This window comes from Panicum virgatum, chromosome 6K (genome assembly GCF_016808335.1).
Source record: "Panicum virgatum strain AP13 chromosome 6K, P.virgatum_v5, whole genome shotgun sequence".
Classification (NCBI taxonomy): Eukaryota; Viridiplantae; Streptophyta; class Magnoliopsida; order Poales; family Poaceae; genus Panicum; species Panicum virgatum.
This window is the reverse complement of record NC_053141.1, coordinates 25,728,650-25,786,078: the sequence shown is the minus strand read 5'-3', so window position 1 is coordinate 25,786,078 and position 57,429 is coordinate 25,728,650. Positions and strand designations below refer to the sequence as shown.

General features: G+C 45.6%; 3 protein-coding genes across 8 annotated transcripts in view; 1 reads left to right on the top strand and 2 right to left on the bottom strand.

Moving 5' to 3' along the window:
- The first annotated feature begins 18,960 nt into the window (after window positions 1-18,960).
- Window positions 18,961-23,527, top strand: LOC120712107 (brassinosteroid LRR receptor kinase BRL3-like). The gene is made up of 2 exons (XM_039997831.1): window positions 18,961-19,261; window positions 19,468-23,527. The coding sequence occupies exon 2, from the start codon at window positions 19,578-19,580 to the stop codon at window positions 23,232-23,234; it is 3,657 nt and encodes a 1,218-aa protein (XP_039853765.1). The 5' UTR covers window positions 18,961-19,261; window positions 19,468-19,577; the 3' UTR covers window positions 23,235-23,527.
- A 6,722-nt stretch (window positions 23,528-30,249) lies between these two features.
- On the bottom strand, window positions 30,250-39,178 carry LOC120712106 (phosphatidylinositol/phosphatidylcholine transfer protein SFH13-like). Of its 6 annotated transcripts, none has more exons than XM_039997825.1 (15): window positions 38,676-39,178; window positions 36,849-36,923; window positions 36,435-36,756; window positions 36,230-36,329; window positions 35,698-35,964; window positions 35,483-35,560; window positions 35,285-35,386; window positions 35,149-35,198; window positions 34,942-35,041; window positions 34,336-34,434; window positions 33,962-34,090; window positions 33,688-33,868; window positions 31,254-31,636; window positions 30,816-30,890; window positions 30,250-30,721 (listed from the first exon to the last, which is right to left on the bottom strand). In XM_039997825.1, the coding sequence occupies exons 2-15, from the start codon at window positions 36,853-36,855 to the stop codon at window positions 30,701-30,703; spliced, it is 1,914 nt and encodes a 637-aa protein (XP_039853759.1). In that variant the 5' UTR covers window positions 36,856-36,923; window positions 38,676-39,178; the 3' UTR covers window positions 30,250-30,700. The 6 variants fall into 6 exon arrangements, with proteins under 6 accessions (XP_039853759.1, XP_039853760.1, XP_039853761.1 ...); XM_039997826.1 differs by having other exon boundaries at window positions 38,671-39,130; XM_039997827.1 differs by having other exon boundaries at window positions 36,849-36,898; window positions 38,676-39,130.
- A 17,824-nt stretch (window positions 39,179-57,002) lies between these two features.
- The window catches only part of LOC120712105 (elongation factor Ts, mitochondrial-like), a 2,700-nt gene continuing 2,273 nt past the window's right edge, over window positions 57,003-57,429 (bottom strand). Inside the window, exon 4 of the mRNA XM_039997824.1 lies at window positions 57,003-57,357. Within this exon, the coding sequence (XP_039853758.1) occupies window positions 57,238-57,357 (120 nt within the window). The 3' untranslated portion in view covers window positions 57,003-57,237. The remainder of the gene's footprint in view (window positions 57,358-57,429) is intronic.

Below are 57,429 nucleotides of genomic sequence, written 5' to 3'. Positions count from 1 at the left end.
ATTTTTACTGCTCTTGGCCTTAGGGAGAGAGGGGATACAGTACAGTAACTGAGCTAAGCAACTGGGGTTTATAAAGAGAAAGTGACTGAAAAAAAATTATTCCAAGCCCTTGAAAAGTTAGACGACCCTCCAGACAAAAGGCTAGTTTGGAAGCCCGGAATCCCGTCGGGAACCCGGCCTTTTCCCGGGGCTAGAAGCCCACGTGGAAACTGGCCACAGACCAAATCACCCCGCCATTTGAAAGCCCACGAGAAGGGGATGTCTGACCCTATCCGTGAGTTTTCCACAGGGTCAACCGTCCCGGCCTCGGGCGTCACTGGTCCTGTTCATGCTAGGCAGTTCATGCTAGGTAATTTGATTATTAATTAAGGGTATTAAATAAAGTCAGTTTGTAAAATTAACTCTAGAACCTCTGTGTGCTAAGAACTTTGAAGAATCTAATGAGGTTTTTGACCAGGTGATTAGAGGATGGTTACTGTAGCATCACTGTAGTCAATTATCAATTAATTACCGTCATTAAATTCATCGTGAAAAGTTACACCCATCACTAAAAAAGTTTGCAAATAGACTTCATTTAGTACTCCATGCATGCGAGATTTTTTTTAGAAAATGTGGGCGCTAGATCCTTGCGCGATCCAAACAGGGCCACTGTCCCATCGCGACCAGGGATCAATTTTCCGTCGGAAAACCATTTTTCGGACTGCTCCGGAAACGGAAAATTTCCGGTTTTCCGGTTTTTTCGGATTTTCCGATCGGAAAATGATTTGAAATTCAAATTTCGGTTTTCGACATTTTCCGACCGGATTTCGGTGTTTTCCGACCAGAAAATGTTGTTGGTGATCGGAAGTTGTAAAATCATTGAGGAAAAATTAAAAATTTTACAGCACTTCGTCTAATTTTGCATATATAACAGTTCACAAAGCATAATAAATATTTCAAACACCAAATATTAATAGGATTCACCTAAAACATGTATGTCCAATTGTGGAACAAGCCACACAATATAAATCCAATATAATACAATACCAAGTCCATTGTCCTAGTCATACAAGCATACAAGCCATATGTTCATTGCAATAATACAATACCAAGTCCATTGTCCAAGTTATACAAATTGATCATATATAGGACATGTTTTGCTAAATAAACCCAATATGTGTAATAGTCATGTGAGGGATATATTATTTTTACGGAATCTATGTGTGTTTAGTCATGTGAGGGATACTTATTAAGAGTTTACATTTCTATTTCATATACGGATATATATGTGTTTAGTCATGTGAGGGATATATTGTTTTTACGGAATTTGAATGGATATTTCGTGTTTAAATTATATATACATGTGTAATAGTTCTTTTGCAATACCATATATACCAAAATATTTTTTACATTGCTAAAACAATCTTTTCCGCCCGAAAAGCACCGAAATCCGATCGGAAAGCAACGAAATCCGGTCGGAAAAATCCGGTTTTCGTTTTTATGATTTTTTTTGAATTTTGAAACCAAAAAATTCGAAATTGGGCCGGAAAATACTTTCCGGGTAGCACCGGAAACGGAAAATTTTCCGAAAAACCGGATTTTCCGTCCGGAAAATTTTTCCCTGATCGCGACTCGACGCGTCGCGAGGAAAAAGTAGCGTCGCCCCTTGCCTCCGCCCTCCGCCTCCAAGAGCTGCCGCTGCTCCTCCCCCGCGTCCGGGCGCCGCATCCCTCCACCCCTTCATCCCCGTTTGCTAGCTCTGCCTCCGCCACCCCTTCGCCGTTCGGCCTCCCGGTCGGCGCTGCAACAACAACACCCCCTCAGAGATCTCGATTTGCAGTCGTGCCTCCAGCTCGGCCTCCTCTACCTCGTCTTCCTCCTCGGAACATATGTGAGTTCTCCCCCTCCTTCACTCTCTCCAATATTGCCTAGGGTTTGGACTCCACTCTCCTGATTGCTTGCTATTGCAGATCTTGTTGGCTTTAAGATCTTCATCTCCAAGATTCGGTTCTTGTTCGTTCGGTTCATATCTCCTCCAGACATTTTTGTTTTAGGTAAGCCTCCCATTCTGTTTTAGGTAAGCATTGCAGTAAACTATCACATGTGAGCTCTAAATTTTCTTGCACTAATTTAGGGCCGCTATTATCAAATTCTCCATCCTTGAGCTCTTGGGTTGGCGTGCCTCTCATGAATCTCGACGTTTCCATGGGTGACAGATTGTGTTAGGCGTATGGCCTTCCTGCCAATTTTTTTCTTATTCACTTTTACCCAACTTTTACCTTTTGTTTGTAGTGATTGTGATTCTTGTGTGAGCTTGAAGTTAATAAGGTCAGATAATAATTTGACGGCTCCTGTTCATGGAAAATTCCCTTTCACTGAATTTTCTGGGACTTGTCAGTCAGTCCAAATAAAATGGAAGGAGTAGTAGATTAGTTCCGTTTACATTGTTACATTGTTCTGCCATCAAACATCTATTGGTAACCTGAAGAAATAATTATTATAGAATAATAACACCAGTAACACTTTGGGTGGATCGGTTTTCTTCTTGTGCTGCTCTTGCTTGCTAACATCAAGTAAACCTGCTGATTGCAAATAAAGACTGGGCATGCAGAATTATGTTTGATGCTGATTCAAACATCTATTGGTAACCTGCTGATTATGTTGCTATGGCATAGAAAATTTATGTTATTAGATCTCATGTTTCACTAACTACAACACCAATTCAGTTCAGCCTTCAGTTTGTATTGTTGTTCAATTTTTAGTTAGCTTGATCTCATGTTCCCGTGTTTAATAGAGGAGCACATGAGCAGCTCATGACTAAATGTATCTTGTTCTGAAGATGACATCTGGCTTTCAGGATGTAATGCTAATCTCAGATGTAAGAATTAATGTGTATCTAATTGGCAATTGCAGATGTCTTAGGACCACACCAGCGACGGTCTTCTTGAGGGACTCAACTGGCAGATTTGAGTTAAATGTTTGGGAAAAATTGTGCCCTGTTTTTGGGTGCTTTGGTCAAATTTTAGTGGAAAAATCCACTAAAATTTGGGTCGAATTTTAGTGTTGGGTTAAATATTCAGAACACATGATGAAATTTGGTAGCTACCAAAGTACTAGAATTGACAGCTGTGAATTTACTTGTGCACATGTAAACATTAGCAACCGCCAATTTACTAGAAGTAGCAGCATATCGGATAGCGGCTGTCAATTTTTATTTGCCACTGGCCTGCTATCCTCCGTCCTCCAAACGACAGGGTTGAGGGGAGGGGTGGGGGAGGGCTGCCCATAGAATCGCCTCGCCAATGGAATTCCCACCGGGGCTTCTACTCCACATGATAATCTGGGACTGGCTCCCAAACTAGCCCAAAGAGTGAGAAAAGAAAGAACCTGGCCTGTACATTCGAAAAATATATATCGATCCTACTCGTGCACCGGGACGTACGCAGGTCGTGCTTGCCGCCGGCTGCACCCTCGCCTTGCTCGACAGTGACTGTAACTTAATTTTTTTTAAAGTATAGTACGCACACTCACCCTTATGAACACACGTACGCAAACTTTATCCCTATGTGCACTTCCGAAGAATTAGACCGGCAGATCTGGAAGTTTCCGAAGTCACCATTAGCACCTCGTTGTTGATGGGAACGTCACTTATCACTTAATGCATAACACCGAAAAATCCTGGAATAAATCTAGAAAATTGCGAGCACCCGTGCCAAATTGAGGACTTGAATCCGGATGGGTGGGTTCCACCACAAGAGACCAAATCTATGATCAGTTCGCGACTGTAACTTGGACAGGTTCGATACTGGTCGTGAAATTCGGGTTGAAAGTTACATGGGCTGGTTAGATTTCCGGGCCCGGAAAGGATCCAGACGTCGCTCTGAAGCTGTTGCAATCCTTGAGCGCACGCTTTATGGTGCCGGGTTGAACAAGACTTGGACATGGGAAAGCAATGGCTGATTTCTGGAGTCCTGTTAATTGTTTGCCACCGAATCCACAATGTTTCCTGCATCGTCCATCTTGTCAAGCGAAAGGAAATCTTCCATGGACACAATTTTTCGCAATCGTGGCTGAGCACGTTTTTCATTAAAAAGAAAACAGTTATAGACACAATCTTGATGCAGTCAATCAGAACTTGACCAACATAAGAGCACAAAGAACTAAAAAAAGAGAAACACTGAAAAAAAAATGTACACACAAACGAGACAACACAACGACAGCACGAACAACAGCAAAGCAACACGAAGAAGACAAAGAACACGACCCACTCCTCTAACCAGATCCCAACAACTGAACCTGCTAGCAGAAACCACAATGATCAAGGTGCAAAGGTCAACGAACAAAAAAGGTGGCAAAGCATCCACCCGAACAAACAACCACGGCAGCAAAGCATCTGCCCGAAGCAACTTGAACCAACGCGACGATTGCGGCAAAGCATCCGCTAGTCTGGAACGGCGGCAAAGCATCCGCCAGCGAAGAGAAACCGACGACCAAGTGCGACCCAGACGATGCAGATGGAATGAAGCGAAGGCAGGCGCAGAAGTACAAACTCTCCGAGGAGAGCAGATGACCACCACCAGCAAAGCTTTCAAGACAACGCCTCCAGGAAGAAAACAACGCCACAAGCGCCGTCATCGTCCGACCAACATGGTCTAGGTTTTCACCCGGAAGACAAGCCGGAGAGGGAGGAAAGGGGCGGGAGGATGACGCCTTCAAGAAGGTAAATGGCGTCCGAGGACATCGTCGTCATCGATCCGCAAGCGGATACAGGGCTTTCGCAACCACCCCTTTCCAACCTAGAGCCGCGACCAACACATGGCCAGGGAGGGAGCGACGCAAAAGGCACCGCCGACGTCCGGCCGAGGAGGAGGGCATAGGGGGAGAGAGTGACGCCTTCAACAAGATAAGCGACGCCCGCCGTCACCGGCCCACAAGCGAGCCAAGGCTTTCGCCTTCACCCCAATCCCAACCCGGAACCGAACGGACGAGGGATAGGAGACCGCCGCCCCAGATGGAGGCTGGCCGCAGGCATCCCATCCCCAAAAAACGGCGCGAGACGAGGCCACCAAGGCGTGAGAGGAGGGCCGCCCAGAGCGAGCGGCGGCAGCCCGGCGGCGGCGGCAGCGGCGGCGGTGCGGCCAGGAGCCCTCGAACCCCTGAGGCGGCGGCGGCGCGGCCAGGGGCCCCCAACCACCTGAGCGGCGGCGACGCGGCTAGGGGGCCCTGAACCACCGCGGCGGGCCCGAACCGCCGGAGGCGGCGGTGCGGCCAAGGGCCCAACCCCCCAGAGGCAGCGGCGGCCAGCAGCAAGGGCCCCTGCACGCCCGTGGGCAAGCGGCCCAACCACCAGAGCCGAGATCCGGCCACGAGGGGCCCGGATCTGGCGAGGAGGAGGCCGGATCCGGCCCCGGCAGCCGTCGCCGGCGAAGAGAGGCGAGGATGCAGGCCGAGGAAGGAGGAAGGTAGGGAGGAGAGGGAGAGGGCGAGGGCGAGGGCGCGGGGGCCGACTTCGGCGTAGCCCACGGGCTGCCGCCGGCCCGGGCGACGATGGCGGCCGCCGGTGGCGTTCAGGGGGCGGAGGGCTGGATGGTGGCGTGGGGGCACCCCCGTGCTGCCTAGGAGAGCGACGCGGCGGGGGAGGGGGGGGGGGGCACGGAGAGACGTAAAGATGAAGCCAGTTGTAAGGAAGAAATTATCCATGGACACAGTGATTCAGCAGACACGCACACGCGCGGCATGGAGCCAAATTTTCCATGGCCAGAGAGATCTTTTTTACGTAGAGAGAAGCTTGCATTGCCGGAAATGACAAATGGAGTTTGGCCTTTTGCAATGCAATTTGTACAGAAGCGGCGGCACGCCGGCACAGGGCTACATCGAAGAGGTTGGGTGGGTCCAAGTTTCACAGAATCGGTGGCACGCCGGCACAGAGAACGAACCATCACCTGAAATTCCAAAGAATTTCATCAATCAGTCAATTAGTACAGTCAACAAACTCCGCTGATATTAGACAGACTAAGCTACCTGCGAGCAAAAGATCAACATACAAAAGCCAGAGGGGAAAGACAACACCAAATTTGGCTAAACAATTCCATTTTCTAAAAAGAATCAGGATCAATCTAATTTAAATTAGGCACGTAGTAGCAAATTAATTAAACGGGCGACCGACAACCCTGTAGCCCAGTAACCCAGAGATTAAACACTTAATAAAATCCCAAACGCAGAGATTAAACACCTAATAAAATCCAGTAATCCACTATGAAGCCATTGTTTTTTTTTTCCAAAGGCCCAGTGGTTAAGCATAAAGTGACGACACGAATGCACCTCCTCCTGTGTATCCAGAGGGAAGAGACAAAAATGAAAATCAGAAAGCCTAGAAATGCTAGTGTACACTGACTGAATCTTAGAAAAAACTCAAACTCCCATACATGTCGCCCAAAGGCCGAATTTCAGAAAGCATAGAAATGCTAGTACTAGCGAGTAACGGTGGTCCGGCGTCCATAGGCTGAATTTCATGAGATTACACGCGGTCCATACAATAATTAGGCATTTTAGAGCTGACTATTATCTACGTAATACCATCAATTTTGTGCTCATTCACTTCATGTAGAAGTTGTGGTCTAAGTGCGTGAGACATTTATTGTCCGTGTTCCGATTGGAATTCTGATTGATTTATCCGGATTCCGATTAAAAAATCCCAATTTATTTGTCTGAATTCTGATTGACGGACAAAAGAAACAATGTTTAATTTTGAAACAGCAGAGATTTAATCCAAAGATATAAATCATGAATATAAACTGATTCGACAAATACATTTTACTCTTTTAGAAAGATGCTCATAACTAGACGATGTTTGTAACATCCCAGTTTTCATCACGATTAAGGGGGAGTGTTGAAATTTATAATGCAAACTTCTAGAAGGTTCTATAAAAATAAGAATAAACCATGGCATAATTTTGTTCACCATGACAAGGTTCTAGAATGTTCCACAAGAATCATAAGAAGACAAGAAGCTTGGATATTTTCTTGTCATGGTAAAATTTAGAATTTTCTAGAATTAGATATTTATAGGGAACTTAGATATTTGTAGGGAACTTCCTAGAGTGTGACAAGTGTCACTCATCCAAGAGGGTATGTGTGCCTATATAAGGAGGGTGCCACCCCTTGCCATGCCATACTACTCCACTCCATCCCACACACATCCAAGGCATGATAGAAGTGAGCATAGGTAGAGTGTGCTAGGTGTGTGTTCCTTTGTTGCTTCAATAAGGTAAGCGTCTTTATAAGTGTTAGTCTCCTGGTTAAATTTAAGTACTTAGTTTATAAGTTGTGATCCATCGAAGGTTGGCTCTGCCACCCGGGATCACAAAAGGGTCTGGGCTTCATCGAAGGTTGGCTCTGCCACCCGGAAGCCAGCTTCATCTGTTGGTAGGCTCTGCCTCCCGGAAGCAAAAGGCGGCTCTGCCGTCAAAAGGACCCGGTACACTAAGTAACTAGAAGCTGACCGACTCTGAAGTGAGTTGGTGTAGATCCTCAACTTAGTAGGGCTGCCTCAATTTCCAACAATCACTAAAATAAAACTTATGTTGCAATTAAACTAGTAACGTAAAATAATACTAACGTTATACGAGGTATTACATAACTACTAGGTAAACTATTTTTACTCTTGCCTTGCGTTAGTACATTCGTTCCCTCCAGTAACCAGCATACGCATGCTTGCACCTACGACAAAAATCATCTCGTCTCTTTCCATAAAAGCATCTCAAGTCACCGTACCATGCCATAATTCCCAGACAATCATGGCAGCGCCTACCTCCTTTGCCATAACTTCATTATTCCCTGGAAGAAACAGAGTACCCACACCATTGACCTTGAAAAGACCCGTCATGGCAGCACCCACCTCGCTAAAAATCGGGGTCGCCACGCACAGTGCTGGCCGAGATTTTTTCCGCCGAACCGCCTCACCCGCTCGCGCACGCGCGACACGCCGGCCCCACGACGGGACCGCGCACTGCCGCCGGCATCACGCCGTGCCGCCCACTCCCGCGTCCCCACCTCGCCCACGCCGCTGCAACGCCCTCGACGCCCGCGCCTTCAGCGCTGCCACTATTCGCGTTGACGACGAGCTGCCACAGCCCACGCCGTCGCCGTCCTTGCGCAACACCGCTGCTGGTCTCCTCGCCTATAAAAGGAGCAAGGCCGTGACGAGCCCCGTCACCAGCCCAAGCACACCGAGCTGCTTCGCTCCACCAGCTGAACCACTCCTCCCGAGCCCAGCTCACTCACGAAATGAAGCTCCAACAATTGATCCTCTTCCTCGAGCTGTTCCGCGCCAAGGTGAGATGGCAGGCAGCTCCCCCGACCATTAACTCCACTAATAAATGCCCAAAACACCCCCAGGCCGTGAGCACTTAATCCAAATCATTCTACCAATCAATACTGTAAACTCAATATCTCTTTCATATCAACTCCTTTTCACGTAACTCTTTTTCCTAAACTCTCCTCAAATCATATACTATCTATTCCTCCTACTTTCATCTCCATTTGAGCTTATTTTATTGCTTGCTTGTGTTTGTTTGCCGGTTGTGCCGTTCTCGCTCGTAGATCACGGAGTGGCCGAGGAGGAGCCTGCCAAGGAGCCAGAAGACCCGTACCACGAGCAGGAAGCCGCCGACGACGACGCGTACGCAAGTGAATGCCAGTTTCATCTACCCCTACGTGAGCGGTTGCATCCATGTGAGGACGGTTAGCTGTAGCCTGGGTCTAGGATCGATTACATATACCAGTACTTGAGTGATTGAGTGTGCTCATGCATGCATCTGAGTAGTCATGCATATCCAGAACTGAGAATAGGATACGAAGGGATCTGGCTAAGACCAGGGCAGCTGGGTGTGCCGGAGCCGGCGCTACCGTGGTGGTAAACTGGCAGGTGAGTGCTACCGTGGTGGTAGGCTCGAGTTGACATGTTGAGGGATGGTTGCTGCCCTGGTGAACCATAAGGACCGAGTTGTTTTGACATCTCACCTAGCTTACTTTAGTACGACCACAGGTTCCGGTATGGGCCGGACTTAGCCCAATCCCACTGGTTAGCCTGACGGTCGCAGGGATGGTTTACGGGTATAAACCATTGGGGTCAGGGCCTGAGGGTTTGTGCGGCCGGGCTGGGGCGTGACCACGGCTGGGTGTCGGCTATGTCAGTTGTCCGTTCGGACAGCCGAGCGTGTGGGTACAGTGTACGACCTCTGTAGAGTATATAATCCATTCGAATGGTCCGTGTCCACGGTATGGACAGGCTACGGTGTGGTCCTGACAACTAGTGAGCTACCTGTTGTGGGTTGTGTTGGGAAGGGGTTGCATACTATTAGTTGCATTGCTAATGCATTGTGCTCAATGTGCGTCGTGCATGTCATTTCCCCTCCCGTAGGGTGAGGTGGAGCTTGTTGAGTACTTTTGTACTCACCCCTGTTGATTTTTCTCCAGAGGATCCTGACTTTGTGCCAGAAGACTACGAGTAGATCGTGTCCGCACCCAAGCTGATCGAGTGGAGCCGTGATGGATGAAGAGCTAGTCCTGCATGTCGCTATGCTAGTTGTTATCCTATGGTTGTTCTGTGTAGCTTTGTGTTGTCACTTTACTCCTCATGTACGTGTTAAATAAAGCTCTGTATGACTCTGGACTCCACTTGATGTAACATGTATTATGCCGGAGACCTTATTCGGTAATTAATACATGGTTTAGCCTTGATCTTCGGGTCGGGGCGCTTCAGGTGGTATCAGAGCCATGCTTGGCTGTAGGACGCGAACCGGTAGTAAACGATGACCGTAGGAGCCCTAGGATGGTCAATCCTTGAAAATATATTACTCCTTAAACTTTATCCTTGTTATGCTAACCCTACCCTTGAAAATCAGATGGCGGATGACTGGACCACCACCTACTGCATCAACGAAGATGGATTCCCCAGGGTGCTTTATGCTGCCACGGTGCGACTTGGTATTCCGGAATGACCGGAGTACGTGGGTCGCGAGTTCGTGGAGCATGGCACCGAAAGTTGTGAGGTCACTATCCATATTGGTGCCAGTGATAAGTACTTGGAGATGCAACCCTGGAGCGTCACCGCCACTGGAGCCCGTATGCCTGACACCATTCAACTTGCAACTCGCAAGGCGCTACGGTACCTGTGCCAGATGTTTGAATGGCACTTGGGTTCCACTCCCATGAAGTACTTTCCCCCGTTGGATCGTAACCGTCCTGCTTGGGCGGCGAGGATCCGCAACCTGGAGAGCCCTGCAGGGACAGAGAAGAATCCCACAGTTGTCGCTATGTCTGGCTATTTGCTTAGCCTCGACGATTTGTGCGACCAACTGCATCAGCGTGTGAGAGATTTAATCCAGCGTGCTGAGGAAGTGGAGTCCCGTTGGCGTAGGACTAAACTGGCCGTAGCCCAGGCAGAAGCCCGAGCAGCCGAAGCTGAAAGCCGCCTTGCCATGGCCGAAGAGAACCTTAGGGAGCAGGCAGATCGCCACAGTCAGCTCCTTAGGGGTGTCTACCTAGTGGACCGTGCCAAACGCAAGGAACGCCATCCCAGGACTGCCGCGGAGACGCCAATCTTAGAGGGAATTCCGCTGTATCCCTTGTCCCAACCACGCAGGAGGATTGGTGAACCAGTGCCACCCACACCTCCCGCATCTCCCCGAGATCCCAGAAACAGTGACCCCGAAGACCGTGTTGTAGGGTTCAGTAGTCGAGTCGTCCCGGCCGACCCTTAAAATCGAGCCGCATTATTGTAATCCGTCATGTCATGTATCCCTGCTTGTTTGAATGAATGCTTGTTTGGTGCTCGAATGATTTGTTTGTGTGCATTGTGCGGTACAAAATATTTTATATATACAAATATACCCCAGCATTATACTAGGGGAGTCACCTAATCTTGCCCTCCTTGATCGTAGATGTCTCGTCGCTCGAGCCGAGTCCAGGGACTCCATGCTCAGGAAGACGGTGACGAGGTCAACCCGAGAAACCAAGCCCCTCTGAATGTAGCCCCAGAAGCACTAGAAAATGGACAACTACCGCCGCTACCTCCCCATGCCCCAGCACCCATTGACTTGGCAGCCATACTGCAGCAGCAGAACCAACTCCTTCAAGTTCTTGTGACCACTCTCACAGCTCAAGCTCAAGGCAATCTTGGCAACAATAGACCTGCAATGCAACATAATGGCAATGGCAGCAGAATTGCAGATTTCAACCGCTTGCAGCCACCTAAGTTTGGAGGATCTGATAACCCGATCGAGGCAGATGATTGGCTGCGAGAAATTGAAATGAAGCTTGAAGTGGTCCATGCAGATGATAGAGACAAGGTTTTGCTCGCAGTACAGCAGTTAAAGGGACCATCCCTTGCTTGGTGGCAGAGTTACCGGGAAATAAATGAAAACGCTAATGAGATGGTATGGGCTGACTTTGTCAAGATCTTCAGAGAACATCACATTCCCAGCAGTGTTATGAAGCTCAAGAGGGATGAGTTCAGAAAGCTTCGTCAAGGTGGTATGACTGTGACAGAGTATCTTCATAAGTTCACAGAGTTGTCTCGTTATGCACCAGAGGATATCAATGATGACGAGAAGACGCAAGAAGCCTTTCTTGGTGGGCTTAACCCTGAAATCAGGACCTTGGTTGAAGTCACCACCCACAGTGACTTTAATGATATGGTCAACAGGGCCATCACCATTGAGAGAAACAGGAACGCAGAGCTCAGTGAGTGCAAACGCCGGTTTGAAAGCAAGAAGCCCCAGTAGTTGGAGAAGTTCCAGAGGACCCAGTATCCAGCTCACTCAGGCCCAAGGAGCCAGGGTGCCTTTTCATTCAAAGCACAGCCCGTTTCTTTCCAGAAGCCCACTCAGTCAGCTCCTGCTATGAAGACCCAGAGTACCTTCCGCACCCAACAGACTGGCGGAAGTCAAGTAACCAATGTGAAGACCTGTTTCCACTGCCGCGAAGCCGGACACTACAAGGCAAACTGTCCGTATCTCAATCAGCCCGCCCCTTCTATTTTCTCCAACTCTGTTCAAGGACCAAAGCAGCTGACTGGAGCCAACCATGCAACACCAGCTAAGAGCCAGCAACAGTCCTTCGGCAAGGCAAAAGTGAATCATGTGAATGCTGAAGAAGCAGAGGATGCACCAGGAGTGATTCTCGGTGAGTTTCTGGTCCAATCAGCTCTAGCCTCAGTCCTTTTTGATTCTGGAGCATCGCATTCCTTTATATCCTCCCACTTTGTGGAAAAGCATGATATACCTACTATAGCCCTTAAGAGGCCACTAATGACCCGTTCCCCTGGAGGTCATATACCCTGCCACTTAGGCGTCTTAGATATCCCTATAAACCTAAGTGGGGTAGTATTCCTTGCCGACCTAGTAGTCCTTACTTCCAAAGGGATAGATGTCATACTCGGTATGGACTGGCTCACCAAGCACCGCGGAAACATAGCCTGTGTTGAGAGAGCAGTGACAGTCACCAACCGCCAAGGGTTAACAGTCACATGCCAAATCCAGCCTAGCCTGTCAGACTCCATGGTGAACCACATCCAAGCAGAATCCCCAGAAGAGGTGCCAGTAGTTCGGGAGTTCGCAGATGTGTTCCTAGATGAATTACCCGGTATGCCTCCAGAAAGAGATGTAGAGTTCACTATTGACTTAGTCCCTGGAACCAAGCCTATAGCAAAGAATGCCTATCGGTTAGCAGCCCCAGAGCTTGCCGAGTTGAAGAAGCAGCTTGAAGAGCTTCAACAAAAGGGATTTATTAGACCCGCTGCTTCTCCTTGGGGAGCCCCAGTGCTCTTTGTGAAGAAGAAAGATGGAAGCATGAGACTTTGTGTGGACTACCGTGATCTGAATGCAGTCACCATCAAGAACAAGTACCCTCTGCCTCGGATTGATGACCTGTTTGATCAGCTGAAGGGAGTTAAGTTCTTCTCCAAGATAGATCTAAGGTCAGGTTATCATCAGCTCAGAGTGCGACAAGAGGACATCTCCAAGACAGCCTTCAGGACCCGTTATGGCTAGTATGAGTTCACAGTGATGCCTTTTGGTCTGACTAATGCCCCTGCCTTTTTCATGACCCTCATGAATAAGGTGTTTATGGAGGAGTTAGATCGATTTGTCGTGGTATTCATAGAAGACATACTGGTCTACTCTAAGAGTGCTGAGGAGCATGGACAACATCTCCGAATTGTGCTGGGAAAGCTCAGAAAACACCAGTTGTATGCCAAGTTTAGTAAGTGTGAATTCTGGTTGCAGAGAGTCAGTTTTCTGGGTCATGTCTTAACAGCTGAAGGTGTTGAAGTGGACCCAGAAAAGGTCAAGGCAGTATCAGAATGGAAGCAACCAACCTCAGCCTCGGAGATCAGGAGTTTCTTGGGATTAGCCGACTATTACCGGAGATTCATCGAAGGTTTCTCTAAGATAGCCCGGCCTATGACTGAGTTACTCCGGAAGGACACGAAGTTTGTTTGGTCTGAAACTTGCGAGAGAAGTTTCAAGAGTTGAAGAGGCGACTAACTTCTGCCCCAGTGCTAGTCTTGCCAGATAATCAGAAGAGATTTGTCGTTTATTGCGACGCATCCCGACAAGGATTGGGTTGTGTGCTTATGCAAGAAGGAAGAGTTGTAACTTATGCCTCAAGACAGTTGAGAGCACATGAGCAGAACTATCCCACCCATGACTTGGAGTTAGCTGCAGTGGTGCATGCCCTCAAGATTTGGAGACATTATCTGATCGGGAACAAGTGTGAAATCTACACGGATCACAAGAGCTTGAAGTACATTTTCACCCAGTCAGACCTCAACCTTAGACAGAGAAGATGGTTGGAGTTGATCAAAGACTATGATTTGGAAATTCATTACCACCCTGGAAAGGCTAATGTGGTGGCTGATGCGCTCAGTCGTAAAACATATTGCCATCACTTAGTCACACAAGCCCCAGAGCTGAGTGAAGAAATGAGGAAGTTGAACCTAAGGGTTGTACGCCGCTCTTGCAACTATAACCTTAGTGTCCATCCCGTCCTGGATGACCAAATAAAGGAAGCTCAGATGGAAGATAAAAGATTGGTATGGATTAAAGGTCGCAACAGTGAAGGCAAAGCCCCAGATTTCAGAGTAGATAAAGATGGAGTCTTGTGGTTCAAGAAGAGATTATGTGTGCCTAAGCAAGGTCATTTCCGCAGGACCATCTTGGATGAAGCCCATAACTCAGCCTATTCCATTCACCCTGGCACTATGAAAATGTACCTGGACCTTAAGGAGAAGTATTGGTGGAATGGTATGAAGGGGGATATCGCTCGATTCGTCGCTCATTGTGATGTGTGCAAAAGAGTCAAGGCAGAGCATCAGAAGCCCAGTGGATTACTCCAGCCGTTGCCGATCCCAGTATGGAAGTGGGATGAAGTTAGTATGGATTTTATCACCGGTCTACCAAGAACCCAGAGCGGTCATGACTCAGTTTGGGTGATTGTTGACCGACTCACTAAAGTGGCACACTTCATCCCAGTGCGTACCACTTATGGGGGTGATAAATTAGCCAAATTATATATTGAGTGTATTGTGAAGTTGCATGGAGTACCTAAGAGGATTGTGTCAGATAGAGGCACCCAGTTCACTTCGAGATTCTGGAGTAGGTTACATGAAGTACTTGGTACAAAGTTGGACTTCAGTTCAGCCTATCATCCTCAGACTGATGGTCAGACCGAAAGAGTCAATCAGATCCTTGAAGACATGCTAAGAGCATGTGTTCTTACTTATGGCAAAAATTAGGAAGACAGTTTGCCATATGCAGAGTTCTCTTACAACAACAGCTTCCAGTCAAGCTTAAAGATGTCGCCGTTTGAAGCCCTCTACGGGAGGAAGTGTCGCACACCTCTCATGTGGACCGAAGTTGGTGACCGCATTATTGAGGGCCCAGATTTTATTAAAGAAGCAGAAGACAAGATAGCAGAAATCAGAGAGAATCTAAAGCAGCTCAATCCCGCCAGAAAAGCTATGCCGATAAAAGAAGACGTACTCTCAGCTTCGAAGTTGGAGACTATGTGTACCTTAAAGTTTCCCCAATTCGCGGCACACGCAGATTCCAGGTACGAGGAAAGTTGGCTCCACGTTACATTGGACCTTTCCCAATTATCAAGAAAGTGGGAGCGGTAGCCTATAAACTTCAGTTGCCAGCAGAGATGTCAGATGTACACGATGTATTTCATGTGTCCCAACTCAGAAAGTGCCTACGAGTACCAGAAGAACAAGTGGCCCCAGAGACAATCGACTTGCAGGATGATCTCAGATATCAAGAGGTACCAGTAAAAATTCTGGACACTGTGATGCGAAGAACCCGCAACTCAGAAGTCAGGATTTGCCGAGTTCAGTGGAGCAGGCATTCGGAAGCAGAAGCAACTTGGGAGAGAGAAGACGCGCTCCGAGCCGAGTTTCCCAGTCTCTTTAGTGGTGAAGCTGAATCTCAGGGACGAGATTCAACCTAAGTGGGGTAGGTTTGTAACATCCCAGTTTTCATCACGATTAAGGGGGAGTGTTGAAATTTATAATGCAAACTTCTAGAAAGTTCTATAAAAATAAGGATAAACCATGGCATAATTTTGTTCACCATGACAAGGTTCTAGAATGTTCCACAAGAATCATAAGAAGACAAGAAGTTTGGATATTTTCTTGTCATGGTAAAATTTAGAATTTTCTAGAATTAGATATTTATAGAGAACTTAGATATTTGTAGGGAACTTCCTAGAGTGTGACAAGTGTCACTCATCCAAGAGGGGTATGGGTGCCTATATAAGGAGGGTGCCACCCCTTGCCATGCCATACTACTCCACTCCATCCCACACACATCCAAGGCATGATAGAAGTGAGCATAGGTAGAGTGTGCTAGGTGTGTGTTCCTTTGTTGCTTCAATAAGGTAAGCGTCTTTATAAGTGTTAGTCTCCCGGTTAAATTTAAGTACTTAGTGTATAAGTTGTGATCCATCGAAGGTTGGCTCTGCCACCCGGGATCACAAAAGGGTCTGGGCTTCATCGAAGGTTGGCACTGCCACCCGGAAGCCAGCTTCATCTGTTGGTAGGCTCTGCCTCCCGGAAGCAAAAGGCGGCTCTACCGTCAAAAGGACCCGGTACACTAAGTAACTAGAAGCTGACCGACTCTGAAGTGAGTTGGTGTAGATTCTCAACTTAGTAGGGCTGCCTCAATTTCCAACAATGACTAAAATAAAACTTATGTTGCAATTAAACTAGTAACGTAAAATAATACTAACGTTATACGAGGTATTACATAACTACTAGGTAAACTATTTTTACTCTTGCCTTGCGTTAGTACATTCGTTCCCTCCAATAACCAGCATACGCATGCTTGCACCTATGACAAAAATCATCTCGTCTCTTTCCATAAAAGCCTCTCAAGTTACCGTACCATGCCATAATTCCCAGACAATCATGGCAGCGCCTACCTCCTTTGCCATAACTTCATTATTCCCTGGAAGCCACAGAGTACCCACACCATTGACCTTGAAAAGACCCGTCATGGCAGCACCCACCTCGCTAAAAATCGGGGTCGCCACGCACAGTGCCGGCCTAGATTTTTTCCGCCGAATCGCCTCACCCGCTCGCTCTCGCTCACGCACGCGCGACACGGCGGCCCCACGACGGGACCGCGCACTGCCGCCGGCATCATGCCGTGCCGCCCACTCCCGCGTCCCCACCTCGCCCACGCCGCTGCAGCGCCCTCACCGGCTTTGCCGCCTCGACGCCCGCACCTTCAGCGCTGCCACTATTCGCGTTGACGACGAGCTGCCACAGCCCACGCCGTCGCCGTCCTTGCGCAACACCGCTGCTGCTCTCCTCGCCTATAAAAGGAGCAAGGCCGTGACGAGCCCCGTCACCAGCCCAAGCACACCGAGCCGCTTCGCTCCACCAGCTGAACCACTCCTCCCGAGCCCAGCTCACTCACGAAACGAAGCTCCAACAATTGATCCTCTTCCTCGAGCTGTTCCGCGCCAAGGTGAGATGGCAGGCAGCTCCCCCGACCATTAACTCCACTAATAAATGCCCAAAACACCCCCAGGCCGTGAGCACTTAATCCAAATCATTCTACCAATCAATACTGTAAACTCAATATCTCTTTTATATCAACTCCTTTTCACGTAACTCTTTTTTCTAAACTCTCCTCAAATCATATACTATCTATTCCTCCTACTTTCATCTCCATTTGAGCTTATTTTATTGCTTGCTTGTGTTTGTTTGCCGGTTGTGCCGTTCTCGCTCGTAGATCACGGAGTGGCCGAGGAGGAGCCTGCCAAGGAGCCAGAAGACCCGTACCACGAGCAGGAAGCCGCCGCCGACGACGCGTACGCAAGTGAATGCAAGTTTCATCGACCCCTACGTGAGCGGTTGCATCCATGTGAGGACGGTTAGCTGTAGCCTGGGTCTAGGATCGATTACATATACCAGTACTTGAGTGATTGAGTGTGCTCATGCATGCATCTGAGTAGTCATGCATATCCAGAACTGAGAATAGGATACGAAGGGATCTGGCTAAGACCAGGGCAGCTGGGTGTGCCGGAGCCGGCGCTACCGTGGTGGTAGACTGGCAGGTGAGTGCTACCGTGGTGGTAGGCTCGAGTTGACATGTTGAGGGATGGTTGCTGCCCTGGTGAACCATAAGGACCGAGTTGTTTTGACATCTCACCTAGCTTACTTTAGTACGACCACAGGTTCCGGTATGGGCCGGACTTAGCCCAATCCCACTGGTTAGCCTGACGGTAGCAGGGATGGTTTACGGGTATAGACCATTGGGGTCAGTGCCTGAGGGTTTGTGCGGCCGGGCTGGGGCGTGATCACGGCTGGGTGTCGGCTATGTCAGTTGTCCGTTCGGACAGCCGAGCGTGTGGGTACAGTGTACGACCTCTGCAGAGTATATAATCCATTCGAATGGTCCGTGTCCACGGTATGGACAGGCTACGGTGTGGTCCTGACAACTAGTGAGCTACCTGTTGTGGGTTGTGTTGGGAAGGGGTTGCATACTATTAGTTGCATTGCTAATGCATTGTGCTCAATGTGCGTCGTGCATGTCATTTCCCCTCCCGTAGGGTGAGGTGGAGCTTGTTGAGTACTTTTGTACTCACCCCTGTTGATTTTTCTCTAGATGATCCTGACTTTGTGCCAGAAGACTACGAGTAGATCGTGTCCGCACCCAAGCTGATGGAGTGGAACCGTGATGGATGAAGAGCTAGTCCTGCATGTCGCTATGCTAGTTGTTATCCTATGATTGTTCTGTGTAGCTTTGTGTTGTCACTTTACTCCTCATGTACGTGTTAAATAAAACTCTGTATGACTCTGGACTCCACTTGATGTAACATGTATTATGCCGGAGACCTTATTCGGTAATTAATACATGGTTTAGTCTTGATCTTCGGATCGGGGCCGCTTCAGCATCGAAATTGACAATTAAAGAAAAATCTAAGTTGTAAGTGACAAAACCACAGAGTCCACGATTTAAGTTCTAGACTCGGCACGGGTTTTATTGATTCAACAACAATACACACTATGTCCATCGATAACATGATGCTATGGAGATCTTGTTAATCTAAGAGTTCGCACTCCCGTCGTGTGAGTATATGTGTGCACGTGGTGCTAAGTATACATTATGTATGTTTGAGAAAAGTTAATGAATGATGTAAATGTTCTAAAAAAAAATGACTCAACAGGCCTCGGCAGACGCGGCACGAGAGCCAGCATTTCCACGGTAGATACACCTTTGCCGTATGGAAGCTCGTCGGAAATGAGGTTCGGCTTTCGCCGTGCGATTGCCCAAAAGCGGTCCAAAGGAGGGTTGGGTCCAAGTTTGACCGCACCAGGAGTTCGGCACGAGCAAGCAAACAAAATCAAAGAATCATCCCATCACCGGAAATTCCAAATCTGCCCCCGTCCCAAGATTTTCGTCGTAATCTTGCAAGCAACCCCGGGCATCTCGTGCGCTTCCGCCCAATTTTCCGGCTAATCGCCGTCAGACAGCGGCAAGCAGGTCCAAGTTCCTTTCTGTCCGGCCGGATAGCAGCTTGCTTGGGCTTGCACTCGCTTACTTGAGCACACGAGGACCAGTGTTCTTCTTCTACTAGCTCCCTCCCTCTATCCCTTCCGTTTTCAGCTCTCCGACTGCGACCGAGAGGAAATTCCTCTTCTTTCCCACCTATGAAATGCTCCCTTCTTGATGAGGTTTGCTGCCGGGAGGAAGCTGTTGAGCCCAGCGAGGTTGGTTTCGAATGCTCATGGCTGTTCTGTTCTCTCCCTCACAAAGATTCTTGGCTTTCCGCCCCTTCTTCATTTTTTTTATCTAAGAAATGAAACGGAGTGATCCATTTGGAGGGATTGTTCCCTGCAAATTTACATCGGATTGTTCGAGGTTCACGAAGTGAGTTTTTGATTTTCGAAACGAATTTGGTTCCTTTTTCTTGCAGGCGCACTCGAGTTCGCTCGAGATTAATCCCCTTCCGATGTGAGGTCGCCCTGGGCGCCAATCTGTCCTCTTCATCCCCAGCCATTTCCACACCAAGAAGAAAAAGCGTCCATGGGCGCCGCTCGCACGGCGGCGCCGCTCGCTGTGCTCCTGCTGCAGCTTCTGCTTCACCTGATGGGAGCAGCTGCTGCTGAGGCCGACGACGAGGCCGCGGCGCTGCTCGTGTTCAAGCGCGCGTCCGTGGCCAACGACCCGCACGGCGCGCTCGCGGGCTGGCGCGAGGCCAACTCCACCTCCGCCTCCGGCTCGCCGTGCGCGTGGGCCGGCGTCTCGTGCGCGGACGGCCGCGTCCGCGCGCTCAACCTCAGCGGCTTGTCCCTCGACGGCCGGCTCAGGCTAGACGCTCTCCTCGCGCTCCCGGCGCTCCAGAGCCTCGACCTCCGCCGCAACGCATTCCACGGCAATCTCGCCGCCCACCACACCGCGCAGCCGCCGCGGTCACCGTCGCCGTGCGCGCTGTTGCACGTGGACCTGTCGTCGAACGCCCTGAACGGGACGCTGCCCCGGGCGTTCTTGAAGCCCTGCGCCGGCCTGCAGTCCCTGAATTTGTCCAGGAACAACCTTACCGGCGGGGGCTTACCGTTCCCACCGTCGCTGAGCACCCTGGACATGTCCAGGAACATGCTTTCAGACGCCGGCTTGCTCAACTACTCCCTGACCGGCTGCCATGGTATTCAGTACCTCAATCTCTCGGCCAACCAGTTCACCGGAGGCCTGCTAGAGTTTGCACAGTGCAGCCGAGTTTCTATTCTTGATTTGTCAGGGAACCTTATGTCCGGCACCCTCCCTGGCGGGCTTTTGGCCACGGCGCCAACAAATTTGACACACTTGAGCATTGCTGGGAATAACATCTCTGGGGACATCTCCAGGTATGATTTTGGTGGTTGCACAAGCCTCACAATGCTCGATTGGTCATACAATAGATTGAGTGCCATGGAGTTGCCACTGAATCTTGGTAACTGCCGCCGCTTGGAGACACTTGACATGTCTGGGAACAAGCTACTTTCTGGTAACATACCAGTGTTCTTGGGACGCTTCCAACAATTGAAGCAACTTGCATTGGCTGGGAACAACTTCACTGGGGAAATTCCAGATGAGCTGAGCCTCCTGTGCGGAACGCTGGTGGAACTAGACTTATCAAGCAACCAACTGACAGGCAGTTTGCCTGCAAGCTTCTCAAAATGCAGATCACTTAAGCTGCTTGACCTTGGCAACAACCAGCTTTCTGGGGACTTTGTGGTTACTGTCATCAGCAAAATCTCCTCCCTACGTGTGCTGCGGCTGCCATTCAACAATATCACAGGGACAAATCCACTGCCCACACTAGCAGCTGAGTGTCCTTTACTTGAAGTTATTGATCTTGGGTCTAATGTGCTCGACGGGGAGATAATGCCAAACTTGTGCTCATCATTGCCATCACTACGAAAGCTCATCCTCCCGAACAATTACCTCAATGGAACTGTGCCACCATCACTCAGCAATTGCAGCAATCTAGAGTCAATCGACCTCAGTTTCAACCTGTTACACGGTCAGATTCCAACAGAAGTATTATTCCTTCCTAAGCTTATTGATCTGGTCATGTGGGCAAACAATCTTTCTGGTGAAATACCAGACATACTATGCTCCAATAGCACTATTCTGGAGACATTGGTGATAAGTTACAACAGCTTCACTGGAGGCATCCCTCCATCCATCACCAGATGTGTGAATCTCATATGGGTATCACTTGCTGGCAACAATCTGACTGGGAGTGTGCCCTCAGGCTTTGGCAACCTCCAGAAGCTTTCCATTCTACAGCTGAACAAGAATTCACTCTCTGGCCAGGTGCCAGAAGAATTTGGCAGCTGCAGCAACCTCATCTGGCTTGATCTCAATAGCAATAACTTCTCTGGTGCAATACCACCGCAGTTAGCAGCACAGGCAGGACTTATCACTGGAGGTATTGTTTCTGGCAAGCAGTTTGCATTCCTCAGGAATGAGGCTGGCAACATCTGCCCTGGTGCTGGAGTACTGTTTGAGTTCCTTGACATCCGTCCAGAGCGACTGGCCCAGTTCCCAGCTGTTCACTCATGTGCCGCCACAAGGATATACACCGGAATGACTGTGTACACATTCAATAAGAATGGAAGCATGATCTTCCTTGATCTCTCGTACAACAGCCTTACAGGTACAATTCCGGCAAGCTTGGGGACCATGACATATCTTAAAGTCCTTAACTTGGGACATAATGATCTTACCGGTGCAATTCCAGATGCATTCACGGGGCTGAAGATGATTGGTGCACTTGACCTCTCACACAATCACCTAACCGGTGTCATCCCCCCAGGATTTGGGTTTTTAAATTTCCTTGATGACTTCGATGTCTCTAACAACAACCTTACTGGAGAAATCCCGACATCTGGACAGATCATTACATTTCCTGCATCCCGCTTTGAAAACAACTCTGGCCTCTGTGGCATTCCCTTGACTCCTTGCATGCATAATGCCAGCACAGGAGATACTTCCCAACATTCCCCAAATCGGCGGAGGAAATTTCTCGAAGAATTTGTGCTCCTTGCTGTGGCACTCTTAATGCTCATAATGGCCACCCTAGTGGTCACTCTATACAAGCTCAGGAGGCCCCGTGAAAGCAAAACTGAAGAACTTCAAACTGGGTATAGCGACAGCCTCCCATCATCCACCAGTATAAGCTGGAAGATTTCTGGTTCGCGCGAGCCACTAAGCATCAATTTGGCGGTATTTGAGAATCCATTGAGGAAGCTGACATATTCCCACCTACATGAGGCCACCAATGGCTTCAGTTCAGAGGCTCGTATTGGCACAGGAGGATTTGGTGAGGTTTACAAGGCTAAGCTCAAGGATGGCAGTGTTGTGGCTGTCAAGAAGCTGATGTATTTTACAGGCCAGGGTGATCGGGAGTTCACTGCAGAGATGGAAACAATTGGCAAGATCAAACATCGCAACCTTGTGCCATTGCTAGGCTACTGCAAAATTGGTGACGAGCGTCTCCTTGTGTATGAGTATATGAAGAATGGCAGCTTGGATGTCATGCTCCATGAGAAGGCTAAAATTGATGTGAATCTTGATTGGACAGCAAGGAAAAAGATTGCAGTCGGTTCGGCAAGAGGACTAGCGTTCCTCCACCACAGTTGCGTCCCACACATCATACACCGGGACATGAAGTCGAGCAATGTGCTACTTGATGATAACCTTGATGCCTACGTATCGGATTTTGGGATGGCACGGCTTGTGAATGCACTTGACTCGCATCTGACTGTGAGCAAGCTCTTAGGAACACCTGGATATGTGGCACCTGAATACTTCCAGTCTATTATCTGCACAACCAAGGGTGATGTATACAGCTATGGTGTTGTGCTCTTGGAGCTTCTCTCAGGGAAGAAACCAATTGATCCGACAGAATTTGGTGACAGTAACCTTGTTGACTGGGCAAAGCAGATGGTTAAGGAGGACCGATGCAACGAGATATTTGATCCTATATTGACTGATACAAAATCCCGTGAATTGGAATTGTATCAGTATCTGAAGATTGCTTGCCAGTGCTTGGATGATCAGCCAAACCGCAGACCTACCATGATACAGGTTATGGCAATGTTCAAAGAGTTACAGATTGACTTAGACCACAACTTTTTGGATGGTTTCTCAACCAATTCAGAAAATATAGAGGAATCATCTGAGAAATCAGTGTAAATATTATTGATTCCAAGAGATTTTGATTCACTAGATTGATATATTAGCTTAGTTACTTTAACTCACATTAACAAAAAAGAATGTAGCTACTGTGGAAGGAAAAATTTGTAATTTTGTTTTCGGTCAGTGTGCATAATACACAACAGCTTGAACAGAGATGCGATTATAGGGTTCTTTCACAAGGACACCAGTTTGGTAGAAGAGAGAGTATACAAATCTTAAAGCTCAGTTCCTTTCCTTGTACATCTGTCTTGCTTGCTGAGAAAGTAAAACAGTACAATTTTTTCCAGTTATATGTGTTCTTCATTATTACCTTTCAGTAAATTTTCTGAAAATATTTAGTTTGTATCATTCTGAATAATCGTTACCTTGACGGAAACTGAGCAGCTGAAAGATTATATATCATTTGCCTGATGTTTACTAACTTGCTGTAGAACCTTCCTCATAAAACGTCTTGTAGCACTAGTTCCTGGGATCAGATTGTGGATTATGAACGGAAGCTGCTGGCAAAATAAGCAACAGAAGAAACAAGATGCAGTTATGTATTTTGGTAACAATTATTCATTCTCCTTATCTATTGCTCTGTTGTTCAGGAGTTGAATTTGTTCCGTTTGATCATTGGAACAAACATACAGTTACATTTCAGAATTTGTCGCTTAGAGCATCCTCAAAGGCTATAGATGTAAGTTATGTGACGTGCACATTCTTTCTTTGTGACTTCTGCTTATTGTTAATTGTACTTTTTCATGCTTTTCAGATGTGTGACAAATAAATCTATTTGCTGAAGATCTTTTGATGCTCGTTCATACCTGGCTCTCTATTTTCCTCAAAGGTGAAGCATCTTTCTTCACCAAAATTCTTTGCTTTCTGGCTTTCAAAAGATGGCTGTTCATACTGAAACTGAGTCCAATAATGTGTGTCACATGTAGTCAAAGATTAGCTGAAAGCCTTACGCTTTTGAACTCTGCGTCGTAGATGCTCACATAGCCTTTATCTGATGACAAACCAGGGCTAGTTGGTAATCAGGGAGCACCATAATATCCCATTTTTTTAGATAAAGGATGAAACATCCGGCCTCTACGTCCGTAGACATACACAGCCCAATTATTACACAAAACTAAAGAAAAAAGAAAAACTTTAGTACATGAAGATCAGTACTAAAGAACGCCTACAGCCACACTGTCAATTGAGTTCACTCTTCACCGTCATGGCATGGTGCTCATTCAATTTGCTAATAAGAGCAAGCACATAGTCCAATATAATTGACGGAGAGAACTCCAACTCGAAGTCACCGCCATACCACAACATCTTGTGGTCTTGTTTGACAGAACAAGCTTCATCTCCACGAGGCTCCCTAGGGGTCTTCTATGACGGGTTGGTAACCAAGAATTATGACCATCGCCGTCTTGATTTCCCAACCTCGGGCCAATCTGAAGAAGAAAGCTGTAAGATCATCACCTAAGATCTCCAAGACGATCTCTCCTGAGAGAATGCGACGTTAAACACGCCACCGATGTCCATCCACAGTTGGGATAGGCTTTCACCTGGAGATCCGACACAGCAGGGACAACACCCCATAGAGGTGAAAATTGTTGTCACTTGCCTCATGACGTGAAGGGAAGATCACAGCAGCAACTGACAAATCATCATTAAACAATCTTCAGTTACTTGACCCAAGATTCGGCCACCTCAGTCTGTAATTGCCACTGAGGAGCACGAATCTGCAGGCCAGATTCTTCGGGGACAGCGACGTGAAGAAAGACCATCAATAGCCTACCTCCTTCAATATGTCACGCGCGAGGAAGACCCCGATCTGTCCCACCAGAGGAACGGCGGCCATCGCCATTGACCCACCGTCTTCAATCTTCGCACAAGCAGCAAAAATCATGGCCTGCGCGAAGGACTGCCGAGGTGCCCGACTAGGATGCGCGCCACCGCGCCGAGGTGCTCCACGACAGAAAGTGGCGCCATCGGAGAAGCACCGGCGCCGGTCATTGCGTCCAGATCCGGCCGAGATGGTGCTGGATAAGTCGCCTCCTCTTGTAAAAGGGAGTGTGCGGCGGCGGGGCAGAGAGCTCGTGGAGGGAGGGAGGGGCGGAGTCCTATGCGACGGGAAAGGCCATCGCGTTTGGACCGCCGCCGCCGTCGACAAGTGCCGGGGGGTAGAGGAGGCGGGGTCCGGCAGACGCGAAAGGTGCCGCCGCCGCCGCCGCCCTTGCCGCAGTGCGGGTTGTCCCGGCAGACGGCTCCGGCGGAGGGAGAAGACTCGCTGCCGACGGCAGCCTGACGCCGCCCGAGCCGCCCTAGGGTTAGGGCGACGCGGGGGCCTTCTCTATTCTCCAACCTCGTATCTCCCTTGTATGGTCAACCATAATATCCCATATTGTGCATTTCCTTTCCATGTTTATATTACTCCAAAAGAAAATAGCAAAGTTGCTAGCCGTATGTTGCCCAGCAATACTGAAACTTATGAACTCATCAGGCTAATTATCCGGGTTTTTTTCCAAGCAGGGTGATTAAATGTCACTTTCCGAGCAGCACACATGTTTCATGTAAAAGGATTCGGTGTGAGGTCAGCTAAGATACGTTCCTTGACATGCCGTTCTTCGCACGCGCATGCAGATATGTGACATCCATCAGGATTGGATTGGGTAGGATGATAGGATCTCGTCCTAAACAAGTCACGAGTTGGTTGATGGCGCGAGTTGTTGGTCAAGCACGGCATCTGATCCTACGCTCCCTGGTGCCGGAGACGGATGTGTGCATGCTGCACAGCTACGTGGCATCAGTTAGGTATGAAGCTCAAGACTTTCAGGACAGCGACCTCTAGTTTCAGATACTGAGTAAATTACATGACTGGTTCTTGAACGTAATCAGTTGTGTACTTTTGTTCTGGTTGGCTACCGGCCTGACCGGTATGCTTGATCAGTCAGACCAATGTAGGTAATTTTGTCAAAAAGGAAATTTTATTTCATCATTGGGTAGCTCTCGTCAAGATAATCAGAATGCATAGTATATAGAAGTCCAATTTAGAGTTTGGATGTGAAAATTATGATTTCGAAAAGACTGATCTAGATCGGATAGGACCAGTCAGAATGGTTATGGTTATACAGTGTGAGTTATGAGTTGTATTTTGACTATGAGATTTGTATAAGTTTCGCCTCTTAATAGAGTAAGACTTCCCTCTCTATAAATATATATAAATATAAAGGGTCATGGCATTGAGAGTAATCGGTCAAACACACAATCTTTTATCGTTTTCCTTTCTTTTGCCTTTTTCCGAACTCTAGCTCTTCTAACTCCAATTTGTTGTTCTTAGTAATCGGTCAAACACACAATCTTTTATCGTTTTCCTTTCTTTTTCCGTTTTCCAAACTCTAGCTCTTCTAACCTCAATATGTTGTTCTTACTTCGTCTCGATGATACGCCTACCCTGACATGGTCCCTCTTAGGCGGGCACATAAACACGCACGCACAGCAGCCCTATAAATACACGCACGCAATCCTACCTTTATTGTTTTCCTCTTTTTTTTGCCTTTTTCCAAACTCTAGCTCTTTTAACCTCAATCTGTTGTTCTTACTTCGTCTCAATGATACGCCTACCCTGACATGGCCCCTCTTAGGCGGGCACATAAACACGCACGTACAGCAACCCTATAAATACACGCACGCAATCCTACCTCCTCGAGATTGAGAAAGTCATCACACGCGTTTTGTTGTCGAGGGGAACATCGCCTAACATTGAAAGAATAATGCCGGATAAATCCATAAATAAATTCATGAAAATGCGAGCACCCATGTTGAGTCGGGGACTCGAACCCGAGTAGCCAGATTCCACCACAAAGAACCTTACCAACTGAACTACGCTCGTTCGCCGCTTTTAACTAATCTTTGCATATAAGATGACAGAGTGCGTCTTTTGTCAAAAAAAAAGTACGGCTTTGCATACTTGTAGAAAGTGTTCTTTGCCAAAAAAAAAGACTCTTTGCACACGAATTTTTGGCGTTTGTGTTTGTCCAGAAAACATCGACTTCCATTGGTGGATGGATAATGGAGCGTTAATGGTCAGCCGGTGTGAACTTGTATGCCCTTTTCGGGTGTTTGTTGCTTTCCGTTTAAGTTAAGCAACTTTGATAGCGTCAAATATTAATCCCACGTCCAGTTACACTAGCCGTGGTACTCCATGTCACAAAAAGAAAATTTCATTTCAGACATGGACATAGTTTATAGAATGCGTCCTTTTATCAACATATGAGGCTATACATTTCTAGAATATTGCAAATGATAACATTATGAAACAATATTTTCCTATTCTAGTCTGCATATATCTTTTTCTTATGAGCAGTCTCACAATAATCAAATAAAAGAAAGATAGCCAAAGTTTGACAGGATAAACCCAAGAACACAATTTTTTGAAGAAAAAAAAAGAGGAGCTTGGTAACGAAATTGGAGGTGCTCAGCCCTTTGGACGCGTTGGTGTGGCCCGTATGCATCCATTGATAAAAGCTGGATGGCCTGGGCCAGGTTGGTGTTGCGACTTGCGAGTACCCTCTGCTCTGCTGCCCTATTTGGTATGGACAGTATTTTGGTTGACATGGTACTAATTGTTTAGAAGTTGGCTGAAATAGGATTACAACGAAGGTCTTGTTTGATTTTTTCAGTTTAAATCATAAGTCCTGTCACATGGCATATTTAAATACCAATTAGAAATATTAAATATAAAATTATTATAAAACTAATTTCATAAGTCGTGACTTAATCACGAGAAGAATCTATTAAGACTAATTAGTCCATAATTTTATCACTAATTTCTACAGTAACCATTCGTTAATCATGCATTAATTATACTTAATAGATTCATCTAGAATTCTAATTGCAATTAATAGGGAGTCCAGAAAGTTGCTCTAGTTAGATCTGGTTTGGTTTTTCAGTTTAAGTCATAAATTCCATCACATCGCATATTTAAACATCAATTAGTAATACTAAACATATTATTACAAAAATAATTTCATAAATTGTGAATTAATCACGAGAAGAATCTATTAAGCCTAATCAGGTTATAATTTGACCACTAATTGCTACAGTAACCATCCGCTAATCGTGTATTAATTATACTTAATAGATTCATCTAAAGCCCTAATTGCAACTTATGCAATTAGTTTTATATTAAGTTGGCATCCAAATATTCAAATTGATATCTAAATAGTCGACGGGACAGCTATCGTGACACTGTACTGTAGCATCACTGTAGCAAATTATGAATTAATTAGGCTCATTAGATTCGTCTCGCGAATTAGCACTCAGCTGTCAAAAAACATTTATAAACAGATTTTATTTAATACTATAAAATAGTAAGATTTCTTTTGATGTGATAGGGACTTCTGAAAAAAGTTTGGAACCAAACGGGGCCATAGAGTTGTTGTCCTTGATTCTCAGATGTTCGAAAGCTGTATCTTTGCCGGGCACTTCCAGGTCGGGGATGGGACTTGCCCTCCAAGATCAATTATTGTCGCATTGTGAGTCAGTTGTGAGACAGCCGGACATAGGGCCTGTTTGGGACCGCGGGCGTAAAAATCGCGACGCGTATAAGCCCAACGCAGCTCCGAGGCCGCTTCTGCGATTCTCGCATGCGTAGTTCATTTCTCGGCGTTTTGCGTTGCCGGCGGCTGGCGTACGCGCGTTTGTCGCAGGCCGTTCGGCGGGATTATTCTGCGTATTCGGCTCATAAGCGACGCTAACGCGGTCCCAAACAGGCCCATAGAGTCAGAGCATGCCATAGGCTCTGCCGGCCCTTCTTTTCATTGCACATGGGCAGCAAATTAGGAACGCAGCACAATTGGTTGTTCCTAATGCGTGATTAAAAAAAAATTCTAACTGCAATTTCTGGCGGCTCCGGAACTACTCCATCCGTTCTTGTTCTAGAAAGAACAAAAGTCAATATCTTTAAAGGCATAAGAGATGAAGACAGAAAAAGCTTTTCAAACGAGAGTAAAATATTTCAATCAATTTCTACCATAGCCCGTCAAGATTGGAGCGAGCGAACTAAGCGTAGCTCAGCTAGCAAAGTTCCTTGTGGTGAAATCTGTCCACCAGGGTTCGAATTCTTAACTCGGCACTAGTGCTCATATTTTTCTGGATAGGCGACGGGTCCACCGATCGCGAGGCACCAATTGACTTCATCAATCTCGAAGATCAGCCAGCTCGGTCTCTCGGAGATGCTCATAAAGATAGGGTTACATGCATGCATTCATGCATGTGAGTGTCAATAAGGCTATGAGCATTTGCATTGTACTGTATTTCAAAAAAGATCGAAGGGAGCGGGCCTTTTTCCGAGAAGGGTCAAGGAAGAGATATGTAGCCCTTATCCAATTTAAGAGATTCATTTAGAATATCTAACAAGAAATATTTCACCCTCTTCTTTTTGCAAGGATTTTCTCAGCTACAAAGAGAGATAAGTCTTAGCTAAAAGATTGACAATGGTCTATATAGTGTAATCAGCCACCCATCCACTCGCCCTTATCCAATTTAAGAGATTCATTTAGAATATCTAACAAGAAATATTTTGCCCTCTTCTTTTTGCAAGGATTTTCTCAGCTACAAAGAGAGATAAGTCTTAGCTAAAAGATTGACAATGGTCTATATAGTGTAATCAGCCACCCATCCACTCTTATTTCAAAGAATGTGATCTAAAACTAGACACGAATTCATTCTCCTAGGGTTGCTGAGAGGTGGGGTTTTGGTCCCTATTCTCTCCTACTTCACAACTCTATCAGCTTGCCTTGATTGCTTGAAAGAGTCCTACTTCTGAAATGTAAGGAGTTGATCTTCCTTCACATATCACAGATTCCGCCACAAGCACAAGTAGAGGAACGACCGACACAACTGGCGTGCTCTTGCAGCCCCTGATCCATCTATGTAATAATGTAACATCATCCTGGTACTGAACACAGAGTTCATCGTAGTAGCAAGCCTCAATAAGGTTAGCTAGCAAGTAGTAACTAATGCACTCAGAAAAGATAGCAAAGTGACAATTGCAATTGGCCCCTTCTCAATCTCTGACGGAAGAGTATTTTCCTTAGTTTCTACAAGTTTATAACACCACACCATTCTTTGGCAAAGAACACAAATGTGCATGTATGTCACCATATGCACATTTGTTCAGGCACACTGCCTCATATCTGTACCACCTATTTTCCACATTTATACCTTTCTAACCATTGCCATCCATCCTAACATTTTTCTCTTTTAACATGAAAAACGGGCATGCCTCTTTCTATTACAAGAGAATTAGGGGGGTGGGGGGGGGGGGGGGGTTACTATCCATAGTCATTGTCCTTTGCGCCAATATTGTGAAAATAAAAATGCACAGCCTTCACCTGACCAATCGAATTTTAATGCACTTCCTCTGCAACATGTACCCTCAATCCTCTGATGATGTCATAAATTCAGCTGCTGTAATTTCCTTATTATGCACAGAATCTTCGTCTCTGCATAAACAAGTAAAATTGTGAGACCAACAATGCAATGATACCTATCCAATTTGGACGACAAAGAAAAAGAAAGTGAAGCAGTTCATATTACTCGAAGGTTAGCCCGAATCACTTCCTCCCGTGATTCCGCAATTTCCAGTTGCTTCATCACTGTAGCTTGCAGCACCTGCCCAACAAAAGAGGGACTTTTATTTTCACTCGAGATTGGCAGCAACATTTAGATACAAATTTCTTTGGACAGTCTTGAATCATCTTAACTCAAGGATGCATGAGAATGCTATGCTTATTCCTCCGCTTCTTTGTTTTATTGAAAACTGGAATATTTTAGTCAGAAATGTTGTAACATCCTATGGTCTTTTGCATCCCAACATCCTATGGTCTTTTGCATCCCAACATTTTGAATGCCAACATTTCCACTTGTATCATGTTTAATTAACAATATAAAATCGAAGGAATTGCAAAATATTCTCTAATTTTTATTCATGCAGTTAGAAATGGAGATAAACTGACATACTTAATGGATGGTTACCTTCTTCGTTCGCTCCAGGTCAGACTCAATACATTTTATTCTATCCCACGACTCCAAGAGGGATCGTTCTTTCTCTAGGGGAATCCCTGGGGGCTTGCTGCCAAGCTCATCAACTTTGCCTTCGAGCCTTTGAAGGCGCTCTATGATAGGACTGATGCGGTCTACACTGAATGTCTCTACTGCCGGATGATCGTCAGAAACCGGTTCAGGTTCGGCTGGAGGTAGTGGGTTGTTGACCCTTGTCCTATGCTGATCATATGCTATGTGGAAGAAGGCGAAGACTTTGACAATCAAAGCCAGCAGTAATCTGAAGAAGCGATGGAATGTTCCTTCATCCGAAACCTCTTTTGGTACTACTGTACCTTGTCTATTCCGTGAGGGACCTATAGAGAGCAAAGATATGTGAATAAAGAATCAGTGGATGAACTCAAAAGAATAAATGCAACAGATGTTCAGTAGGGTTAAACACTTGAGCAGCATGCTATCCAAGGCAAACAAGAAAATCAACAATGTTGACATCTCTAACACAAGATTACTGTTGAAATGGTAGTTGTCTCTTATAGTTCGACATATAACCATGGCATGCATGAACTGTAAAGCTAGCATTTTGCATGTACTCATCCGACCTCACTATTTGCACTATATCAGTCCAGAGTGAGGATATTTCTTTTCGAGTTAAATACACCAACGGCCCTCGAACTTGTCTCCAGGTGCCACTTAGGTCCACGAACTCGCAAAATCGAAATCTGGCACCCTGAACTTGTTAAGTTGTGCCACTTAGGTCCATACCCCTTCAAGGGGCACGAATATATGCAAAAATGCCCTTAAGTTTTATCATCTTCCCATCCATGCGCCCTCCGCCGCTTCCTCCCCTGTGCCCTCCGCCGCGCTCTCTCCTCCTAGCTCCCTCCGCCGCCCCTACCCCTCCCTGCTCCCTCTGCCGCCTCCTCCCCCTCACTGCTCCGGTGGCTCCGCCACCGAGCACGTGTGCCGGCCCCACCGACTCGGCTCCTCCGCTCGATGCCGCGATGCGCCAAGGAAGGGGCGGATCCAGGCGGCGGAAAGGAGGCGGGAGCGTGCGCGTCACACGTTCCAGGGAGCGGTGAGGCTCACCGGCGAGTGGTTGCGACGGCGGTGACGGAGCCACGAGGCGTCGAGGATGCAGGAGCCTGTGATGGCAGGGAAGGAGACCTCGCTTCCTTGACGCGGAGGCCTTGCTGCCCCGCCGTACTTGGCCGGGCTCGTTGCAGTGGGGCGACGACCCTGTCGGTCGTCCCGCTTGTCCGAGACCCACACCGGCGCGCGTGGCATGTCCTACGCCGGCTTCACCCTTGCCGCGGTCGCCGTCCCCAGAGTCCGGGCTGTCATCTCCGCCGGCGGTTGCACCTCCGCCGCGGGCCGCAGCTCCGCTGCCAGTCAACGCGCCGCGCCTCTCTGCCGCAGCCACCACCTCCGCCGCCGGTCATGACCCCGGTCTCAAGCTCCCCGGCGCAGAGCAGGTCCCGCAGCCCTTGTCCTCCGCGCGCGGGGCGGCCGTGGCGCGCGCAGCGAGCGCGGCAGCCGCAGCGAGCATGGCGGGCGTGGCGGCCACAGCGCGCATAGCGAACGCGGCGGGCATGGCGGGTGAGGTGGCCGCGGCGGGCGCGGCGGGCATGGCGGTCCGCGCGTTGCCGGAGCGCGGCGGGCGCGGCGGGCATGGCGGGCGGGCGCGGCGAGGAGGCGGGGGGATGCCCAGATCCGCTCGAGCTCCGGCAAGGAGTAGGAGGGAGGAGGGAGGGAGGGGCACCGGCGAGGGAGTGGGCTCGGGGTTCCGCCGCCGCTTGTCGTCGCTGCTCGAAGGAAGCCGCGCCGGAGGAGGGAGGCGCTTGCTCGGAGGAAGCCGCATCGGAGGAGGGAGGGGCGGCGAGGCGGGCCGAAGCTCCCGCGGGGCACGCGGCCGCGGCCGCGTGCGGGTTGTGGAGTAGCGCGCGCGAGGAGGGAGATGGGACGAGCTCGGTGCGGCGGAGGGAGGAGGGAGGAGGAGGAGGAGGGAGGAAGGAGGGGGCGGCGGCCGCGAGCTCCAAGGCGGCGGCGCACTGGCGGAGGAAGCAGGGGAGGCGTGTGGGGAGAGAAAGAGATAGAATGGGAGGGGGAGGGGATGAATGTAGAAGATAGCAACTTTGGAGGAGTTTTTTGCATATATTCATGCCACGTGGCGCCATATTAAGGGGTATGGACCTAAGTGGCACAACTTAACAAGTTCAAGGTGCAAGATTTCGATTTTGCGAGTTCGTGGACCTAAATGGTACCTGGGGACAAGTTCGAGGGCCGCTGGTGTATTTAACTCTTTCTTTTCAGAATCAGGAAAATGAGTGGAGATGTCTAGCAAATGAAAAAGTAGCAGCTTCGTGATAATACAGAAATTTAAATTTCAGAAAAACAAGTGAGAACATACCTGCCACTGCCATATGTGCTGCTGTGCTGGTATTCAGTGGTCGAACTTTAGCTCTTACATCTGATGCGTTGCTTTTATCCGACATTGATCCTCCTCGACCGTAGTCAACCGTTTTGTCCACCACAACAAAGTGATCGTCACAACTGTAATAAGCTGCAGAGTCTCGTGCTCTCATCTGCATCTATGTAAAAACATATGCTTCAGTACCACACTTTTTTTGGCATTAGGACAAGACGACAAGGATAAGCTACATTATTGGAACTTAAAATGTCACCTCTTCACGAACTGGAGCCAATCGACTACACCCCACTGTGCTTCTCTCCACTGTGTTTCTCAGCATTGGAGAACCTAGATCATCAATGTCAGATCCTGACTCCACAGTTGACGTGTCACTGTTTCTACCCTGTCATCCAAAAGACGAAAAGAAACATAATTGTAAGTAGTTGCCGATAAATATGATTGATGTAGCAAAAGGGTTCATACATTTTTTTCCTGAATGCGCATGAGAGCTGCATATCATTCCATTAAAGAAGAAATGACAATATGTACAATACCCAGCAGACCCCTTACAATCTTTGGAACTGAAGGGTTCATCCATATTAAAGAATATGGCATGATTCAGTAAGTGGTTCAGAGTGTAGAGCTTACCTTCAAAAGATGTAGCCTAGCAAACGAACTCCTCCGCTGCTCAATCTCAGATAAACGTCTGGTATGTCTTGTAAATTTTGCTTCCTTGTTATGTGCAAGCTACAAGCAATGACACAAAGTACTACTGTTGTCAGATGGTGCATGGAAAAGACAAGGTTATCAAAACATGCATCAAATACAGTTGTAGTATTCTACTGAAGCTGCGAATAAAAAAGCTATCATCTTTGTTAACTTTCATTAAACTAGAGTGAGGATATTCAACCTAATTGGCATGTTCAGCTGAGATTTACAATATGAATTACACAAAATTTATGCTCATAGTTAATCTGAAGAAAGATAGAAAGATTTGTATGTGTGACCAGCATATAAGAGCAAATGCACTGAATTCCACTTAAACTCGTAGTTTCATAGGGGGGAAAAAACATCCAAGTTGTAATTATATCCAGTACAAGATGTACGGAAGTTATTAATACATTTCCGTTTCAAAATTATCTTAATCTTAAAGATAACTAATTCTAAAACAGAATCTCATAATGCAACCCCAAATAAGAATAACAGATGTTGCCATATGGGTATATGGATATGAAATAAATTAATGCAAGTTACCTTCATGACATTTGGATCATTCCATGGACCTTTGTTAGACCTGAGACATCCTCCCTCAGCAGCACAAGTGCACGTTCCACCCAAAAATTCAGGAAGTTGGCTATAAATAGCAAAAGAAAACATACTCAACTAAAGCTAATGGGATACAGTAATTATGATAAGGAAATTATGCTTAGATGGTTATAAACAGCACTATAGAAATCATACCTTGCATCTATTACTTCAAGAAGTTTGCTCTGAAACTTTGTTCCCAAAACCTACAATTGAGGCTCCATCAAAATCTATACCACTTATTTTGACAAACGCAGGAAATAAAGCAACTCCAGAGATCATTTATGCTCACATGTATCTTTGAGGCAGTTTTAGGGTCCAGAAAACCTTTCACAGAATTCCATAGTAGCTTGAAACCACTACCAGCATTCACAACAAACATCTGATGCAGTGTCTGAGCATACGAATACAGTGTTACCGATCTGGCACCAAGTCTAGACCAAGAAAATCACCAAGTATTGACAAAGAAAATCAACAAAAGTACACATACCTCAGGGTAGTAGTCACTGTCAATCTTCTGCATTCTACTTAACATATCTCTTGCTGTTTTGCTGAAGTTCTTGAGACCCTGCATTATGATTCTCAATCAGCAGGGAATATTGCAGGAATAGTCATTACTCACACTATATTCGGTTGGAAACTAAGAGGTTACTAAGCTAATGTTTCAAGAGATAAATCCTTTTAATACGAAAAGAATATTCATACCACGCCATCGACATCTAGTATAGTGGTTGTCGAATCAATATGTCTTTTCGCTGCAATAGAGCATGCAGGAAACCTGTCCCTGAAGGCTCTCTCAAATTCTTGCACATGATACTTCATGTACCGGTCAACCGTAGTAATGTGCATCAGTTTGTTTGGTTCCACTTTCCCTAATCTCTCAATGTATACTGGTCTTCCCTGCCTGTCAACTCCATGGTAGCCCTGAGGATAATAGCATAGCACCTCGTCTAGCTCCTCAAAATGAAAGTCCTGCAAGATTTAGTTACAATTGATAGACTTCAGTTATAGCTTTTAAGGGTTTCATGAGGCAAATGGATTTGAGATCAGAGATGATACTCTGCAAGTAAAGACATACTAGCATTTATCTCTTGCATGCTAAGAGCTACCACTTTAAGATGGTGAAAGGTATTTCTCACAATAAGACTACACAACCTTATGAACCAAAAGAAAATCGCTGCCAGCGAACACGGCCATAATGTTACTGTGTCAACTAACCTAGAAGCATTAGCCTCACCTCTAGTATTGTATCCGCTCCAAACTCTTTTCTCCACTGAAGCATCTCAGACCACATTTGGATCGCCTTCTCGGTGTCAAATTTTCTAGCCTTAAAAAACCTTCAGATATACCACAAGAATGTGGAATTGCAACTGTCAGTCTTATGCTGATAAGGAGCTATCCATTGTAGATTTCAGTGTGTACAGTATTCATGGTGCACCAACCTCAGCAACAAGTGATAATCATTATGCTTGTCAGGTAGCAAGTTCCGATTCAAAAGTTCTTGCTGGAAGGTAAAGACAGCACGCTCCTCTTGCTCATCCCTGACATCTTCGATTGTGAAGGACGAGGCCCTATGCTCCACCTTTCGTTTTCCCCTCTTCTTGAGTGAATGTGTGAGCTTGTTTGATGCGTTCAGTGCCTTTTTCTTCAGCGACCCGATGGATAGCCGCCTTCTCTCGTCCTCCGAATTCTCCACATCTGACCTCCGTTCTTTCCTGTCATCAAGCGTGAACAGCCCTTCCATGCTTGCTGAGCGACGCCGCACTTCAGAAAGAGCAAGAGGATTTAAGTTTGTGATAAGAATGGACTAGCTACTATACTATCACTGTGATAAAAGAAATAGTTTGCAGATGTACCTGACATTTTGAAGGAAGCAGAGGACTGAAAGTCTACGGATTCTGTAGTGCTGTAAAGAGATGGCACAGATAGACCTGGAATAGAGTAGAGATTGAGCAAAGTATCAAGGGAATATGACAGCCAGAATTCAGAGTACAAAACAAGTATCCATTTTTTTTGCAAGAAAATGATTTTTTTTACGTGGACAAAGCTAATGTGATGTTCTTAGTCGCTAGTGAAAATGGGAAGGAAAAATTTAAAGGCACTGCATTAGGTTTGCAGTTAAGTGGGTTACAGACAAGAGGAATTTCCCCATTAAACTAAAGAATAAAACGCTCTGCACTCTATCCCTTGGTTTGGTAACCATCAGATGAGTAACTACAGATTAAAGAGCCATAAAAATACGAGCTCAGCAAAAGGGCAGACAACTCCTGTACTGTATCAGCCTCCGGGTGCAGGAAAAGGAGAGTCAACAAAGTAATTTTGACGAGCTGTCAGTGGGTGACAACGAAAAAAAAGATTAAAATAGAGATGAAATGAGGATTTAATTCCAAGAAGAAAAAAAATGAAATGGTCCCAAAACGTGCCTTGTTAACAAGACTTGTGCTAACCATTAGGCCAGTCTCAATGGAGTTTCATGAATAATTTTATAATATTAAATATCATCAATTTTGCTAACATGACAAGGAGAGTGAAGGATTCTTCATGGGATGTGAGGAGAGTTTTATCACCATAAAACTCATCTAGCACAATTATCTAGTTCTCAGTCTAGATAACTAAATAATTGTGCTCATAAAACACCCATGGAGACTAGCCTTAGTGGTGCTTAATTTTCATTTTTCAAGACAGAAGCAGCCGTGTATAAGCTGGGGTGTCTGGCCAGCCAGGGAAAAGGATCGTGGTCAACAAACACCCTTTGACCAGGGCAGAGTTGATCAGAGCCCGCAGTTGCTGGGACGAGATTAAACCATGTTAATGTTGCTGATAAATAGCCGATTGCTGAAGCGGAAAGAGAGCTACAAATACGGACTGAATTTCATCGAAGGTGACTTCCATTGTTGCCGGACGGTAGTGGGTCCAGGTCAACCACTCGTTTTTAGGGCATGTTGGTATGGCACCACGCCGCCACCGGAATTAATTGGTTCTTGCTTTACCAAAAGGGCTTTTTGAGGCGTGCCAAAAGGACTATGTTCTGGGATAATGTGATCAGAAATACTCAAAGAAACAAAACGAAGTCGTGAGGAATGCAGCAGAACATGTAGTACCAATTATGTAATTCCTGACAAAAATTTAACAAAACTTGTAGAATTTGCTGCGGGGACCAAACAATCCCTTGTTCCGCAACTGGGATGTCAGAGCCGCGGCGCTCTGAAGGCCGGAGAAAAAAAGCAGGATTGACCGTGAGAAGAAACAAGAATGAAGCTTGCAGGTGAACCGTCACCGTTGCGTCAAATTTGGTGCGGCCGGAAGCATATCTGGCAGCAATTTCGTCGCGCTTTTGTTTCAGCAAACGACGGGACGGGACGGACCAGCGGCCACCATGAAATCGCGAAACAGAGGAGCTCCTTCCGTTCCAGCTGGATTGCTCTGTTTCTTCCACGAGAAGAGGAGGCAAACAACCGCCGGCGAGAAAAAGGGGAGAGGAAACGCAGGCACACCACGCCCTCGAGGCCAAATTCAGCACCGATCCCGACCGGATCCCCCCTCGAAAGGGCCAACGAACGCGACGTATCCCCATCCCAGTTCTTGAAAAGAAAACGAAAGGCGACAAAACGATAACCAGAGGCCAGCGCCGGAAAGACGAACAGGGGAAGCGACGGGGCAGAAGGAGAAAATCTCAACCTCACCTCCTCCGGGACGGGGACCGAGTTCCGCACCGGCCGTGGGCGAGGGCGACACCCCGACTCCTTCCTGGGCCGCGGGGCCGGCGACCGCGCTCAGTCAGATCCTCCCCTCCCGCCGCCGCCTCCGGCCAAGAAAAGCCCAGAGCGCGAGCGAGCACGCCACGCAACGCAACGTGGCAAGCAGCCCGCCTATATCCTTTTGGCAATTGGGCGACGCTGACGGGCGAAGGCGAGGTGTGGGCAAGGGAGGAAGAGGACAGGGTGTCCGCTTGCCTATTCCTCGGCGCCGTCGGCCGTTGCCCCGTCGCGTCGCGCTGCTCCTGCTAATTATACGCGTAGCGAGTGGAGGAGGCCGCTGGTGCGATCGTTGCAACGACGCCGGCGGGGAAGCCAGGGGGCAGAAGAGGAAGAAGAAGCTTCCGCTTCCGCCCCTTGGCGCTTCCGCGGAGCCCGGCCGTGCGATTTCGGGGGTATCCGGAGGGGGCTTCTGCAAAAAGCTCGCCTGCCTGCTTTGCCGGCCATCTGGCTGCTGGTCTTCCGGTTCCGGGCGTGGGGCCTACCTGTTTTTTTTTCTGTTTCGGCAGGTAGGGCCCAGCGGCAGGGTACCAGCAGCTCACGCCGCGGGCTCCTCTGGAATAAAGGCCTGCATGCTGGTCCCCATCTTTGCTTTGATTTTGATTTCCTGCTGGCGCCCTTGATTATAGGGGCTCGTTTCGTGTTGGGTTTCTTTCCCCTGCTTGCTTAAATTTAAAAAAAAAATCGGTCGACTGTGGTTTCCTTTGGCAGATACAGGTGTTTTTTTTCTTTTTGACAGCTCGTCAAGAATTTTCATCAAAATCATTTTAAGTAGATCGAAAAGGGATTGTTCTCTCATTTATTTTCCAAAGCAAAACTGACGAGCAGTCGGAGGCCCGGCCGGCCAGGACAGCCACTCCAGTCGTGTAAAAGGAAAAAAAAAGACTAGGTTTCTATCGCCCTAGGCAAGGCAGTGAAAAAGAAATTGTGTGGATATCCACACATGTCCTCTATAGTTTCATGGGCTCGTGGAAGCGACACTGACTGGGTGACATGGGCAATGGCGTTCCGTTACGAGCAATGGTTCCATTACAAGCGTAAGTAGGAGTCATGATCGCGATGGGGACAGAAACGAGAACTATGGTTTCAACATTTTCATTTCTTTATAGAGTATTTCCTAAAACAGATTCTAAAAGTGCCGTACCATCTCTTTATAGATTTAATGATAAATGAAATAGTTTTGTATAGTTTTATTCGAGAATTGGACGGTAGCCTAGTTAAGCCTTCTCCAGCGATGGGTGCGATGTATGTAGAGAAAAGATGAAAGATTCTGCTTTTTTGAAAATCTGTTCCTCCTCCAACGGTGTCAGGCCCAACTGCACCTTCCTTCTCCCTTTTCTCTCACATCGCGATTCCTTTTCGTCTGACAGGTGTGCAACAAGTGGACTTGTTCGTTTTTTTAAGTCGTGAGGAATCGAACCCAAAATGGGCTTCGATGCTTCTCTCTCTCCTTGAATGTGTGCTTGCTTCAGTGTTACCTCGGTTGCTCCCGTTGCCACCTAGGATGTGGGTGCGGCCACTAGAGAAGGCCTTAGTCGCACCCCTAGTAGAGTGGGTGGTGGACCAGCTAAGGTTTGAACCATGATCCTCGCGCCATGGTCCTCAGGGTTGAAGGAGGCTAATTTACGATCTAGCCTCTAATGCTGCATAGTTTCATTTTATGATAGTTTTTAGTTATCGCATGATGCTTAGATTAAATATATCAAAGAGATTGTGTAAGGAAACACACGATGATATATTACTTTTGAAACAGTGATAGTGTGTTTCGATAAACAGTTTAATTTGATAAATGGAATAATCTTATAGTTTCATTCGAGAACTTGACGGTAGCCCAGTTGGCCACATCCTGCTATGGTGTGGGGGTGGACCGGCTAGGGGTTCGAACTCTGGTCCACGTGTCACAATCATCAAGATAGCCCTCTGTCCTGGAATATAGCTAGGTTTAGAATTTTTTTCAAAGTCAAATGTTGTAATAACCTAAAATTTATGTTAGTAGATTTACCGTGAAATCAACTATTATAATATGTACCCTTTTCTATTTGAAACAAACTTTTTCTAGAGATATAGTTGGTCAAAGTTAATAAAATTCGACTTTGAAAAATCTAAATGTAGCCATATTCTGAGACGGATGGAGTAGTTTCATTTCACTATTCAATATATATGTAGCTACAGTATATGACACATTTCAAAAGTCTTGGTAACAAATTTACATCAAACTTCATCCCCGTGAAACCTAAGTATTTTCTCTCCTCATAGAGTTCATGCCACGTCACCGTTTTTATCTACCTGACACGCCTGTGAACGAGACTATAAAATTCTTATAAAACTTGCATTAACAATGGTCTGGTGTTCCGCTACCGCCGGAGCAATCGACAAGACGCCGAACTTCACTGTGGCGAAGAGAATGCGACACGCATGAAACATTCTAAGCATCGTACCGTTATTCTTTCTGTATAGTATTTTTTTTCCATTCTTTTGGCACGGTCGGGGAGCATGGGCACCGAGCTACCAAGTCGTCAGGGATTCCGGCGGGGGTGCGGTGCGGACCGGCGGCGTAGGATACACCGTTGAGTGGAGAGTCCTCGGCAGCGAGCATGGCAGGCAGGCTGCAGCGTCCTCGGCTCGCTTTGGTGGGGCGCGGCTTTTGAGGCGGTCGTGTCGGGATCCGGCCGAGCAGCAACTACTGCCAACTGGTGGGCGATCCACAAGCCTGGCCCGGCCCGGGTCAGCAAGCGTGAGCGCGCGCGACCGCCGCAGCTACCCTCTCGGAGACTCGGAAAAATACCGCAAAAATACATATTTTTTGAAAACGATCGGAAGATGCTCAAATCACTTTCATTTTCGTTTTCATATTTTTTACTATTTTCGTTTTTATTTTTTCGATAATTGTTTTCATTTTCATTTAGCCTTAAAAGTCGGCAAAAACTCGAAAACGATCATCGGAAACCAGTAACTACCATTTTCGTTTTCATCCCTATGTCCTCGTCCCGTCACTTCCTCTATTCTTCCCCTACTGCAGGTACACTCATTTGTTTTAGATAGTTTTTTTTATCTAAAATATGTAATATTTACCTTAATTTTTAATTTGATCCAACTTCTATCATCAATATGTGGGACCTAGTCTATCCGGTTTGCGAGTCAGACTAGCTCTCCATCCACGATTCGATCACGTAAACTTCTACTTTATTTTATCCATATATGTTATCGCACATGCAATTATACATATATGATAATTATATAGTTTTTATCTGTAGCAGTAAAAAGAGTAAAATGAAACAAAAAGCCAACATAACTTCTCATGACACAAAAAAAAGACTAAAAAAGTAACTGAAATTATAAAATGTTGCCTATCCATTCTTTCATTGATATTTCTTGGGAGCGTTTTGCCCTTATGATAACCAGGGCAAACTCTTTTTTGGGATGTAGATAGCATGTTGTGCGCGTCGGCTGCACAATTCGGAAAATGAGTCGTTTCTGGTCATTCAAATACCCTAACTTAAGAGGATAATAATTCTCCATAAAAAAAGGAAGACCGAACTTGGCCTTGAATGCAGCCACCACAGCCTCTGCGGTGGAAGAAGGAGAGGGGACAAAGAGACCGAGATGATGCCAACAGTTCCTTGCAAAAGAGCAATGGAGAAAAAGGTGCTCCGGAGTTTCTTCCGGTTATCACTATAGAGAGAAGCCAAGTTCTACGTGAACTCTTCGTATTGATTCAGACTCAAATTACACGAAACAAATTCATTTGTTGCAATGGGATCAACTAATAAAATGATCCTCCGCGACTTGAAGGAAGGAATCGTGACAGCTTTTATTTACCCACGCACCGCGAGCCAAACTCCGAAGGGCATGTTCGGTACTCGCTGCTTTTGCTAGACAACCATGTTTAGTTTTCGCGCAAAGAAAACGAGGGGAATTGAAGCTGAGGGCCTAAAAGCTGCCGTGCCTTCTGCCAACATTGTGCTTCCCGTCTGCTTAGCTGCTTTAAGCCAATCTTCCATTATCTAGAAAAAAAAGAGCTGTTTTAAGCCAAGCTGAACAGTTGTTAATTGACGCTGTTGCATTCTGCTGCATTGCATTACTTGCCGGACCTCTTCAAAGACAAAACAAGATAATAAATTTCTTTCTAAGTTTCCTCCTTTCTAAAATGACCCCAATGGGCTAAATTTGATGTTCCACCTGCTGCAAGAGCTTTTCAGCCTAGCTGCTGCAATAGATCGCTATGCAATTGAGCATTGCCCGTACGTGATGCGCCGAGAAAGAACAAAAAGAAGAAAAGAGTTCAGACGTTCGATCAAGATCGAATGGTTCACGTGACGTGGGTACTCCAGATTGCAGGCCAAAAAAAAAAACGAACTCTCTGACGACTGTGTTTTAAGCTCGGTATCAGTAGGCGTGCGTGCGTGTCTACTCGGATCCTGCGTGGTGGGGCTCCCCGCAAACAAGAAAGGCGCACAGGCGCGCCCGCCGGTGAAGACGGGCACTGTTTACCGTGTGGCTGCCGCCGGAGAGGGCGTCAGCATCTCCCACCGGAGCAGACCAGGCTGCTTGCTTTTTCTGCCGCCGGCCTTTGCATGGCGGCATCTCGCATGATCAGCATCATCATCTCATCGAGCGATGATTCCGCGTGCTCCTCTATGGCAGTGGCATGCCCCTCTCTGCTTGCTTTCTGCTGCATGAGCTACTGAAAGATCGAGGTCCAAGAAGGGAGGGTTGAATTAGAATTTTTTCAAATTTCTAGAGAGTTATTAGTCTAGACTAGTATTGTCCAATCTACAAATTTGAAACCTAATGATTAGAGCATATTAGCAAAGGGTCCTTAGGTAGGAGAATATACTAACATGATCATCTTTCATAGGAAGAACCATACTTAGCAAGAACAAGTTCTAGTCAAGAGATCAAACTATCATGCCATTGTCCTAGTTATACAAACAAGCAAAAAAGAGCAAGATCATAATAAAGGAAATTTAATGCTTGAATGTAAATACGAAGGACATGAGACAACCGGATTTTTTTCCGTGGTATCGAGGAGTTGACGCTCCCCCTAATCCACGTTGGAGCACCCAAACAAGGGTATTGCTCCCTTGCTTCACCAAGGAGCAAGTGATCACTAAGAATGCTCCTTCTCCATCTCCGGAACGGTGAGCTTCACACCGTGTACAAGTTTCTTGTCTTGGGGCTCCCATAAACTCCAAGAGCTCACCAAGAACCTCCCGATCACCGAGACTGGCTAGGTGCCGTCAAACACCAAGAGTAACAAGCTCCTAAGCCTTCACTTGACCTACACTCAGTTGGCCCTAGCTCAAGCACACTTGCTACACTTGCAAAGGTTGAAGCACAATCAATGTACTAGATCTTCACTCTTTTGCTCAAAGCACTCTCTCTTTTTCTCAAGGGTGGCCTCAGGTATTCAATGCGTCAAAGGCAGTTCAAATGAGCCAGGGGTGCCCTTATATAGAGTGGAGAGGGTCACATAGCCGTTGGAAGTCAACTGCAGAAAAATCATGACCATCGGAAGAACCGACGGGTGAGATTTGAAGGCGTCGGTTCAACCGGTCTCTCTGTGTCCAAATAGTAGCCTTTGGGGGTTCTGACACAGTATCCAGGCTTGCGTCATTGCACCGGTGCATGCTCCGTAGGTGCATCGGTTCAACCGGTGCTGAAGAGGTTCACTGTCAACTCAAACAAGCTTTCTGTAACATAATACATCCAATGCACCGATGGTTGATTCTGAGGCGTCGGTTCAACCGGTGCTGAAGGCGAATCACAGCCACCCAAACATGCTCTCTGGAACAAAGTAAGTCCATTGCACCGGTGCATATCTGTTTGATCATCGGTTCAACCGGTGCTATAGAGTTTGTTGACTTGACTTCTGCTTGCATTCAGAGAAGATAGACCGATAGGGCGTCGGTCCTTCCGCCAAGCATCGGATGCACCGATGCATGGGTCATCGGTTAAACCGGTGCTACTATTTTTCTTGATTTTCAGCTGAATTGACTTGAAGTTTAAATGTTACTTTGATTGTTTCTTCTTCCAAGTATTTTGTTGACTTCTTTTGACTATCTTGGGCTATTTTTTGAGCGAGTGTGCAAGATTTCTAAGGGCAACTCAATTTTGGTCAAACTACTAACTCATGAACCCCTCTTAATAGTACGGTCAAGAACTAAAAACTATAAACCCTAGCTAAATCAAGTGTCCTTCATCTTCTTGTGACACTTGAGACTAGAAATGTCCTTAATCTTTGGAATTGAGTCCTTGGCACGCATGATTGTTTTGAATTGAGGGGTCTCCTTTCATATTTCATATGAGACTATTCTAATCATTTATTTTTCCTTCAAAATACATGTTAGTCGCATACGGTTGCCATTAATTACCGAAACTTACCATTACCATCTATCGGCCTAGATGCACTTCAGCTACCCCTTGTTTAGATGCAAAAATTCAAAATTCTAAAACTATCTTGTGGCACATGCATGGAGTATTAAATCTAGACGAAATGAAAAATTAATTGCATAGTTTGCTTGTAAATTACGAAATGAATCTAACGAGTCTAATTAGGCCATGACTACACAATAAATTGCTAAATATGTGCTAATGATAGATTAATTAGTGTTAATAAATCCATCTCGTAGTTTACAGAAGAGTTATGTAATTAGTTTTATAATTAGTCTATGTTTAATACTTTAAATGTACAAAGATTCTCTTTCAAAAAACTTTATATGGTGCATCTAAACAAGGGCCTAGTGTCAGTATAGGAAAACATGCAAGTGGGCTGTATCTGTTGCCCCATCCATAAGCGCTGAGGTGGAGGAGAGATAATAAGAGAAGAGAGAAGAGAAGCGTGCTCTAGTGAAAACATAAATTTTAACATATTACTTGAGAGGATAAGGTCGGTGGAATATGTATTATGTATCAACGATGTAGGCTATATCAACACCTACTTATAAAAATAGACTTTTATATGAACTGCAAATGATATGACACTAGTGTAAAGCTAGCTGCCACCTAAATTCACTCCGTTCTGCTGGCAAACAGTGTTTTTCTCTCACACCAAACTAGCATCAGTTGCGAGCCACCAGCCAGCCAGCAGTAATTTTCTCTCACAACAAACCAATACCAGCCACCAGCCGCAACCAGCAGAATAGATAGCGTTACTCTAATACTCGTGCTTGGACCGGCTTTATTTGTGCCCTAATATAGTCAGTCTCCTTTTTCCTTTTTCTAGTGATTCCGATCGATGGAAGAAAAGAAGGGGACAGGGCAGGAGATAGGGTAATCAATTTGGACCAGCACGTAGATACACACTCGTTCTCCTCAGCTCGTTTTTCAGAAGACTCTTTCGATCACCTCGACGAGTTACTCCGTCCCAGAAAGCAGAAAATAAAAACTATGCACTCATCTAAATTGATGGTCCCATTAGCTGTCCAAAAGCCACAATGACATGTTTTGTGCAACAAATTTTAATTATTATAGGGTGATTTGTGTCTGGACCGAGGGATATGGGAGTACATTGGAGGATATTGCCTCTTCACCTTGTACATGAATTATATTTAGCAAAACCAATCATTTTGTTTTGCTAAAGTTATTTTGTTGTGTAGGCTGAGTGCGCATTCACGGGGATGCATGTATATACGTGAAGTACATTTGTTTCTATAGTATGTCCTTTTTTTTAAAAAAAGAAAGAATTAGTTTATCTAGGTACACTAGCTCAACTGTAGTTCAAGTTAGCAAAGGAACTTACCTGTTTTAATGTGGTTCCTCGAACCCGATATCGTCAAACTGCTGCAACAACCGATCTAGCTAGGCGAGCATTGTGTACTCGCTCGCAATCATGAAGACTGAAGAGCAACAGCACCATCAATCGTGAACGCAGGAACAGCAACTGACCAGTGGTTTACACTAAACTATAACACAACAGACAATGCTCTCGAAACCTTGACTCAAGCTAACATGTGTTTAAGTTTGAATTATTTTATTATTTGGTTCATTTGTTTTGTTTCGTTCCGAATGATCGATATCATGATGAGGACCAATCCAATGCATGATCAGGGACAAATCTCTCTGGAATATTATAAACAGCGACCATTTACTTGGCTATATATAGTCCATCCACTTACTCAATAATTAAATCTTTCTAGTATGAACTCACAAAGAACAAAGCTACGGCTCTCAGCAGCACAAGTTCTAACTACTTAATATTCTGTTAGACAAAAATCAGCATATACAATCACCCTAAGTACCTTTGTTTCAAGATTCCCACATCTTCATCTGTCGAAGGGAAGCCTCCAAAGAACAAACATTTCTATTTGAGGGGGGGTCAAATCATCACCAAATAAAGTATCACAATGTTCAGATCTTACCATGTGCATCCTACAAACCTTTATTCCATATGTCCAGCAACCAACAACTTACCACTATGATTAAGGAGACATGCCAACCTTCTCGTTGGCCAATATAATAGATTTACTAGTACTCGCTCTTTTTTAGCGGCACTGGGAACGAGCCAGTCCAATCTGATATGTGATCTGAATTCTTTATGCTTATGCCATCTTTCAGTTTTTGTTTTTTTTTAAAAAAAAGAAACAAGAGGGGTCTCGCCCATCTGTCAGAATTCGCTCAATTCTGCTTGCAACCCGCAGCAGTGCTTTCTCTCACACCAAATCAACACAAGCCACCAGCCAGCCAGTAGTACTTTTCTCTCACAATAAATCAGCAACAGCCACAGCCAGCCGAACAGATATTTCCTCATTGAATCCAGATATTTCCTCTATGGAATTCCTGTTTCAAAACACATGATCTTTTTTTTATGGCAAAACACATGATTTTAGCTGTTGTGTTCGAGTCTAATACTTGTAAGTAGGTTAGGGCTTTCAAGTTTCTACTCACAGTCCATGTTGCTAATGCAGCGTGCTAATTTCGTGTTCAAGGACAATGCTAATTATGAATCACCAAAAGCTAAAGCATGATTTCGGTATCCAAATCTACACAATGCATTCTGAAGAGTAGTAGCACACAATCAGTACAACGTACATCAGAAAATTCAGCTACATCAACATTTTTTAGTAGAAAAGATTCCCCTTCTCATCATTCTAGGGAGCAAATAAAATGTCATAAATAGTTAGCAACAGAGACGTACTGCTAACTCCTAAGAAAATCCAGATCCCTAATCATTGGTAGCAACAGATTAAAGATCACTATAAACATGTCTTAACCCCTTGTTTCAGTGGTACTCCCTCCGTCCTGAAATATATGTCATTCTAGAGTTTTTAGGACATATTATGATTATGTAGAAAAGACTCTTCTACCCCTAATTATTAAACATTGGGAATGTGCTAATTAAACTAGCATGTCTTTTCCGATGCACCTCCCCCTACATGATTGCATGCACATCTTTCTATTAGAAAAGACTCGAAAATGATGCACAATTAAGATGGTTGGGTTCACTCTCGATCTAGAATGACATACATTTGAGGACAAATTTCAAACCATAGAATGACATACATTTCAGGACGGAGGGAGTAGGTGCAGTATTTGCATTATGTGATGGTTAAGTGTGATTTTCTGGAATGTTGTTTATACTGAGACCATTTGTAATAAAGTGGTCCATCTTTTAGCTTCTCAGTACAACAACAACATAACTTTTTTTCCCAAGCAAATTGGGGTAGGCTAGAGATAAAACCCGAAAGAAATAAGTTCAAGGTTCAGGCACATTGATAGCTAGTCTCCAAGCGCTCCTATCCAAGGCTATCTCTTTAGAAATATTCCAATCCTTAAGGTATCTCTTAACCGACTCATCCCATGTCAGTTTAGGTCTACCTCTACCCCTCTTTACATTATCGACCCACTCAAGAACCCCATTACGCACCGGCGCCTCAGGAGGCCTTCGTTTGACATATCCAAACCATCTCAGCCGATGCTGGGTAAGTTTCTCCTCAATTGGTGCCACCTCGACCCTATCCCGAATAACTTCGTTCCGGACTCTATCCCTCCTTGTGTGTCCGCAAAACCACCGCAACATCCGCATCTCTGCTACACTCAGTTGCTAGACATGTCGCCTTTTTGTAGGCTAACATTTAGCACTGTATAACATTGCCGGACGAATTGCTGTCCTATAGAAATTGCCTTTTAGCTTTTGTGGCACCCTTTTGTCACAAAGGATGCCAGAAGCTTGCCGCCATTTCAACCAGCCAGCTGAAATTCTATGCCTAACATCTTCATCAATGTCGCCATCCTTTTCTAGCACCGATCCTAAATACCGAAAAGTATCCTTCTGGACCATCACTTGCCCATCTAGACTAACGTCTCCCCCCTCATGCCTAGTCGCGCTGAAATCGCACATCATGTACTCGGTCTTGGTCCTACTAAGTCTGAACCCTTTCGACTCTAATGTGCGTCTCCACAGCTCTAACTTCCTATTAACCCCTGCCCTACTCTCGTCAACTAGCACCACATCATCAGCAAAGAGCATACACCAAGGGATATCACCTTGTATATCCCTTGTGACCTCATCCATCACTAAAGCAAATAAATAAGGGCTCAATGCTGACCCCTTGGTGTAGGCCTATGTTAATAGGAAAGTCAGTGGTGTTGCCATCACATGTCTGGACAAACGTTGTCGCATTCTTGTACATATCCTTAATAAGGGTAATGTACTTAGTTGGGACTTTGTGCTTCTCCAAGGCCCACCACATGACATTTCTCGGTACTTTGTCATATGCCTTCTCAAGGTCAATGTAGACCATGTGCAAGTCCTTCTTCTGCTCCCTATATCTCTCCATCAATTGTCGTATTAAGAAAATCGCCTCCATGGTTGACCTTCCAGGCATGAACCCAAATTGGTTTTGGGTCACACTTGTCACTCTTCTTAGGCGATGCTCGATAACCCTCTCCCAAAGCTTCATCGTATGGCTCATCAGCTTAATCCCACGGTAGTTAGTACAACTTTGGACATCGCCCTTGTTTTTGAAGATAGGTACTAATATACTTCTCCTCCATTCTTCCGGCATCTTGTTTGACCGAAAAATGAGATTAAAAAGCTTAGTTAACCATACTATTGCTCTATCTCCTAGGCATCTCCACACCTCAATGGGGATACCATCAGGGCCCATCGCTTTACCTCCCTTCATTCTCTTCAAAGCCTCCCCGATCTCTACCTCCTGAATTCTCCTCACAAAACGTCTGTTAGTGTCGTCAAAAGAGTCATCTAACTCAAGGGTAGGGCCCTCACTCTTCCCATTAAACAACTTGTCGAAGTACTCTCTCCATCTATCCATGATCTCCTCATCCTTCACTAACAGTCGATCTGTCCCATCCTTAATGCATTTGATTTGGTTGATGTCCCTTGTCTTCCGCTCGCGGATCCTAGCCATCCTATAAATGTCCTTCTCCCCTTCTTTCGTGCCTAGCCGCTGATACAGGTCATCATACGCCTTACCCTTTGCTACACTCACAGCTCGCTTTGCAACCCTCTTCGATAATTTATAGCCCTCGATATTGGCTGCACACTTGTCAAGGTGGAGGCACTTGAAACACTCATTCTTCTCCTTAATAGCCCTTTGCACCTCATCGTTCCACCACCAGGTGTCTTTCCCCTCCTATTTGCCTCCTCTACTCACGCCAAACACCTCTGAGGCCACCTTCCGAACACATGTTGCCATCTTTAGCCACATGTCATCTGCGTCTTCTCCTTCTTCCCAAGGCCCCTCACCTAGCATCCTTTCCTTAAATGCTTGTGCCGCCTCCCCTCTAAGCTTCCACCACTTTGTTCTCGCAATCTTGGCATGTTTGTCCCGGTGGACACGTACCCGAAGACGAAAGTCCGCTACCACAAACTTGTGTTGAGGGACAACACACTCCCCAGGTATCACCTTACAATTTAAGCAATTCATTGCATGTCAGTTTTTTTAATCATGCAGTTGAGACCATGAAAGAATCCAATTCATTCGTGATGAGGGGTAAATATCTCAAGAATATTTAATAAGATACTAAACATTAAATTGGATATATACGAACCAGGATAGTGTACTATTAGCAGTTCCCTTTCAACATGCACATCTCTTCCTCCATCTGAAAGAAATCTCTTTAGAAATATGGGACCAGTGGAGGTCAAATCATCAACAAATAAAGTATCACAATTCACTCTGTTCTGCCGGCTGCGGCTGGTGGCTGGTACTGATTTGTTGTGAGAGAAAATTACTGTTGGCTGGCTAGTGGCTGGTGCTGGTTCGGTGTGAGAAAAAAATATTGTTGGCTGATTGGAGAAGCAGCAAACATACCATGTGCCTCCCACAAAGTTTATTCCGTGTTCAGTCACTAACAACTTACCGTGATGATTAAGGAGATGTGACGTTCCGATCTTTTAGTTAGTCAAAGTAATGTCAGGTTTATTATTTTTCTGGTGGCGTTCAGAATATATAAAATTAATAGATTGTAGATTTTATGTCTGAATGTTTTGAGGTTCTGCAATCTATCAGAAATAAGCGCTGGCACAGTTCCGCTCTTTAGGCCTTCTTTTGAATATCTTTTTCAGGTTCTTGCAAAAAAACTAAGAAGTTTATGCCTTGTAGTGAAATACGTACATTAAAAATAATTATGTTGTTCAAGTGGGTTTGCCTGCATTCCTCTTTCACAATTCGTGCTTCGAATCTTATACATTAATTATCACTCTCAAATACAATATTATTGTGAAATTGCCTCTAGCATAAGAAAATCTATGGGATATTCAGAGCAATCAATGTTTTCTGAAGTACTCGTCGTACAAAACCCTGTAACACAAATCAATGTGAATCGTATCTATTAATTATCTAAGATTCCTCTGCTCATCATTCAATCAAGGAAGAGATAAATGTTCGTATCAATTAGTAATAAACATACTGCTAACGGCAAAGAAATCTAACGTCCTAATCATCTTTTTTTTTGAAACCGAACGTCCTAATCATTTGCTAGCAAATAACTAAAGGGCGACCCACAGATATCTTAACCGGTTTCATTCAGTGATACTTGCAGTACTTGCCGTGTGTCATGATTAAGATTATTGTTTCTTCAAAAGTATTCTACTGAAGTCATTTCAAATGTGACCATTTATTGAATGCCACATCTGTCAACAAAATGATAGCATCCAATTCAACACATATACAAAAAAAGGTGAGAGGTTAATCTAGTTAAATAGCAGTTGGCAAGCAATCATTAGTCACTGCAAACTATTCAAGTTGTCTAATTTCGAGGTATATTTGAAAACTGTACTCGCTGCTGGAGGTTGGCACCAGCACGGCTGCACCCTCACACTTTTCCTTTTGAGGTCATGAAGTGCTGAACAGGGACCATGTACTCTAGATGTACCTTCATTTAGTGATGCCTACAAGCTTAGGTTTTCCTCTGTTCATCTTAGGACCATCACCCTTTACCTATATGCTTCAACTAGAAGCAAGAGGAAGCTGTAGAAGCAACAAAAAGGATGGTTCAAGGAAGCACAATTACAGCTTACTTTAAGTGCACATGGGAAGCAAACAATACAAAAGGACATGATTTTGGACAAGTCATGCTAGAGTGGTCTTGATTCTACCTAATCCAGTTGTTTGCACAAATATAGTCACTGATAGGAGAAACCATAAAGATGCAATGTAGATGATAAGATGCATGGTAGGTGTTATCATACAACTGAAAAGAATGGTCATAGTTGTTAACATACCTTGAGACATTTCAGTTAACCATATAAGATATATAAGTCTCTATGATTGCAAGTTTACGCTTATTGAGGTTAGTAGTTAGACAGCTAACAACATGATTGTGACTTGTGATTTATGAATAAAAGAAAAGAAAGTATTGTGATTTCTTTTTGGTGCATGATGCTTGCATTCAGTCAGCATTGGCGTTGCTTTTAAAAATAATGTTATGATCACCGCATTCCTGATGTATCTAAGTTTGAGTGACTTCATGAAACACAGTCCCAAAAGATGCACGCCTCAGAACTTGTCTTGAGCCCCTTTCTATAAAACCAGCAGGCTCATAAATCATGAGGCCCTTAAAATAAAATCTTGTTTCACATCATGTCGATCCTAATGAAGTTCACACTTCACCGACAGTGGTATTTAGGCAGCAAATTGTGAATCAAGAAGCTGTGAAAATCCTATTGGCTGCAGTCAGCACTGAGTACCGTTAAAACTAAGGATGCAAGTGGGTACCTTATGGTATTTTTTGAGTTAGCTAATTAATTACGATGGCATACCACTATAGTTAATTTCTCCTCCCAAATTATTTATGCAGAATACCATTTTAGTTTATTTCATCAATTTTTTAGGTCGACCCAATGATCCAAAATTTATCTAATTTGCATCTCTAGTTAAAACCCAATCCCTCCAAATCACTTTATGCGAGTCAGCACTGAGTACCGTTAAAAGTTTTGATTTTTCGCGGGTACGGTACAAAAGCCAATCCCCCAAACACTCGATAATCTCGAACAACTTGAGCGCTAGCTCCTCACTAGATGCATGGCACCCTCCTCAACGAGAAGGTGACTGGAGAGGAGCCTCGTCCTCGTCCAAGCGACCACTATCCAGGGCGCGTCGGGCACCCTACCCTGACGCGTCCAGCGCCGTCTAGGACACCACGTTCCGCCTGGTTGAGATTTCTGTCGAACATCATGCGCATGTGACATGTGGAACTGGAACCCCAGTTGGTGACAGCGATGGCATGGAGGTCACGGCAGAGCGATAGGTGGGTGAGTTGAGCCGGTGGCCAAGACTGCCAACGTAGAAGCTTTGGCCGGCTCACCAGCGAAGAATGGCACCGTCAACGAGGAGGGGAGGGAGGCAGGCGCCCGGGGTGGGGTGGGGTGGGTGGGTGTGGGGGGGGGGGAGGTTTCCAGCCGTTCTCCGGCTTCCTGGCGCCTCCGTCGCCGTCGCCACTAACCAATCTCGCCGCCGCGATGTCCACCCACTGCCGCGGTCTTTTCCTCGTCCCCGCCGCCGGCCACCATCCACCGGGGGTCCTGCCCTACCCGGCCGAGTGCCACCTCGCCCTTCGTCGGCCGAACCGTCGCCACCACCTGTTTTTTCACCCTCATCGATCTCCTCTTCTATAGCCGGAGGCCATGGAGCTATTCCACACTAGGCAACCCAAGCCCTAAAGCTTCGCCGCCTCCCCCCACCTCCCACCCATCCCATGCGGCCACTCCACCCCCTTCCTCTCCCCTAGCTTGCTGGAGACCATTCACTCCCTTCCCTCCCCCCTCCTCTAGCTCATCGGTGGCCACTTCCCCGGCCCCCTTCTGGGTCAGCTATGCTCCCACCTGCGCGCGATGAGTAGACTATAGGGGGACCTGTGACGGCTACTTTAAGCAATATTTTCATAAGGTGATGTTTGGATTGGAGAGGCTTATTAGTAAGCTCCAAATAAGCCTTATTACATCCAAACACCTAGGCTTACGAGGAGTGCTTATTATAAATCTCTCCGAAAGCCCATAAGCTTCTTGGAGGGGTGCTTATGGGGCTTATTTTTCTATGGGCCCCATCAGAAAAGCACCACTTTTCAACTTTGCCCCTCCACCGCCCTACCCTGTCCACCCAAAAGGCATTAATGAGAGCACAAAGATCTTTACCCACAACAGAGACTTATTATAAGCTAATAGAACCAAACAACTATTTGACTTATTATAAACCTCTCCATGTGAGAGGCTTATAATCAGCTTCATGTAACTAAACACCCCCTAAATCCAAATAAAATTTTCATAAATAAAAAAAAGTCAAAAATTTAAACAACCTTTTCATAAATCCAAACAACCTTTTCATAGGCATTCTCGAATAGCCCTAGGGACCGAGTTGATTATAGAAACATGAGTTTAAGTAATCAGTTTATTAGTGAACAAGAAGAAATATTATTTAGATGAATTAATAGATTAACCTTGAAGCAACAAGAATTAATTACTCTTTCTATAAAACATGCTCGTATTTTATCTTTCTTACCATTTCGTGACTGTGAGAATGAGAAGCAATTTCAAGTCTAGTCAATTTCAATAATTACATATTTCTCAATTAACACAAAAATTCAATTCCAATCAAAATTTAAGAAACTCCAACTAGAATTTAAGAAACAACAATTGAAACTTAGTAGCGGCTGTAGGGACCTGACAGCGAGTGATGTCAATCATGTAAGAAAGAAAATACCATCGACGTGTATAGTGATTTGAGAGGAAAATATGAGTATACCCCTAAATTTAATTTTAGAGTTCCTACTCCACAATTTTGAAGTACTGGCCCACAAGTTCCTTATAATAGTTTCTTTTAAATTTTAAACCATTAGAACTGGGTTAATGAACGGTTATTATAATTTCTAAGCGCTGTAAAATTCCTCAAAAGTGCAGCCAACATCGAGGACTATAAATTAGCGAAGAGGGCTGCAAAGTGAGCTGTGAGTGTAGCAAAGAGTAAGGCGTATGATGACCTGGATCAACAGCTAGACATCAAGGGGAGAAGGATATTATAGGATGGCTAGGATCCGCGAGCGGAAGACAAGGGACATCAACCAAATCAAATGCATCAAGGATGGGACAAATCGACTTCTAGTGAAGGACGAGGAGATCAAGGGCAGATGGCGATAGTACTTTGACAAGTTATTTAATGGGGAGAATGAGAGCCCTACCCTTGAGTTAGATAACTCTTTTGACGATACCAATAGATGCTTTGTGAGGAGAATTCATGAGAATGAGATCGAGGAAGCTTTGAAGAGGATGAAGGGAGGTAAAGCGATGGGCCTTGATGGTATCCCCATTGAGGCGTGGAGATGCCTAGGTACTAGAGGGATATTATGGTTAACCAAGTTTTTTAACCTCATTTTCGGTCAAACAAGATGCCTAAATAATGGAGAAGAAATATATTAATACCAATCTTCAAAAATAAAGGAGATGTCCAAAGTCGTACTAACTACTGTGGGATTAGACTGATGAGCCATAGATGAAGCTCTAGGAGAGGGTTATCGAGCACCGCCTAACAAGAGTGACAAGTGTGACCCAAAACTAGTTTGGGTTCATACCTGGAAGGTCGACCATGGAGGCGATTCTTAATAAACAATTGATGCAAAGATATAGGGAGCAGAAGGACTTGCACATGGTCTTTATTAACAAAGTATAGAGAAATGTCATTTGGTGGGCCTTGAAGAAGCACGAAGTCACGACTAAGTACATTACCCTCATCAAAGATAAGTACAAGGATGCGATGACAATTGTCCGGACATGTGATGACGACACCACTGACTTTTCTATTAACATTTATGTTAATTGTGCATCAACCCCAACCTATCCTAATCCAATCTATGCTACAAGAAACATACACATGTTTTCTTTTCATTTTATTTAGTCAACAGAAATTATGATCAAGTGCAGATATAACCCATCAAACTGACTCGATATGAAACAAAATTATAAGGACTATGGGACATCAATCCTTAATGATATAAGTTTCAGGATAATTTTAATTGAAAACCGAATGCAAATTTTAATTGAAAACCTGATCAAATGAAATATAACTCAATATGGATTGTCACAATGGCGCTGAAACTCAAGACCCGGGAGTAGATGAGAGTCTCTCCTGATAATTCCTGCTTGGATTGATACATCTCTCTTTACACAGAGAGGCTTTCTTGAACCCTAAGTAAAAGACCACTAACTTAACTCTAATTGACCATAGCCCTGAGAAAACTTCTGCTACATTACCAGGCCTTAATGTAGCAGGCCTACTATAATGCTGAGCCAGCCCAAAGGTTCCAGCTGACTGCCCATGACATGGTTCTTGAATTCTTGATCAGACTTAAATATAAAAGCTCAGAGTTCAGATGAAAAATCCAAATCCATAACTGGTAGTGCAGGAACATTTAGTCAACTGCAAAATATTATTCCCTCCGTCCACAAAAGAATGCAATTCTCGCTTTTTCGATGAATCAAACAGTCTGAACTTTGACTAAATTTATAGAAAAAGTAATAACATTCATGATACAAAATAAGTATCATAAGATTAGTTACAAATTATATTTTTCATAATAAATTTATTTGGACTTTTGGAGACATAAGCACTAATACTATTTAATACAAATTTGGTCAAACTTGAACTAGTTTGATCGGCACGGATCCCATAGTTGCATTCTTTTGTGGATGGAGGAAGTATCATATTTTTGTGGATGGAGGAAGTATCATATTGAAGATCAAGTACTAGAAGCATTAGAACATAGACTGTCATGGAGGGCTGCGCTGCAATACCCAAGAAGCAGCTATGCACACGAGTGTGGCTGATTCGACTGCCGCAGGAAAAGCCCCAATTGTGCCATCCCCAGTTGGTTAGGTCTATTTAGTAATTGGGGCTATCCAAACTGTGGTCTTCTGTTTCAGGCTAAATTCATTAATTAGTTGACCACCAGACTATCAAAATCAAGCAATAACAAGCCCCTTTCCTTCTTTTGTACCAAGGCCATAACACAGACCAACACATGGAAGATATCCAAAAGCTCACCAACAAAGATAGTCATAAAGTAACATATGACATACCTCCAAATATTCAGGATCAAAAGGAAAAAACAATTGACCAGGACCCTGAGCAGACAAAGCCATCTTTGCCACTGATGAAGCCTGCATGGTGAATGAAATTAGAAAATATAGATAAATCAAGGCTGAATGTGCGCAATGATGGAAGATTAATAG

What these genes read in the sequence shown, in the direction of transcription:
- LOC120712107 (XM_039997831.1), top strand. Translation starts at nt 19,578, where the DNA reads ATGGGCGCCGCTCGCACGGCGGCGCCGCTCGCTGTGCTCCTGCTGCAG.
- LOC120712106 (XM_039997825.1), bottom strand. An exon ending in AAACTGCCTCAAAGATACAT is followed by an intron (nt 35,199 to 35,284) that starts GTGAGCATAAAT and finishes CCTCAATTGTAG; the next exon opens with GTTTTGGGAACAAAGTTTCA. An exon ending in CTAGGCTACATCTTTTGAAG is followed by an intron (nt 34,091 to 34,335) that starts GTAAGCTCTACA and finishes TTTGGATGACAG; the next exon opens with GGTAGAAACAGTGACACGTC.